The following is a 72,089-nucleotide window of genomic DNA, read 5'->3' as shown; positions in this document are numbered from 1 at the left end:
AGTTATTTTTTTTATTTCTTGGATGAAGTCTCATTCTTTGTCTACTGGTATTGTCATTGGAATCGATCATGCCCTAGCACTGATGGCCTCACAGAAAATATCTGACATTTGCTCATTTGTTAGCTCAATCCAGTGATATTGTCCTATTGATTGAATGGATCAATTTTAATCCAGAGATTCTTAAGTGTTCTTTTAGCCTTTGTTTACTCGAGGGAGTATGACTCTTTTGCATTTTGGTTGATGATCAACTGTTGGAACTGGTTGAATCATCATCGTAGTTACACATCAATATTCAGTGAAAGGCTTCCCTGTTTGGCTTGGAAGCTCAAATGGCAACTTCTTCAGCCAAGGCTACCTCTTTCAGTGTTTGTAAAATTATTCTAATTGTCATGGAAAAAGATTGGCGAACAAGAAGGCATATTACCTTGAAATTATATCAAGCAACCTCAGTGCTTCTTGTACTCGTAGAGTACTTTGAATTTCTTGCCTGGGAATCTTGGCAACAAATCTTGTCTTTATTCTAAACATTGTTGAGTTATAAGCATCTCGCTTTCTATCTCATGCTCATTTAGGCTATCATTTTCATCAGGGCTTGCATTCCTGTTGTTTCTCTTTGATATGGCATCCTCAAATACAACAGTAAACTCATGCTTTAGGAGGGACCCGATAGTGGATGGATTTATCACGACCTAAACTCTTTCCAGCCAACTCATTGCTTTAGGTCTCTTGCACCTTACTTGACGACCATCTTCATAGTAAAGAGAGACATTGTGTTAGATAAAACAACTATCTGTATTGCTCATACCCACTTTGAAATGATTGGTTTGAATGGTTATTTTTTTTCCTTCGATCTAGTATCACATCTAGCCATGGATTATAACACTACCTTCTTCTTCGTAATTTCAAACTCTGTTTTGATAGGAACCACGTCAGGGGGTACGGGTGGTGGACAGAGAAGAGATTGGAAACCTGGTGATGCCCCACATCGTTTCAGGTCCTTCAACTAATATTTCGAAAAACTATGTCTTGTTTGAGATATATTTCCCTTTTTTTAAAAAAAAAGGTTTGGTATAAAATTGATTAGAGCAATTGAAACAAAGTATCAATTCACTGAATATCAAATAAACAATCACACAAGTTGTTTTAAAAAGTTATATCCCTTTGACAAGTGTCAAGATCCATGGGTAATATGAGAAGGCAATGCGATTTGGTTTTGCTTTTCATGATTTTTAAATAGGATATAAACAAAATAGCGCAACTGATGCATTCCACTATAAGGCCCTTTAGAGATCATTTCTATTTCAGTCCTCTGGAATCTTTTATTTTTTAATTTTCCCAGACTCCTTAAGCAGAGATAGCGCCGAAATATCGATCTAAAAACAAAACCTCTGAGTACTTTTGTGTAGTCAGCTATAACGGATGTTTCTTGATTCTCTTCATTCATCTTTCATCAAAACTTAATTTCAAATCCACGTTTATTTCAGGCCTTATCACCTTTCTTTAAATTATACTTTGTTAAACTTGATTCGTCGCTTTAGATTTTGCTGGGAGATTCATCTCGACACATAGAAACTAGTGTCATGATCTGAATGTACTCGTATTCATAAAGTTAGGGCTCTTAACATTGTCCATTACTTTAGCAGAATACCCTTAGTTAAAGGATTCAAGTTTCAGAATGACAAACTCAAACGAAACTTACTTCATAAAGTTTGGACATTACCACCATAACTGCTTCAGACATTACCTCCGAAGATTAACAATCTACTACTTTCAGCGGAGTGTCCCCATCATTGTTAAAATTATTGTTCATTAATATCACATTAATTCTTCGATTTCGAGATTTCCTAAGTTTGTCAGAAAGAATTTATTATAGTCTGAGTGTCAATGGATATAAGAAAATTTCATCTTTAGAGCTTAATTCCTAAGCAACTGATCTAAGCCAAATATGATTATTCCATCATTTCATTTGTGACAATTGTATATTGTCACAGAACATCCTTAATAGACATGCAAACTAACTGGTATTACAATGTCATGCATCGGAGATGCCCATCTTGTCTACTTCCATGAGTGAGAAACATTTTTTAGGGTAAAAGATATGGATCTTATTTTTTAAGGATTTAATCAAAGGGATATAACCTCATTTCTCAAAATGTACATTTCATTATACTTGATATTTACTGAATTTCAAACAATTCTCTATTACTCAAAGAAATATCAAATTTTTAAAAAAAGAAAAAAGTTCAAGCATATAAAAGATAAATTCAAACAAGACATCATTTTATAGGTAATACAACTATGTGGTAATAGTGATGACCTCCTCTTGTGTCATCCCAAGATACCCCGTTCCTTGATTGGGGCATTCACATTTCAGATGCATCTCCAGTTGCGCAAACATCTGTGTCGGGAGTGTCATTGCTTTCATCGTAAAATTCCAGCTCTTTTCTGTCCATCATTAGATGGATCAAGGCTCTAAATTCAACACATTCTTGTACATCATGTCCATCTCATTATGATAACAACAATGACTGCCACCTTTGCAATATGATGTGCTAGGATACGGTGCAAGAAACCTCACATTTAACATTTGCCTCCATATCTAAGCCATAGGTGACTTCACTTCGTAAACTTTGGTTTTGAACTTCTTACCCTTCTCCTTATTGATTGCATTTTCTCCCATTATCTTGGTGAATAGAAGAGGTTCTGTGTAACATTGGGTGACTTTGAATTGTTGAAATGAATCCAGTTGCTGCTGCGAATTCTTTGACAATCCACTTAAAGGTGAGGCAGTTTTTAATAGCATGCCCCGGAACACCGCCATGATATTCACAGTGTGTATTTTGTCATACCACATGGGGTATGAGGGCTTTAGATATTTCTCTGGATATGGTGATACCACATGTGCATCAAAAAGTTATTAATAAAACTCTTTATAAGTTATTGGAATATGATCAAAATGTTCACTTTGTCTTTCTTTCCTTGTTCACTTGAGTCTTGTTTACAAGTACTGACGGTACAACTGTGGTTGATTTTGAGTTGGAGATCGTAACACCTTTGCGAGTGTTGAAAGAATTGATGTTATTGATCTCTCATTCTCTCTTCTTCATGGGAGGTTTTTTACTTGACCTACTTCTTTTTGTCTTTTCTTGCTTAATATCATTTCTACCATCTTTGCTGTGACTTCCTCATCAAACTCCAGAATATGGTATAATCTGGATTATTTTGAGGGTTGGTTACAACGGCCTGTGCTTTCTCTACAAATGAATCCCCTTGATGTCCTGGTAGATTCCAAGTGAAATAACCAACTATTGAGTAGGTGGTACAACCCTCCCCTTAGATGCCCCTGCCCCAGGAATATTCATTTGATTTAGGCCAGACAACCTTGCAACAATTTGATCAACCAAAGACTCTTGCTTTTAGCAATTGATTCCAAAGTGATTTAATTATTTTGACTTATTTTCTCCTCCAGCTCCCTTTGTAACCTTAGCATGTTTTCTTCGAGTTGAGCTATCTTTGCTTCCATTTTCTTCTTCTTCGAGTGAGTGTTATGTGAGTGAGGTATGTCCAATGCTTGGGGTGGTATGTCCAGTGTTTTTTCTTTTTTTTAACAAGACATTTCTGTTAGTTAATGTGAATGTAAAGAAGTGAAGAAAAAATAAAAAAATGAAAAATATGTATAAATGCATGATGCATGAAATATTCGAGGCATTGATCCAAAAAGCGTTTGTTATCATAAATAATCTTTACTGGGACAAAAGTGTTATTTCTTAATAGACAAAAACGTCTTAAATGTACATTTGACTAAGTCCTCTAGACCCTAACAACTTCTAACAGGTTGACTAGTCTTATTCCTTCATCTATTACTGGTTGAATACCTTGTCGGACCACTCCAGCTTCTCTCGCTAAACCGTGCAAATGACGAGCTGCTTTTTGTACTTGTTCCAAGAAATCTCAATGACTGCATCTCTAACTTTCACCCTTTGCTGAGCCTGCTCCCAACGAAAATGCCATTGAAGTCCTCCATCAAAGGGAAATATATGAAGCTCATTTGCTTGTTTCTTGAACCCGTCCACAATGGCCTCTAACTCAGCTAAGGTTTTTCATCCTGTTCTTTCTGTCTTTGAAGAGACTTCTCCAAATCAGTTACCTTAGTCTGTATATGTTTGTTCTGATGCTTGTTGTCTAACAAAATCTTTGGAGGTCTTTAGTTGTTCTTTCATTGTCTTTTTTTCATCTTATCCTTCTAATTTCTTTTTATGCTGTTGGCTTCACTCTTCAAGTATTTAGAAGACCTTTTCAGGCTGGAATTGTTCTGGACTTGCTCCTGATACCCCTTTCTCAAATATTCTAGTTCAAATCAGACTTTCTTTTGTTCTTTTTCTAATTTGTTTGCTCGATTCATTCTGAGTATCAACATCTAACTTCCACAGGAATCTTTCAGCCTCGAGTTCTCTTAATCTTCATTTCAATTCCTCTTTTTCAGCTTCGAATTATTTCTTTGCCATCTCTAGTTCGGAGGACAATGATTTAAGATGTTATTCCATGGTCCGAGTATCTTCATGCTCTGGGACAAGAATGGCGTCGTTCTTTCTTAACTTTCGTCGTTCCAAATAATCTGGAGTAATCATGTCTTTAATAGCTACGACATCAATACGGAACACCTTCTTCCATGACTCAGCTACATATTTGACCATTTTCTTGTAGTTATCCTGATAGTCCGCAAATTCTGATCCAAATATCCCATGTGTAGTTGGGACAAACTGGCGTGCTCCATACTGCTGAAGTGCCAAAAGTGGAGAATATCCGACTCCTCCCCATAATCCAAGTAATGTTATGGTTTTTGAGTCTCCACACCGATAAATGATGTCACAATAGGTCAACCAAGGGGCTCTCCGGACAATTTCCTTATCCTGAAGATACGTGAAAACTTTTAACCATTTCTCTTTTGGGATGACTTCTTGCCATTTCAGTGTGAGGAATTCTCCCAAGGGAGAGTAAGTGGTACTGAATCGACAGTAAGAAATCCCGTCAGTATTCCAGAAATGACTATAAATCTAGACCTGAAGAAGCTGTGTACATCCTATAAATATTCCTCTGCCAGTTTTTCTGCAATGGTTGAGTGAACGGAAAATTTAAGCTAATATTGTCGGTGTTGGGTTCACTTGCTTCGAAAGTTGTTCGAACAGTTCCACCACAAATCGCCTCAATGTATCCTAAGGTTTTTGGGAAAATAACTAAACCATAGATACCCAATGCGAAGAGATCAATCACCTTTCACTCATCGGGATGATTCTTCATCAATTGCTTGATGATGGTCCAATCAATTCCTTCTTCTTTACCTTTGTGTTGAATCTGGCGATTACCCACTTTTCATCTACCCTGTAACTTTTTCCAAACCATTCTTGAAAGGCTGAATTTTGATGAACTTGGTGTAGACCTGGTCCATTCTGATTTCTTCACAATGCAGTAAAGTACTATATTCTTCAATGGTGGGTACCATGTCTTCATGGTTAAATATGAAACAATTGTACCCCGAATTCCAAATTGCACTAAGGCTCGAATTAGGGGCTCGTCTATCTTGACATAGAGAAAAAGTGCGATATCACAATATCGCTGACAAAATTTCTTTTTCTGGTCACCTTTCCAGCTGTCCCAAATGTCTCGTAGTTCTTGAACATCGTTCTGCTTAAGGATGACAGAAGCATAACCAACCAGTTCTGACACATAGCTGCCTTGCAAACTGTATCCCTTTTCCTTCTGAGTCTTCTCTGACCATAGTCGGACCTCTGCATTTTTCACCTCTTGTATTACAACCCCTTTGTCCAATAATGCATATTATTTGTGTTTAACAAACACTCTTTGAAGATCATAACCTCTTTTATGATGCAAATGATAAGATAAAAGAAAAAAAAATAAAAGGAAAACAAGTCAGTAAAATAATAATCAAGATAATCCTGAAAGTAAAAAATAATCCTACCCCGCATGATATCTAATCAGTATGCTTTAATTCCTACCCATACATGATTTCTATCCCCATGTTGACTTAATTTTGAGCTGGTCCTAACCGCATATTTTCTAGTTCGCATGTTTGAACAGTAAATAAAGCAAGAAATAATTCAAGCATCCTCGGTTTTGAAATGGAGTTTTAGGGTGGGCTCTAATTCCTGTAATCTCTCGGTTTAGGTTCTAAAGAAGGGTACCCAAGTTCTCCTTGCTGGTGCCCCCTTGGGCTTGCCAGACCCTCAGTCCTAAGCCCATTACAAGTTTATGTGGACCACGCTAAACTCGAGAGGACACAATCCCTTATGTTTATACAGAGAATAAATTCACACGAAGACATAAGATCCCGAAGGTTACTTGCTAGGCCTATACGGAGAATAAATTCCCACGAAGGCGTCGCTTTCACTTCCACTTATAAAAGGGGTTTGAGCTCGGGTATAGAGCTTGAGATGAAATTTTGAAAAGCTAAACCATTGAAAAAAAACATAAGTACAACTATTTATTTGAAAATAACAACCAAATGTAAATAATAATGATCGAAAAGTTAAATTAAAATTTAAACTTACAATCTTCGCTTAAGAAGAAAACCGGAAATTAATTTTGGCCTGACTCACTTACCTGTCCCCAGCAGAGTCGCCACGTTGTCGTAACCGTTCTTCGTGTGGGCCCAAAATTAGGCTTCAACTTAAATAAAACATGTTAGAGTTGCCATCGATCCCTTTTTTTTAAAAAATTAGGTTGATCGGACACCTTAATTTACCATCTTATATGATCTACGTTTTACTAGAAATATGTTGGATTCGGGAGTCAGTTACAGTCAAGGAAAGATTAGCACCCTTGTACTGCCCTTTCAGTACCATTTAATTTCTCGTTGTCTCAATTGGAAAAATAAAATTAAAATTTAAAGATTCGACTTGAATACTTACCTTTGACCGATTACAGTTACTCCTAAAAAAATAAAAAGATTGAGTAATAATATAAAAGAGTTTGTGTTAGGGTTAAAATAAAGTAATCAACATAAAAATAAATAAGTATTAAATAAATAAGGTAAATAAAAGAAAATTTAAATTTAATCACTTAAAATTAAAAATAATGAAAAATAGAGGACCAAATTGAACTAATTGAAAGCTGCAAGGGAAAAAACAACTGCTAGGGATTTAAATCAAAAGTACCAAAGCATATGGGATTAAATTGAATTTATTTCGAAATTGCATGGTAAATTCATAATGAGTGATCAAAACATTACACTTCAAAGTTTGAGGGACTGCGGAAGTAATTAAACTATTCATTATTTACACCCAAGCCCCTCTATAAATACCTCCAAACTAACAGAAAAACCTCATTTTAACCTATAACTCAAAAAAAAATCTTTCCTTAAGATGCTATCCCTTCCTCTTCAATCGGCCCCGATGCCCGGCCATCGACCGCCGCTCTGGCCACCGCCTCCGGTGGCCAGGCGAACTTGAAACACATTGAAACTCCCGTCTCGCCCCCGAGACCCCAAATCCAAACCCCAAAACAACAAAATTAAACACTCTCAATGTAGATCTAAACTAAAAGGTATTGTTTTTTTTCCTTTTATCTTCAGTCGACCCCTTAGTTTTTTGAATGGTTGTTTGCTCCTCTGCGTGGTTTTGCAAGATGCTTTTCTTTTTTCTTTGGCTTGACTCGTGTTATTTCTTTATTTCGTGGTAACCTTCGATTGTTGTCTCTTTTGTGTTGGATACTCTCTTCGGTTGCTATGGGTCCTCCGTTTTTTTGTTGTTTATGTTGTGTGTTGGATTCTTTCGTGGCTATTGTTGTTTGGTTGCTTCCGATTGTTCTCTCTATTTCTTTCGGTGTTCATCGGAGTTATAAGGGTTATTTATAACCCCCTTGTTGAGGTTTGTTTCTAGTGATTTTGGGGTTGTTTACCCCCATTTCCCGATTTGCTCGATGTTGAGGGCTGTTGCTTGACCGGCTGAATGGGATGGGTCAGTCCGATTTAGCCGGGATTCTTCGGCCTTGGTTGCTTTGTGTCCGACTTTTGGCCAAAATTTTTCCTGGTCACCTGGTATTCCCTTGATGCTTTGTGACAGTTAGATCAGGTCCTAGATCCCACTGTCCACGTATTGCGGCGCCTTTGCTAAACTTGCAATCGTAATGTGTTTCGGGTTTATTTCTTGGCCGGGTTTAGTGGCCTACTGGGTCAGGCGGGCCTGCTATTTGGATCTGGACCCTGGTTGGGCTCCTTGCTGGACTGTTTGGACTTATTGAAACTATATATATATATATATAACAAAATGAATACATAAATAAAAAAGAAATAAATAAAATGTAAATAAAAACTATATTTAAAAAAAATAATATTATATTTTCGAAAAATATTTTCAAAACCTTATATTATATATTTTTTTCAAAATTGTTTTCTAAATTTATATTATATATATTTTCCAAAATGTTTTCAAAATTATATATTATATATATTTTCAAAATGTTTTCAAAACTATATATTATATATGTTTTCAAAAATGTTTTCAAAACTATATATTATATATCTTTTCAAAAATGTTTTCAAAACTATATATTATATATCTTTTCAAAAATGTTTTCAAAACTATATATTATATATCTTTTCAAAATGTGTTCAAAACTATATATTATATATATATTATGTATATTAAATAACACCCCGAGCGAAAATGAGTGGCTACAACAACGATTAGAACAAATTCCTAAAATTTTATTATTTATTGCAGTGAGATTAAGGGATTAGGTCAACTTTTTGAAGATATTTTCTAACAATTGTATTTAGTAAATATTTTATTATTTACTTTTTTAATAAATGTCACGTCATTGGCCGATGTGAAAATTGTTGGCGTTGATAAACGCATAAGACTAATTGTTATGTTAATTAAAACATACTTTGAGGGTTAAGATAAATAGCCTAAACAACTTCGAGAGCTAAATTGATAAAAAAATCATAAGAACGAAAATGATAATTGAACCTACTATAGAAATAAAAATAACCCTTGCCTTAAAATTAAATCAAATACCAAAAGTTAATTTTTATTTTTTAAAATATTCAAATATCTTTGAACTCAAATTTTATTGTTATAAATAATTTGTTTAAAATTAAGTATGATCAGAGTTGAGTTCAAGGAATCATTATTACATTGACCTGAGCAAGCGTTCTTGTCCAAAAATTCAAACCAACATATTTAATAAAACATTGATCACTTTTATTAAATATGCTACCTTTAGCCAAGGTAAGATTATGAATCATCATTCTTCAAGCTTTAATTTAAGCCCAATTTTCTTGTGAAAAAAAAATTAGCTTTAACTCTTCTCCTTCTTCTTCTAGCATTTTTCATTTCCTTTCCTTTCAAGATCTAAGATTCAAGCAATCTAATATTAGTTATCTTGAGCCAAGGTAAGATTATGAATCATCATTCTTCAACCTTTAATTTAAGCCCAATTTTTCAAGTTTTCCTCTATGGTTTCCAAAATGGGTTTTTGGGAGGTTTAATAAATCCAAGGATTCTAGGTTGTTTTTGTTGGATTTAGGTTATTGGAAGTATTCTAATCCTTATTTTCATTACATAGATTATTTAGAAACTTCTTTTTATTATTTTGATTAGTGAAATAAGTGGGTGAAGCCTCTAAGACAAAGGAGAAGGAAAAAGCTTCCATTGAGTGAGTTGGAGCTATTGCTTTAGCCTAGAAAATCAAGGTATCAACACTTACAACTTATTTATACTCTTAATGGGTCATGTTAATGTATTGAATCGCATGAATGTAAGAAATAAGCTTTTTTAGCATATAATGGTAGATTTTATGTTTTGGAATTTTAAACACGATATAAGCCTTATTTATGCCCTTTTTATGACACATACGATTCTAAGCATGTTTGGGGACCTAACGAGGGTCTTTGGAGTGAGATATAACATTTTTGTGTTTGTTTTTAAGTATTTTGCAGGTCAAGTATCGATACTTGTATTCATTTCTGGGAAATGTGTTTTCTAGGTAGAAGTATCGATACTCTTTCAATAATATCGAAACTTTGAGTCATAGTTTTGAAACTCCGAGAAAGTGTCAAAATTAGGTAGAATAGAATGTTTAAAAGTATCGGTACTTATATAAAGTATTGAAACTTTTGCAGGAGTATCGATACTCTTGGGCTAGTATCGATTCTTTTAGTCTATTTTGGGTAAAAATATCGTTTTTAAGGGAATTAGACCCGAGATACCCTAATACTTTAGTATATCATAAAATAAGAATACAAGTGAGAATATTTACGATGTTTAATTCAAACATAGAAACCAAATAATTAGGGTGACTTAAAACTAGCCTTGGTTGATGCTTAGAAAACAATTCGACACCCGGGTTCCTCTAGTTTAGGGTGTTAAAAGTATAGATGTAGTCTATATATCCATAGGTAGGGTGCAAGGCCCTTAAAACTAACTAGCTAGGGCGGAAGGGTGTGGTGTACAATGCAGTGATTCAGGGGGCCACATCCTCGGTAGAATAAAGGGGTGTGCGTGAGCTCTAAGATGCAGAAATCCCTCAGCCACACCATGATGTCTACCATAGCGTAGAGAGTGAGTATCGTAAGGATACTCAATAATGTTGTAATTATGATGCATTGTATTGTTTTAAGTTATTAAAGCATGTTGTGAATGTACCCTTGTTAGTATATTTTAATTGTTAGCGTGACACTGAGCTAGTTAGCTCAGCTTTGGAATTTGTTTCCTTACACAGATTAGGTGAAGATTAGTAGAGGAGCCTTTTGACTAGAAAAAATCCAGACCAAACAACAGAGTAGAGTACGTCTCAAATTTCTAGAGGGCATGTATATTCAAAGCTCTATTTTGTAAATTTGAGTCTGTAAACACCATTTTTGTCCGGGTCTCGAAAAAATGTTATTAGTTATATTAGTATTTTATTATCTATATTATTATTATTAATCTTATTACTAATTAATTACATTTTTCAGGCCTAAGTTACAAAGAGTTATCCAAAGGACAGTCCCAAAATCCAGCAACCCAACAGACCCAGATCAGCAACAGTACCAAGCGTCTCCACCGACGAGTCACAAGATGAGTCACCTCCGAGCAAGTTGAAATGTCATCATCAATTATATCGGCCAACCGAACAACAAAACAAATCAAAATTATATCAAAGTCAAAAGCAAATACATAAATCATACCTAAACCTGTCACGATCTTACTGTCGTAACCGTTTTCCGGCGGGACAATCGTTTAATTGTTTAAAAACAATTACGACTTTAAATTTGGGAAAATTGGGTGGTTTTGAATTAAATTGGGTAAAATTGAAAGGAGTCGCCATCAACCTTTGGGTTAGGTAGGTCGAATACCTAAAAATGTCTTTTAAAAACAATTTTAAGAAAAATAATTTTTTAATACAAAAGTTGGTGCATTTACCAAAGATTCGATTAAAACAGGTTTGGGAGTCGATTACGCGTGGGAAAGGATTAGCACCCCACAGCGCCCAAAATTGGTACTGTGTCGCTTTCACGTTGTCGTAAATGGTGAAAACCATGAATTAAATAAAGTTAAAATATGATCCTTTTATCGAAGTTTAATTTGTTTTGAATTATTAATTAAAAGAGAAATTTTTAATATGAAAAGAAATCTCGACATTAGCAATCCTTTGTCGAAAAAGCTATTTCTCATTCATAAAGAAATATTCTATCTTCGACTAACGCATATAAAAATGAATATTGACATTTGCAATAAAATGAATTAATAAAAATGCATTGAAACATTCACACTTAATTAATAAAAGAAAATATATTTAAATTTAATTAATAAATAAGATTTTATAATAACCAACAAATATACACATGAATATGTAAAGTTAGAAAGTAACATAATATGCATACATATATACATAATTTGAAATAAAGAAAACTCATACAAGAAACACAATTATCACACAAAACCTTTAAATCATAGCATGTACTTCGAACAAATACACATATTAACATACATATTAAGAACATAAAACATTAAAACCAATAAAATAATGTTTGCTAAAAGTTAGAATAGTAAAATATATATACATATGAACACATAAGATTTTGAAAGTATAATGAATAACAAATAAACCGATTTATAATATAAATTAAATAACATTAAAGCTTTTATGATAGATAAACTAATTAAATAAATATAATTAAAACTACTTTACATACTTAGAAAAAATCAAGTAAATTTAAATTAATGTTATATACATTATGATTAATATAGACGTTAACACGACACTTAATTACCAATTTACAACATGATGTAACAAAGATTAGCAAACTAAATCATTAAGGGACTAAAACAAAAAGAATAAATATTGAACAATCCAAGTTAATATATGAATAAATAATAATTTAATATAATTTACATTTATTCCACATAAAACATTTAAACCGTAATATACAAATGATGTTGCACACATGTACAAGTTTTAAATAGAGACACAAAGGACAAGATTAAACTAAATTTAAATTTAAAAAATTAATCTAAAAAAAACTCTAAATTATGACTAAAATATTTACAATGTAATCTATGGACTAAAATAAATTAACATAATTACTAATATTGAAATTAAAAATAAATTCCTAAACATGTATTAGATTGAAAAGGAAAATTTTCAAAATAACAAACCAAATATTCAAAATACAAAAATAAATTAAACTTACTCTAAAAACAGGGACTAAAATAAAACATGAGAAAACTTGGAGCTCTAATGTGTAAATTAAAGAAAATATTAGCGTTCAGGATAAAATCAAATACGCACAAAATACAGAGACAAAATTATAAACATATAAACCTACAATTAGGGATGAAATAAAATTTGCATGAAACTTATGAGCTACAATTAGAAACTAAAACACTTAAGGACCCGAATTGAATACTTCAAAAATCAAAGGATCAACCAAAGAGTTTACCCCTCCACAAAACACAAGCTATTGAAACACTGCAGTTTTGATAAATTAATATAAATAATTTAGGTTAAAAATTAAACCCAAATTCGTTTACTCCCAGCTATTCCTCTCAAAATTTCCTCTCAGCCGCTTCGTCATCTCCCTTACCATTCAACATATCCAGCAACTCAACGATGGTTGCTTCTCATTCCGGTCACCTCCTGTGTCAACCAGGTAAACCATACTACATCTAGGATTTGCTAAACCCTCACCATAGCTTCCTTTCTCTTCCACAATCAAGACTCTAAAAGCCTTAGTCCTCACCGACCACTGCTTAGACAACTAAAAAGGGTTAATTGATACCCAAACCGACCTAAAAGCCATTTATTTCCCTCTCTAAAAGAAACCATGATTATAAACCGAAAAACCTAACGAAACTATGTTCTATTTCACTCCTTTCTCTAACAACCGGTGAGAAGAAAAGACAACTAAGGTAACTAAAACCCCTTCCCTCTCTTATTTTTTGCTTTGTATGATTTAGTGTAAAATTAAAGGAAGAAATAAAGCACAAAAAAACGTAGAATAATCAAAGAAGAATGCTCACTGCTCTTTCTTTTTGTATTGATTTCTTGAAAATGGGAAATGATTACAACAAATTTGTTCCAATCCCCCTGAATTACCGAGAGGTTGCTATTCGAACACTCCTTCCCCGAAAAAATATTTCTTGTTATGCGTATATGTTTTATGCTTGCCCCCTCTGTGTTGAATCTGTTTTCTCCTCCCCTATTTCTTTCGAGACCCCCTTAATTTATCATTGATCTCTTTACCAAATCTCCATGGCTACATTTGGATTTTCTTTGCGGTTGGTATGAAAATGACAGGTTTAGGTAGTATAATTAATTTTCTTGACTTTGTTTGATTGAAGCAGGTGATCTATCACTGTGGATGATTTTTGCAAATTGGCTCTGACGGTGGCGCGGCAGATGATGTGTTGAAACCTTAATTTGTTTAGGGTTTCAAGTTGGGTCAGATTTTGGGTTATTGGGTCTGGATCAGGTCTCCATCTGCTTCATGGGCTGCTTGGATTTATAATCTGTTGGGCTTTATTTTGTGGGTCTGCACAAAATATAAATAAACTAATTAATAATAATAATAATTATAATTTAATATTTTTGGGTGTTTTACAACTGCCCCTCTTTGCATATTCTTGTGTTAACAAGAATATGGCAAAGACGAAAAAAATAACCAATTTTTGTCGGTTCTCTTTTTTGGTTTTGAGATTTGTTGTTTGATTTGGGAGACGACGTGACTCATACGTGCTAAAGAGTTCTAGTTATCAAGGATTGACACGGATCCTACATAATGAGGGGATCAGGTCGGGTGATGACAGTTCCTACATGATGAGTACGGCAGGCCATCTATTGGTGATAACACGGTTCCTACGTGATGAGACGACTGGCTATCTGGGGTTGACGCGGTTCTTACGTGATGAAGAAATCAGGTCAGTGGATGACAAATTGTTGTGACACTAAGTCGATCCATTAGATGAAAATTGTCTACAATATATATTGTAGACCCGTTTTTGTCCGGGCCAAAAATATTAAATTATTATTATTATTAATTAGTTTATTTATATTTTGTGCAGACCCACAAAATAAAGCCCAACAAATTATAAATCCAAGAAGCCCATGAAGCAGATGGAGACCCGATCCAGACCCAGTAACCCAAAATCTTACCCAACTTAAAACCCTAAACAGATTAGGGTTTTAACACTTCATCTGTCGCGCCACCTTCAGAGCCAATTTGTACAAATCATCCACAGTGACAGATCACCTGCTTCAATCAAACAAAGTCAAGAAAATTAATTATACTACCTAAACTTGTCATTTTCATACCAACCAAAAGAAAATCCAGATGCATCCATGAAGATTTGGTAAAGAGATCAATAATAAATTAAGAGGCATTCACGAACAGGGGGAACAGAGAAAAAAAGAAGTCAAAAGGGGCAAATAATACCAAAAACAACAGGGGATTCTGATCTTTATCTTTCAAAAGTAGTGTAAGAAAAGGGTTTCAATCCTTTTTTTTTGTGAATTAACGAAAGTCAGTGGCAATTTCTTGAGGTATTTGATTTCTTTTTTATTTCCATTATGTGTTAAGTGTGTGTATGTGTTTATTTATTTATTTTTCAAAGCAGAATATGAAGAAAAGGTAGCATATGATATGAAAAATTATTATTAGTAACCCTTATCCATTCATACATTACCAAATATTTCTCTCACAGAAGAAATATCAAAGTTATCAGCAATTTTCAAGTCCAATAATCAAACATCCATAGCATAAAAAACATTTTATCCTTCAGCAGTACTCATTCTAAAAAATAGTGCATAGGTTCAAAGGTCCTTTATTTTTCTTCATTTTTAGCAAGCACGTTGTTTAATTTCTCGTAAAAATAGAAAAGAAATAAATATTTCAGAAGGTTTCGTTTTATGGTTTTTAAATGAATCAATATTGAAGGATCTAATTTTGTACCTTAGGCGTTGTTTTCATTCTTCATCCGGTTGTTATTACCGAGGTTCGAGGCCGAGGAGTCGGGTATCCTTTGGAAGGCTTGCATGTAGATTAAATTTAGTTTTTAGATCTGGGTTTTTAAAAATAAATAGAGTAAGAGTAATAAAGGGTATCGATCTAGCTTACCTTGTTATGTGAGTTCTCATCGTCGGAGTCAAGGTATCCTGAGGTCACCGGAAAAAAAATAGTGGAGTTGGGTCTTCGGTCTTCGTACGTTTAAGTTTCTTTGGTAGTTCTTAAAGGCGGTCGGATGGATAAAATACCACCGGGATATGGTGTTTAGGGGGGTGCTGGAGGCGTGATTTGAAGCCCTTAAGGCCTCTCGGCGGTGTTCATTGAGGAAGGAAAAGAGATATCTGTGAGTGAGGAAGAAGAAGGGGCGTGAGGGAGAAAGTGGAGAAGGATGATGCGGTTGATGAGGGTAGTTTAAAATTAGATTATGCTTAGTATTTTAAGTAGTACATATATATTAAATAATTAAGGGTAATTTTTCTTTAGGTCCCTAAATTAGGCTCTTATTTACATCTTGGAAGCTAGATTTGGGCTGATATGATTTTATGTCAATTTTCTGGGTCTTTAAGTGTTATTTTTCATTTTTATTTTGTTTAGAACTTGTTTAGGTTTATAACTGGGTAAATTACGACTTAAATCCCCATAAATTTGCCTTGTTTTTCTATTTAGGTCACTGGATTATTTCTAATTTTATAGATTTAATTTTACATTTAATTGAATTTGGTCATTATATTAAAGTTAGTATTTTTAGTGTAAATATATTGAAGAATATTATGCCCAATGGATCGACTTAGTGTTACAACAATTTGTCATCCACCAACCTGATTTCTTCATCACGTAAGAACCGTGTCAACCCCAGATAGCCAGTCGTCCTCATCACGTAGGAACCGTTTATCACCTATAGATGGCCTGACGTACTCATCACGTAGGAACTGTGTCATCACCCGACCTGATCTCCTCATTATGTAGGAGCCGTGTCAATCCTTGATAACCAGAACTCTTTAGCACGCATGAGTCGTGTCGTCTCCCAAATCAAACAACAAATCTCAAAACCAAAAAAGAGAACCGGACAAAAATTGGTTGTTTTTTTTCGTCTTTGCCCTATTCTTGTTAACACAAGAATGTGCAAAGAGGGGCAGCTGTAAACACCCATTTATGTCCGGGTCCCAAAAAATGTTATTAATTATATTAGTATTTTATTATCTATATTATTATTATTAATCTTATTACTAATTAATTACATTTTTTCAGGCCTAAGTTAAAAAGAGTTATCCAAAGTCCCAGTCCCAAAATCCAGCGACCCAACAGACCAGATCAGGAACAATACCAAGCCTCTCCACCGACGAGTCACAAGAAGAGTCACCTCTGAGCAAGTTGAAATGTCATCATCAATTATGTCAGCCAACCGAACAACAAAACAAATCAAAATTGTATCAAAGTCAAAAGCAAATACATAAATCATACCTAAACCTGTCACGATCTTACCAAATGTAAAGAAAATACAGATGAATCCAAGGAGATTCGGTGAAGATTTCAACAATAAAATCGAAGAGAAATCGAGAGAAAAAGGAAGGAGGAGAAAATACGAACAGAAGGGGGGATTAGCAAGCAAGAACATGAAACAAATTGAAAATGGAGGGGGTCTTCTGCTACTAGATTCGGAAAAATATATGTATTGGGCTCTAAATATTCCGTTGTCAAGCAGTGTAAATAAAGGGTTTTTTAACCCCTTCGTTTTCGAATTAACATAAAGTAATAGCAGTTGATTGAGGTACCTTTTGATTTTTTTAATTCATTTATGTGTTATAGCTTATGGTGTGTGTGTTTTGTTTTAAAATATAAGCACAAAGAAAAGAATGGTCATTTGAGTTTACCGAATGTTGGAGGTCTCTTCGCTGGAGCCAGTGTCGCCGAAGTGATTTCGTTGAGGAGGAATTGAAAGATCGAGAACTCTTAGGCTTCTAAAAGCTTGCATGTAGATTATAAGTTAGGTTTTCAGATCTGGTTTTTTTAAAAAATAAATAAAAAATAAAAAAGTGTAAGAGTAATAGAAGATGGTTTCGATCTAGCTTACCCTGTTGTGTATGGATTTTCACATGAGAAAACAGGAGTCATCGTAGAAGAGTAGAGCGGTGCCGCATGAGATTGAAGAAGAAGAGTGTTAGAACTCTCGAGTTGAATGAATGAGAGGGTTGAGAGGGAAGCAATGGCTTTGTGTTTCATTGGGCTAGCTTAGGACCTTCTCCAGTCAAGGTCTGGCTTGAGAGTTGAAGGACCTTTGTTGAGTGGCCGAAGGAGAGAGTTGAAGATGAGAGAAACGACGATAGTGGGTTAGGCTTAGAAGGAAATAGATTTAGTTATTAGGTTAAATAATAATAATTTAAAGTTTTAATTCCAACTAAGCAGTAACAATAAATAGGGTACCAAACAATCTTGCAAGCTTCCGTTTCAGTGTAGATGAGTGTATCATTTAACAGGGGTTAGGGAAATTCATTTTGGTGCGAATGGGTTTATTACTAAAGAAGCCACGTTTTTTTAATTTAGCGCATTATAGTCCTAAAAATTCATGTTTCCTAAACCTTTTAATTTTACCTTCATATTCTACGTGCATTTTAACTTGGTCCCACGTTGTTATTTTTATACGAAACAAAATCCCATGTTAGCATATCACTTTATAGTATACGTTTTGAAATTAGTATACCATGATTTGCCTTTTGCATGTTTTCTGGTTAAAGTATATTAACAATCTAGGTCCTTCTATCTTTGTTACTTTATTTTCCAACCACTAAATGAAGTTATGTTTTATTTCGTTTTGAGCATTTAATTTGTAAATATCATATTTTAGTCACTATTTTTTGGTTTAATTAATGTTTTATGTTTCTGTTCAGTTCATTTTAGTCCTTTAAATTATTTGTGGGTTATTTTCATTTTTTTAGTACATGTACTTTTTTAATATTGGTGATTTTGATTTTTTGTTATTTAGTCCCTTAAATATACGTTTATGTTATTTTAATCCTTTAAGTTCATGTTTTCAAGATTTCTTATTCTAGTAAAATGATTTTTAATTAATTAATTTTAAGCAAGTTAATCAATATTTAATAAATAAATCATAATTTAATCTTATATTCAATTCAGAATTTCCACTATTACGACAACGTGTAAGCCACACAGTACCAATTTTGGGCGTTGTGGGGGTGTTAATCCTTCCCCACGCGTAACCGACTCCCGAACCCGTTTTAAGCAAATCTTTGGTAAACACAGACTAGCTTTTGTCTTAAAAAATGATTTTTCTTAAAATTGTTTTTAAAAGACGTTTTTAGGTATTCGACCTACCTAAATCAAAGGTTGATGGCGACATCCAAAATAATCCAAAATCACCTATTTTTCCAAAATTAAAAGTCGTAACTGTTTTTAAAATAATTAAACGATTGTCCCCGCCGAAAAATGGTTACGACAGCTTGGCGACTCTGCTGGGGACTTTTTACAGAGTCAAGCTGTAAGTCGTTTATACATTGTCGTTGTGATGGAAATTATGAATTCAAGTTTTTAGTTAATTTATGATTCATTTATTGAAGTTTGTAATTGCTTCATTTTTTGTTATACTAACATTTTGATTTTTGCTTTCAGATCTGTCCAAGTTTTTGATCGAGTGGTTTTGTTTTCCTTTTGAGTCAAAGGGCTGAATGTTCCTCCTCACACACATCACGAGCATTTACATACCATAAGCTCACTTACGAGCTTTGTCCCTTTTAAGTTGAGATGAAAGTTTAACCTACGTGAAATAATTTGTTTCTCCGCATGGGTTTTAGCAAGTAATCTTTAGGGTTCATATACCTTATGTCTATGTGAAATAAATTGTTTCTCCGCATGGACATAAGGGAATGTATCCTCTCGAATTAAACTCGATCCACACGAGCCTATAATGGGCAAGGATTAAGGGTTTGGTAGCCAAGGGGGCACCAACATTAAGGACAATTCGAGTACCTTTTCCCGTTAGATCCAAAACCATGCATATAGTGAACTGTAGAACGGTCATCCTAGGTATAGACATACCGAGCCTCTAACTGTCAGTAGGTACCCAAATTAAGTATACACAAAGAGGAGAGTTTCTGAACCATTTTATTTTCTGTTGAATAACATCATGCGAACTAGATACCATGTGGTTAGGATCATTTCATTGAAAATAATTATTTTGGGTAGAAAGCATGTTTGGGCTGGATTAATATCTAATAAAAGCATGATCGGGTAGATATCATGATTGGGTAGGTGTGATATTTTATTTAAATAGCATCTTTTAATTTTATTGATTATTTCGCCCATACTAATTTATTTATTTTCTTTAGCGTATGCCATTTTTTTGTCATTCTTTGCATTGCATCACTTTTGCATCTGCATTTGCATCTTCACATTTGCATAATCATCATGAATAAAAGAAAGGTGTTGATTAAACCAAGTAATCATCATATTAGAATAGCGATCATTGAAATGGAAAAGAGTTTTCATAACAAGGAATAACTCAATCCAGCGGTTCAAGCTTAGTCTGAAAAAACAAAAAGGGCTTGCCTGGGGATTACGTATCACAGATGATCACAAATGTCAGTGTCAATCTCAAGCAAGAATGATCTACAAGAGCTGATAGAGATTTGGGATATTTAGAGAGTACTTACCAAAGAGAGGTTCTACAAGAAATATGGTTACATAGTTCAGCTCCTTTATGTAAAAATAGATGAACCGTTACTCAAGGCTTTGGTTCGATTCTGGAACCCTGCGTACAGTTGTTTCACTTTCAACAGACAATATTTGACACCAATAATCGAGGAGTATACAGTTCTATTTAATTTTGAAAACCTCCAGGTGGATAGAATTTATTCCAAACCTCCAAAAATCCAATCCTTCAAGAGTAAAGTGGTAAAGATTACTGGTACAGGTGAAAATTGGATAGTAGAGAACATCTAATAAATGGGAGAAAGTGAGTGTTTTCTGTGGCATAACCTCAAGAAGGTGATACTCGAGCGTATGGATGAAGATAAGAGATTAGACACCTTTGCTCTGGCTATAGATGGTCTAGTTCTCAAAGACTTTGCTACACGTGGAGGCTGTTGTTGCGATTTCTTGAACAGATTAGAGAGATATAAATCTTGCACTAGCTTTTTGACAGAGACCTTCAAATCCTTAAATGATTGCCATATATTGGAGAGAAGGTAACTCAAAGGCTACGTTCAACTACTCATCATCTCTATTTGGAGTCATTTCTAGAAAGAAGAGAAATTTATTGGGATCATGATTGAGATCATGAAGTTAAATAAAAAGGCTAAACCGTATTTGTAGAATTGATCTTTCTTGTAAAGATGAAAGTTCTTTTGGAAGAATGAAACTCTTTCTAAGAATGATTACTTTTGGAAATCGATACCTTCTGCATTTCCATTTCCATTTCCATTTGCATTTGCATTTGCATCTTTGCATTTTTACGTTTGTATTTACATTTTCATTTTTTTTGCATTTGCATTTGCATTTTCATCTTTGCATAATTATGTTTATAGTTTCAATCTTATCATGCATTTGCATTTTGTTTCAAACTATTTTTCATGCATTAAATCATGAAAATATGGGAATAATTCGCGGAGGATTCTATGACAAAATTTTCAAAATCAAATTGGAGTTAACGTGGTCTTCCTAGAGAAGGATAAGAACCATCAATGAGATTTTAGTAAGGGTTTGTAGAATCAAGAAACTCCAAGAGAAAAATATCAAGACTCACAAGAGATGATCGATCAAGCAAAAATTTCCAGATGATTCAAAGGAACAAATGGTCAAACAGAGAAATTCTAAAGTGAATCAAAAGAACAAATGAACAAATTAATGGCCATGGTGAATGTTGTGATCCATGGAGAAAAGCTCTTAGAAAATCCAGTTACGAAGGATTTGAAGGAAAATATGAACGTTGGTGTTGTAACCAAAACAAGAAGGACAAATAACCAGGAACTTGTAGAAGAACGTGAGAATCCAATGCAACTCCAAAAATCGGTGGAGCTGACGTCAAAGAAAAGAAGCATGGAAGAGGACCAAGTACCAGTAAAGAATGACAAAACAATAGAAAGAAGAAGAAGATGATACCTCTGATTCCGATTCCGATCTCATTTTTGGACTTGTTACCCTTTCTTTTGAAAGTGGGCTCCTAATGTCTTATCCTCCAAGGCCTAATACTTATTTATGTCCAGATTGGCAAGGTGTCAAAAATTCATGCGGCTATCATTCTGGAGAGTTTAGCCACTCCTTAAAATTATGCGATAATGAGATTAAAAGTTTAAAACCTCATCATGGAAGGATTGTTATGCTTTGAAAATGGAAAACCTAAGCCCCAGAAGCTCAAAACTTGTTGATGAAGGATATCTGCAAACCAATATCTCTCCCAAGACGTTGGTCAAACATTGAACCTTAAAAATGAACATCTCAATGATCAGTCACAAGGTTTCAATATGGTCATAATAATGGCAAGGAGAAAGTGAGGTCAAAAGAACTTTCGTACAACCAGTTATATCCCAAGTTGCTACAAGCCCAACTGATTGCTCCACGACTGGCTAAGCCTTTGTTTCCCCCTTATCCGATATGGCATAATGAAAAAGTTTCTTTTGAATATCATGTCGCAGCCCGAGGACACTCTATCAAGAATTGCAGCAACTTCAAGCGACAAGTCCCAGATCTTTTAACTCATGGAGTTATAGAGGAGGATGTTAACAATCAGTCTGTTTTGGTCAGACAATTGGGAGTCAGCTTCCCGAATGGTGTTGATGAGGTAAGAAATGAAGTGTAAACGGAAGAGGACATAAAAAGAGGATTAAGAAAATCAAGGAAAGGAAGACATGTGAGGCAGAGATAAATGATCCAACTCTTGAGACCTCTCTGACACCAAAAAATGAGATAAGTGTGGGAAATGACAAGTAAGAAGCTAAAGGAGAGGTAATCCGAGACTGGACGTAAAAGATGTCTTGGGAAAATACGACCCTCAAGGTTTTTCAAGTGCCCATTTCCAACTTGCTATCCCCTTTAATCAAGAATCAGTACCTCGCTCCAAGGCCTTTAAGAGTGAAGACTAGTCCATTTTCTTATGGTTATGACCCGAATAGTGCTTGTGATTTTCATCTAGGGGTATTGGGCCATCACACTGACAAGTATATATCATTGATGTAAGAGATAGAAAGGCTCGTTGACAAGGGAGTCCTGACAAGAAAAATGATCGAGAAATGGGGAGTAAGTGAGGGTAAAAACCCTAATCCAATGGGGCACCAGTCATTTTAGGGAAAGTAGGGCATTTTAGTTGAATAAGTGAAGGTTGTGCTCCACCACAATCATATTTTCCATTTGCGGCATCTTGTTTGAACTTGTTTTTGTTCCTTTCTCTACCTTTTTGGTAAATTTTTGTTGCTTTTAAGGTGATGAGCATTGAATCAAATTTTCAATCTTGCAGTTCTTTGAATATCAACAGGATTAAAAACTCTTTATGATTAGAGTTACACATCTTTGACAAATTATCAAGATTGAAAACTGGTAAAACAAGGACCTTGACCTGACTTCAGATGAAATATACCCAAACATTGTACCATTCTACAAATATGAGATAGACTTCTCTAGTGCAAGGAATTAGATAAAAGGCTTGGTATTTACATATAGGAGCCTATAACATGGGGCATATTTTGTGTGACTTTGCGAAATTGTCTAGATTACTTTCTATTGATGACGTTTGATGATGAAATCTTCACAATTAGGTAAAGTCAGTTGCTTGGGAATTGAACTCTAACGATGAGATTTTCTGATTTCCACCAAACCACCTAGACTATAACATGTTTTTCTTAAGAGTTATATATCTATGTTATATTATTATATATACAATAAAGCTTGAGTTGTCCCTCTAGAGAAATTGGTTAATAGCCCCGGATTTATGGATAATATTCAACTAGCTTATTATATTATATGTATACAATAAAGCTGAGCTATTCCGCTAAGGCAATTGGTTATAGAGGAAACTCGAAAGCCCTGGCTTTATGAATAGATTATATTCAAACCATGACCTTGATCGGGTACTTGGCAATTCGATGTATGCTCCACTGTGATTTCAAGTTGAAGACTTTGTGATGAGATGAACTCTTTAGCTAGCCTGATAAAGGCAAATTATAATAAAGCTGATCTCAGCTAGCCAGACCATGGCAAATTTTATAAATAAAGAGTTTCGGTAAAGATAGACTAAGGGAGTTAAGGAACACCTGTTATAGTCAACTACACACAAGCACACAAAAATTTCATTTTTAGATCGATATTTTCGCATTGCTTTGGTTAAAGGGAAGATTTCAGAGAAGTGAAATAGAGGTATTCTAGATGTCTAGTAATTGGCTATGCTAGTTGCATCATTTTGTCCGTATCCGGTTAAAATACCAAGTCATAAAAGTGAGGCATGTGGAAATGTTCACAAAGAATGAGAGAGGAGTGAATCTTCAATAGATGTACCATAGAAAATAGGAAAGCTAACCTGAAATTTACCCATAAATCTTGATATTTGTCAAAGAACTATAACTTTAAAACATTAAAGAGTTGTTGATTCTTTTGAGATTCTTTAAACTCATACTTATGATTTGATTCTATTGTGAACCTATAAGAAACAATACTTTACAAAATTATTTTATTCTTTGATAAAGAAAGGAGGAAAACATTTTCAAACAAGACAATCTCAAATGAGAAATGTTCTTGAATTAAGTTGAGGAATGTTATGCCTCTACTTGAGAAAAATAATGAGCAATGAAGCACTTCACATTCTTGAAAGCAAGTGGTCCGAAGATCAGGAGGTCTCTCGTGACATTATCATCAACCCTATAAGAAGAGTATGATTGTCTCGTTCGAAAAAAGATCATATATCCAGTGCATAGCAAAAAAGGCAAAAATGCAACCAGTCAAGCAGAAGATGACCACCTTACTCAGAAGAAGCACATCTCTTATTCATTTCTGTTAGAAAGATTGATCACTTTTAAGTTTGTGATAACATGAAGATAATCCCTCGAAGTTACTTGACAACACTGTTGTTTAGTAACACCAAAATGATAGTATTCAAGATAAACACATTTGAGCACGAATAAAGCCACAATGATCCATAAATGGGGCATTATCAAAGTTGACTTAAAGGTTGGAGGTCCATATTATTCATGTGGGGCATCATTAAGGTTCACATCAGCATGAAAAAGATAGAAATGATCCATGTGGGGCATTTGAAAGCCCATTTTAGACAGAAATGATCCATGTGGGGCATATTGAAGGCTCACACTAGCATGAAAAGGTTGGGATATTTTGAAGGTCCATTTCAACAAAATAGAATGTTGGGGCATTTTGAAGGCCCATCTCAAAAAAAAAATGATTTATGTGGGGGCATTTTGAAAGTTCATTTTGAAGGCTCATATCAGCAAGAAACACTTTTGAATACATTTTGAACGTTATATCAGCAAATATTGGGGCATGCTGAAGGCTCATATCATCATGTGCCAAGATCATTTATTTGAGCAAATATTTTCAATGAGATAAAAGATATGAAGAATGAAAATGATAAATCAGTGACAGTGGAGTTAACTATACGTAATTGCTTTGTTCATCAGGAAGTTGTATTATTCTGGTAATTTGATGCTGGCAGTTAAAGTATCCCACTGCGGTTTCACTGAGCTTTGTTCTTAAGTGACATCCTACAAAAGCTCTAAACACTATGCAAAGAGTATCACTGATTGAGAAATCTGAGCAGAAGCTACAGGAAATGAAGAATGTGTGTCAAATGCTTTACGAACCAGTGATTATGGTGCTGAACGAATGTTGCGATCATATAGTGTTTCTATTTATGAAGTTTGTCTTCTTCAACCCCAAGGTTAGAAGTTAGATATAATGAAGATTTCTTTCCACGAAAGAGGTGATAAAATCTTAACAACAAGAGAATAGTGGTATCCACTAAGGCTGAAATATGGGTTGTTGTTAAAAACGAGCCTCATTTGATGTGTGACTATATGTGGTGACATAAAATTTGGATAGGTCCTCCTGATGTCGAGTTTCAAGAGTCAAATCAGAATTGACGCAACTCTCCCTTTGATCTTTACGGAGATTGGCATAGTCACACATAGTCTCTGAAAATAGGGCAACACAGTCATATTTATGATCATAGCAAAAAGTTGAGAAAAAAATGTTTTCTCCAAAATGAAGACAAAAAATGAAGACGACAAGAAGAGAGAAGAAGATTAGATGGATCTTTAAAAATACAAGTTGGAAATTATGAGTTGCTACATGAATATTTGAGTGGACTTTGGGAAGAAGTGATCAAGTAGAAGAAGACCGAGATGGCCACCTTGAAGTTAAATGAAGATTGCATCAACATTTTTTTTTGCATTCATAAGAACATCATTTGCATATAAAAAAGTCATGCATTACACCTACATGAATTTGCATCAAACATTCATTCATGATAGTTGCATTTAGCTACATTTTTGCAGATCTTTCAGGAATAGTAAAAGACAACAAGATATCTTCTGTAAGAGGGAACAATTATCTTCATATTCAACATTTCCATACAAATTTTGTCTCGCTTGAGACAGTCTCATTTAATACGGACGATTTATAACTGGAGATTGTTTTTCTTAAAACAACTTTGTCTCACTTGAGACTGTTTTACTTGAAGAAGACATTTCATTTGACTCAAGATTGTTTTTCCTTGAAACAGAAGATTTTATCTCACTCAAGATTATTTTTCCTTGAAACAGAAGATTTTATCTCACTCAAGATTGTTTTTCATTGAAACAGAAGATTTTATCTCACTCAAGATTGTTTTTCCTTGAAACAGAAGATTTTATCTCACTCAAGATTGTTTTTCCTTGAAACAGAAGATTTTATCTCACTCAAGATTGTTTTTCCTTGAAACAGAAGATTTTATCTCACTCAAGATTGTTTTTCCTTGAAACAGAAGATTTTATCTCGCTTAGATAGTTTCCTCGAAACAAAAGATTTTATCTCGCTTGAGACAATTTCCTTGAAACAAATTTTGTCTCCCTTGAGATGGTTTTTTCTTAAAACCAAATTCGTCTCACTTGAGACAACTTTCCCTTGAAACAAGAAATTGAATCTCACTTGAGATGGTTTCTTACTTCGTCTTGCTTGAGATAATTTTCCTTCGAAACAAAATTTATCTCACTCGAGAGATCTTCTCTTAAAACAAGTTTCTTATTAATTTTCATCTAGTGTTACATTTCTGACAGGAATTCAAAGAGCCAACAAAGATTTCGTTTCACGATTTCAGCAAAGAATTAATCCATATTTTTCACCATTGAAATAAATGGATCTCAACAAAGATTCGAGAACCTTTGGGTCAATACCTTCGGGTACTTCAAACACAATTATTACTGACACATGCTAATCTTTTGTGGGTCTGAAAATTTTCAAAGAGAAGATAAACATATCAACATTTCCAGTACAAAGTTCATAATGAGAATACTCATCCGATAGAGGGAGAAAAAATTCATAATGAGAATAGCTTGTTCGACCTATCACTCGATTTACGGCATTTTGAATCAGTGACGCCTCTCTTTAGGGATTGAATTTCTAATTAAGAGTTCATAATGAGAAGAACTCATCCGACAAGGGAGAAGAAGTTTATAATAAGAAGAACTTGTTCGATCTCATATCAGTGTTTCCATGGAGAGTTCATAATGAGAAGAACTTATCCGACAGAGGGAGAAGAAGTTCATAATGAGAAGAGCTTGTTTGACCTATCACTCGATTCATGACATTTCGAATCAGTCACACCTCGCTTGAGGAATCAACATTTTCAGTGAAGAGTTTATAATGAGAAGAACTCATCCAACGAGGGAGAAGAAGTTCATAATGAGAATAGCTTATTCGACCTATCACTCGATTCACGGCATTTCGAATTAGTGACACCTCGCTTGAGGGATTGACATTTTCAGAAGAGTTCATAATGAGAAGAACTTGTTCCTTTCAAGTCCATCGCAGAAAGAGATGGATCAACATTTCCAATGGAGAGTTCATAATGAAAAGAACTCATCTAACGAGGAAGAAAAAAGTTCATAATGAGAAGAACTTGTTCAACTTTGCATCAATATTTTCAATGGAGAGTTCATAATAGAAGAAATCATCCGAAAGAGGGAGAAGAAGTTCATAATGAGAAGAGCTTGTTCGACCTATCACTCGATTCATGACATTTTGAATCAATGACGCCTCGTTAGAGGGATTGACATTTCCAAAAGAGTTCATAATGAGAAAACTCATCTTAAAGGAGAAAGTTCATAATGAGAAGAACTTGTTCCTTTCAAGTCCACCACAGAAATAGGTGACTCAACATTTTCAGTGAAGAGTTCATAATGAGAAGAACTCATCCACAAGAGAGAATAAGTTCATAATGAGAAGAACTTGTTCAATCTAACGACGAAAGAAGAATGGACAAAAACTGGTTGTCTTTTTCATCTTTGCCCTATTCTTGTTAACACAAGAATGTGCAAAGAGGGGCAACTGTAGACACCCATTTTTTATTGGGATTAAAATATATATTGTAGACACCATTTTTGTCCGAGCCAAAAATATTAAATTATTATTATTATTATTAATTATTATTAATATTTTGTGCAAACCTACAAAATAAAGCCCAACAGATTATAAATCCAAACAGCACATGAAGCAGATGGAGACCTGATCCAGACCCAATAACCCAAAATCTGACCCAACTTAAAACCCTAAATATATTAAGGTTTCAACACATCATCTGTCGCGCCACCGTCAGAGCCAATTTGCACAAATCATCCACCGTGACATATCACCTGCTTCAATCAAACAAAGTCAAGCAAATTAATTATACTACCTAAACCTGTCATTTTCATACCAACCGCAAAGAAAATCCAGATGCAGCCATGGAGATTTGGTAAAGAGATCAATGATAAATTAAGGGGGTCTCGAATGAAACAGGGGAGGAGAAAATAGATTCAACACAGAGGGGCAACATATACGCATAATAAGAAATATTTTTTCGGGGAAGGGGTATTCGAATAGCAAGCTCTCGGTAATTCAAGGGATTGGAACAAATTTGTTGTAATCATTTCCCATTTTCAAGAAATCAATACAAAAAGAAAGAGCAGTGAGCATTCTTCTTTGATTATTCTACGTTTTTTGTGCTTTATTTCTTCCTTTAATTTTAGACTAAATCATACAAAGCAGAAAATAAGAGAGGGAAGGGGTTTTAGTTACCTTAGTTATCTTTTCTTCTCACCGGTTGTTAGAGCAAGGAGTGAAATGGTCCATAGTTTCCTTAGATTATTTGGTTTATAATCATGGTTTCTTTTAGAGAGGGAAATAAATGGCTTTTAGGTCGGTTTGGGTATCGGTTTAACCCTTTTCAGTTGTCATAAGCAGTGGCCGGTGAGGACTAAGGCTTTTAGAGTCTCGATTGTGGAAGAGAAAAGAAGCTATGGTGAGGGTTTAGCAAATCCTAGATGTAGTATGGTTTACGTGGTTGACACAGGACGTGACCGGAACGAGGAGCAACCATCGTTGAGTTGCTGGAGATGTTGAATGGTAAGGGAGAGGACGAAGCGACTAAGAGGAAATTTTGAGAGGAATAGCTGGGAGTAAACGAATTTGGGTTTAATTTTTAACCTAAAATTATTTATATTAATTTATCAAAATTGCAGTGTTTCAATAGCTTTTGTTTTGTGGAGGGGTAAACTCTTTGGCTGATCCTTTGATTTTTGAAGTATTCAATTCGGGTCCTTAAGTGTTTTAGTTTCTGATTGTAGCTCCTAAGTTTCATGCGAATTTTATTCAAGTCCCTAATTGTAGGTTTATGTGTTTATAATTTTGTCTCTGTATTTTGTGCGTATTTGATTTTAGTCCTAAACGCTAATATTTTTTTTAATTTACACATTAGAGCTCCAAGTTTTCGCATGTTTTATTTTAGTCATGTTTTTAGAGTAAGTTAATTTATTTTTGTAATTTTAATATTTGGTTTGTTATTTTGAAAATTTTCCATTTCAATCCAATACATGTTTAGGAATTTATTTTTAATTTCAATATTAGTAATTATGTTAATTTATTTTAGTCCATAGATTAGATTGTAAATATTTTAGTCATAATTTAGAGTTTTTTTAGATTAATTTTTTAAATTTAAATTTAGTTTAATCTTGTCCTTTGTGTCTCTATTTACATACTTGTACATGTGTGCAACATCATTTGTATATTACAGTTTAAATGTTTTATGTGGAATAAATGTAAATTATATTAAATTATTATTTATTCATATATGAACTTGGATTGTTCAATATTTATTCTTTTTGTTTTAGTCCCTTAATGATTTAGTTTGCTAATCTTTGTTACATCATGTTGTAAATTGGTATTTAAGTGTTGTGTTAACGTCCATATTAATCTTAATGTATAAATACCATTAATTTAAATTTACTTGTTTTGTTCTAAGTATGTAAAGTAGTTTTAATTATATTTATTTAATTAGTTTATCTATCATAAAAGCTTTAATGTTATTTAATTTATATTATAAATCGGTTTATTTGTTATTCATTATACTTTCAAAATCTTATGTGTTCATATGTATATATATTTTACTATTCTAACTTTTAGCAAACATTATTTTATTGGTTTTAATGTTTTATGTTCTTAATATGTATGTTAATATGTGTATTTGTTCGAAGTACATGCTATGATTTAAAGGTTTTGTGTGATAATTGTGTTTCTTGTATGAGTTTTGTTTATTTCAAATTATGTATATATGTATGCATATTATGTTACTTTCTAACTTTACATATTCATGTGTATATTTGTTGGTTATTATAAAATGTTATTTATTAATTAAATTCAAATATATTTTCTTTTATTAATTAAGTGTGAATGTTTCAATGCATTTTTATTAATTCATTTTATTGCAAATGTCAATATTCATTTTTATATGCGTTAGTCGAAGATAAATATTTCTTTATGAATGAGAAATAGCTTTTTCGACAAAGGATTGCTAATGTCGAGATTTCTTTTCATATTAAATAATTTTCTCTTTTAATTAATAATTCAAAACAAATTAAATTTCGATAAAATGATCATATTTTAACTTTATATTCAATTCATGATTTTCACCATTTACGACAACGTGTAAGTGACACAGTACAATTTTGGGCGCTGTGGGAGTGCTAATCCTTCCCCACGCGTAACCGACTCCTGAACCTATTTTAATCGAATCTTTGGTAAATGTAGACTAACTTTTGTCTTAAAAAATGATTTCCTTAAAATTGTTTTTAAAAGACATTTTTAGGTATTCGACCTACCTAACCCAAAGGTTGATGGCGACTCCTTTCAATTTTACCAATTTAATTCAAAACCACCCAATTTTCACAAATTTAAAGTCGTAATTGTTTTTAAATAATTAAACGATTGTCCCGCCGGAAAACGGTTACGACAGAGTCGTAAATTGATTTATTTTGTAATTGTGGAAGCTCCCGACTGTAAATTATTTTACATGGTTTTTATTTTCTATTTTATCGCAAGTGTTTACACATTAAACTTTAAATTTCAAGTGAGTATGATAAAGGAAATTTGTTGGTTAGCCACTCCGGTGGTTCTGTGTGACACTCTCATTGGTCGACTGTGTGTCGTACTAGTGTAGGGTATTACAAAAGTAATTTTTTTATAGAAACCGTTAATTTTATTAAAAATAAGAAATATATCGAATCACAATAAAGATTTACAACTATAATCATAAATTAAGCACATAATTAGGATAATTTATGATAATCATTTATATAAAAATTGGTCACTTAAGATACATAAGGACCATACAAAGAAAGATTAAAAATCTAACCAAGAAACTCAAACAAAGATAGATACAAATATATATGATTGCATAAAAACGAACCATAAAAAGAGATCAAGATATTGAAGGTCCATCGACAAATTGTATATCAGAGTCGAGCGACGTGAAAAGCTATCCATGAACATAAATCGGGTATCTAAATCTAATCCGATGGTCCAAAGAAGGAAAATGAACAGAATATCAGATAAGTGTCATCTTGATCATTTGTGACAATATAAATCAACTCTTAAAAAAGATAAATGAAGACAATGACCAAAGGACCGGAAATGTATCATATATGCAAACTTGTTAAAATAAAAAAATAAAAATATGATATAAGAAAATACAAGGACAATAAAAAATACCGCGATCGATAACCAAAATTTAAGTGAACATAATTTTTTTAAAAAAATTACAACTCTTAAAAGACATCATTTTACTTATTTTACATAAACAATTATATAAGAAGTTATAAGAAAAACGATAGCTACCAAAAGAAAAGGGGGGGATACCGATTAATAATACATTGCAAAAAATAAAACTAAATACACGAGCTAAAAGGTCCTATTCAAACCAAGGAAAATTGAATTGCTTCAACTAAATTTAATCATTTTGGAATTCATATGTCTACAAGAAAAACATTTGTAAAGTTTGTACGGAAATATGTTGTTGGGAGTCATCATAATAATGAAGATAATATAATACTATATTTTAAGATGCAACAATTAAAGATTAAATTAAATTGTTAAGGTATGTTTTTTTGGGGGGGGGGGGATCAAAAAGGTGTTACAACAAATGATGATAAAAATGGGTCCAACCAATCATACCAGTTACTGAATCCTGATTCTGTCTATGAGAACTCGATCTTTCCCCTTTTTTTCCCCACCAGGCCAGGTGCCAAAATTAATTAATTCAATAGGTTACCTTTTTTATTTTATTTTACAAATTATGATAAAAACTACAGAACATGGCAAACTTTTCTTGCCCTCATATGGGTTTGTTCAAAAAATATTTTTTTAATAATCTCAGGTAAGTGAGCCCCATGTAAGTTAATAATATAATATATTTTAAGAAATTTATTACGTCGATATGATAAATCCGGTGAAAAGTAATTTTTTAATTCAGTAAATAATTTAAATATTAAAAAAAATTGAAACTCGTCAAGTCGAGATGATGAGTTCTTCTTGAATTTAAAACTCCACTAGTCGTTGGCCAATGGGTAGCTTTTGAATTTAAAAAAATATCATTGAATTCATTTAAAAAAATAATTTATTACACAATAATAAGAAAAGTTATTACAAATTAATATAATACATAAAATAAGTTACTTATATTTTCGTAATTCTTAACGATGCCGAGGGGTGGTCAAACGATAATGGCATGGAGATCGTCGATTTCGTCTTGATTGTCGATTTCGTCTTAGTTGTCCGCCTTGATCATCTTCATCTTCATTTGGTTCTTCAACAGGAGGTGTACTGAACATCACTTCAATTTGAGATCCACATTCAAAATACAGTGACTTGTTGACCATATTTAATATGATTCCATTCACCCGCATGTTTTGTGGAAGATGTTTGAGTGCTTTGCGTTGCATCCCATGAACCTTCAACTCAATTCGATTGACTCTCCATTGAAGCATGATATGGAGGATAAAAACCATAACTGGTCTGAGATGCAAAATATTCGGCAAAAGTAGAAACAGTAGACGAAGATGTTGCTGCTGATGATTTATTTCCCTTTGCGAATTGTTCTTCATTTCTTCCCATTGTTCCCTCTCTTCTGGTGTTAATAAATATGGTTTCTCATTTGCTTCATAATTTCGGAGGAAAGAAGAAATGTCGAAATCAACTAAAATGTAAGTTTTAATTAACTTTTAAAAGTTAGTATAAATAAATAAAAAAATTAAGTAATTTACTAAAATAATATTTACCATATGTCGACCGACGATATATTTCTCATTCATATATCATTTTTATTTGCACCCGATAACTTGGTCTCGGTAATTTTATGCCACCATCTAAATAATATAATAAATAAAAATTAAAAAATTAAGGATAAAAATTAAATTTAAAATTTACTAAAAAATAAAGTTAAAAAATTACCTTACAGCCAGAGGAAACTCAACCGGGGTTGCTGAAATTGGCGTAAAAAATAGGAACCGATACCTCGCCCAAGAGTAAGACTAGACAACCCGCTACATAAGCTTTTTGACCTTTTTCAATGATTGTAGCCTTGCAAAGTTCATTGTATAAAAATGCCAAAACCATGTAGCCCCGACTAGTGTTATGACACTCAGTAAAATTATTCAATATCAGAATATAATGAGTGTGTGCCAAATTCTTAGATTTATCAGTTAACAATATCTCTCCAATCAATTGGAGAAAATACACTCGGGCTGCAAATATGATCATATCCTCGATAGATACCAACCAAGTTATATGTATCTGGTACTCGTCTAAGACCTCTGTGATATCATCTTTCCCAAAACTTGCTCAACAATTTGGAATCGGTTGTATTAGTTTTGCCTCACTAGTGTTGCACCATTAATCAGAACACCGAGTTAGTAAACGACATCTTTCAACGTAATCGTCGCTTCACCACTCGAAAAATGGAAAGTATACGTTTCGGACCTCCAACGTTCCATCAACATTGAAATTGTGTTGGTTTATCTTATAACCACGAAAAAATATGGTTGAATACAACCTGTATTGTTCTAAATATATAATAATCTGCTGATGTGGATATCTAAGTATAATTCCTTATTAACGAATGCCCCGTTCTTCTTCAAGAGTGAGTTCAAATGAAGAAATATGAAAATCATCAAGTGTAACATTTCATATCGGGTAGACATTTTTAGGAAATTTTCAAAAAAAAATACAAAATTTTCTCAATTTTTTTTCTTAATAATACACAATAAAAACCCTAAATCCTAAACCCCTATTTATAATCAAACCCAAAGGCTAAAAACGACTATATTTTTTAAAACTCTCTTAAATCTCGTCACCTCGACGTGAAGAGTTCCAACATTCCCGTTGCTTCTGACTATTGATGTTGCCCGTCGTCTAACGACTATAAACGACTAGTTTATTTTAAATTCCAGATGAACTTGTCATCTCGACGTAACTGGTTTCAAAGCTTATTTTAATTTTAAATTAATTATTGAATTAAAAAATTACTTTTTATTGGACTTGTCACGTCGACGTGACGAGTTCTTGAAAATATATTATAATGTTGGCACACATGAGTCCACTTACCTGGGATAATTAAAAAATATTTTTTTGATAAACTCGTCATGTCGGCATGACGAGTTTGCTTGTACTATAGCTTTTGTCATAGTTTACAAAAAGAAAAAAAAAAGAAAAAAACAGGTGACCTATTGTGTTAATTAATTTTGGCGCCTGACCTAATGGGCCAAAAAACCACATTTTTATCAGTTGAAAATATGTTTCATCATTGAGCAAATCAGTTAAAGATTCAGGCCTATTACTATTATTATTACTGCTAATGCTTTAATCTTCTTCTTCTTCTAATATATTATCTAAATTAGCCTCTAACATTTATTAAAATGATTATTTTAATATTTATTTTTTTTGAAATATTTTTATCCTTATATTTTATTTTAAAATAAAAAGGTTCATAATGTTCGATGAAATAGTCATTTTGATATTTATTGTTTTTGTGGAGTATTTTAGTCATCAAAATTTTATTTTAAGGTAAAAAAACTCATATTTTAAAATATTAATCGTTTGTTCACAAACATTTTACATTGCCACATAATGAAATGTTGAGGGCCACTGTGCAAGGACGCAAGATCAATCAGGCCAATTATTGTATGAGGACAGCTTACAGGTTTATGTACGTTGGAAATAAAAAAATGGTTGCAAAATAAAATATTAATAAGATTCATTTCTAAAGAAATCAAAATATAATTTTAAGAGTATAATGATATAAATTACTGTCTTGAAGTAAATTTATTTCGATTGACGTAAATTTTGAGGTCAACAGCTCCCATAAATTTAATATATATCTTCAATTTTTTTACATCAAAGATTAATTTGTATATGGTACGTGCCAAAAATACAATCATGACCATATCGCACGAATACAAGTCAAAGCCAGATGAACAATGATGGCAGCACGTATTTTATTGGCCTTAACCTCGCTACTCGATTAGGGGGGGGGGGAATAAGGCTATACTTTTAACGCATTTTTATCTCCTAATGTGAGTTTTTTGCATTGTCAACATTCACTCATTAATCGATAAGATTTTTTTTTTATAAATTCAAGAAGAGAGATTTTGAAATAAAACGTGAGAAGTATGTGCGAATCAAGTAATTTTAATGACTAAAAAGATAATTATTATCTTTAGAGATCTTATATTCGAGCACAATATATTGTAAGGTGTAGACACTAGTTTTTTTGTCCATTCATTATTATTATTATTATTATTATTATTATTACTATTATTATTATTATTATATTTATTATAATTATTAAATAAATATTTTAATAATTATTACAGGCCCATTTTACAAATTCAGAAGGCCCAGATACAAATCCCATAGCCCAATAACTCGAAGGCCCAAACGAGTTGGTCCAGACCCACCAGACCCAAGAAACCCTAACCCTTATAGGGTTTCTAGATGCTTCCAGCCACCGCTGCTTCTTTTCCACCGTTGGATATGGCTGGATCCAACAACCCACAACCTTCCAGATGAAAACCCTAGGGTATCATAACCCTAGGACCACGAGGCGTCGCCTCTGCCAGATGTCTCGTCCAGCCGCTGTCGACGTTCCACCGCTGCCACGACTCCTCGACGAAGCCTCTAGAAAGTCTACACTGGTCGTCCATCACAACTGTTATATGGAGAGTCACCACATAGTTTGGTGACTCACCGAGAAACTCCTCTATGACCAGTCCAAGACGAGTGCCGGGATGGTTTATAAAACCATCACCAAACCTGCAAAACAAAAGGAGGCGAGCAAGGACGGAAGAACAGAAACGACGAGGAAACAGAGAGCAACCAACAAACACCCAAATCCAGCAGTAAGCCAAAACAGAAAATAAAGAGAGAAAAGCCGAGAGACTTACCTCGTCGAAGCCTCCCTACACCATTGAAAATGAAACGTCGGAAGTAACCATGTAGATCTACACGGTTTGGTAAGGTTTTAGGCTAAAGTAACCTTGGGATTGGGTTTAGGATAAACGGGGTTTATTTTGGGGGAATTTTTTTAAATCCGGCCACCGGCGGTGGTGGCCGGCGGCCGTGATCGGCGCCGGAAATGGTGGCCGACCGAAACTCGGCAAGAGCCTTTTAGAGAGAACCTGAGAATGAAAATGAGAGTTTAGACCCTTTTTTGGGCCGGTTAAAGGGTTTATAAACCCTTCCCCGAATGACGTTATTTTGGGGAGGGGTATTTGTGTAATTTCCCACAAGGGTAAAACCCATTTCGCAGCCTCTCTAGGTTTGCATCTTTATAATTTGGTTACCAAATCAATTATTGAGCCTTTCAATTCGATATTTGAGTTTTATCTTCTTTATATTTTAGTCCTCACCCGTAATTATATATATTTAAGGTAAAATATCTTATTTAGTCCCTCATATTTTTATATTTGATATTTCAATCCCGAATAACTAATATAGGTTAAATCACACTGTTAGCACTAAAATTTTATAATATTTCGAATTAGAGCATTTAGGTTTTATAGCTTATAATTTAGTCACTAATTATTTTTACCATAAGTTTTTATTTTATTATTTACGCCTATAGTTTTAATTTTCTATATTTTAGTCACATATATTTACTATGGTTAGATTATACTTTTAATACTCATATTTTATATATTTCAAATTAGGGCTTTGAGTTTTATATTTTAGTCACTTATATTTTAATTCTTTTCATTTTGACCATAAGTTTTATATATTTTGCAATTTTAATTTTATAATTTTAATTTATTTTATTTTAATCATTATTTATTTACAATATTATTTTATTATTATTTTTGATATATTTAAATTAGAATTTTACTTTAATTATTATTGTTATTATTATTATGTAGTCATATAAATATACATAATAAATAATATTTATTTACTTATTTTTATATTTTATATATATATTAAATCCTATTTATAAATTTAATTTTATATAAATTACTTTTAAAATAATCATATTTTAATATTTATTTATTTTTTTAATATTAAAAAATGAGCTGTCTTAAAGCACTTAGAAGTTCTTTTATGATATTCTTAAATAAATAAATATCCTATTTTATAAATTATATATATTAATTTATTTTAATTATTTTTATAGAAATGTTTTATTAATATTATTTATTTTTTAATATTAAGAAATGGGTTGTCTTAAAGCACTAGAAGTCCTTTTTTGATATTTCTAAATAAAAAATATCTTATTTATAAAAAATAAAAAAAAAAAAAAATGTATATATTAATATAATTTTTTAAAATTATATTAATAAATTTATAATAACATGATTATGAATTAAATATATTTTTGAATTTTTAAATTTCCAATAATAGAGACAATTTATAATTAATGAGTACCAATTTTGGGCATTGTGAGGGGTGCTAATCATTCTCTAAATGTAATCGACCACAAATCCCTTTTTATTATTAAAAAGAATAATTTTTTTGTTAAAACGCAAACCAGTTTATCTTTTAACTGATGTTTTCTTAAAAACTTTTTAAAAGATAATTTTTAGGTATTGACCTACCTAACCCAAAAGGCCGATGGCGACTCCCAAAATATTTTAAAAACCATTTAGTCACATCACTTTTCCCGCCAAGTAAAAAATTTTCATGCCCGGGTGAAAACCAGTTACGACAGCTTGGCGACTCCTCTGGGGACCAATCAAGCTTTAAAATCAATTATAAATTGTCTCTATTAATTAGAAATTAAAAATTCATATATTTAATTTATAATTCTTTCCCTTCAAAAATTTTATATATATACTTATTATTTTCATAATATTTTATATATTCTTCTATTTTAATGTTTTTATTTTCATATATTAAATTTCATTGTTTATTTGTTTGTCAGAGGTTTGAATATTTCTCCTCACACACAACACGTGCATTGCATAACATAAGTTTTATAATCAAGCTTGTCCCTTTTAAGTGAGAGTGAAAGCGTCGTCTTCATGATAATTTATTCTCCGTGTTAGACCTAGCAAGTAGCTTTCGGGGTTCATATGCTCTATGTCTTCGTGAGAATTTATTCTCCGTGTCAGGTATAGAGAAATGTGTCCCCTCGAATTGAACTTAATCCGCTTAAGTCTGTGATGGACTAGGATTGAGGGGTTGGTAGCCTAATGGGGCACTAACAAGGACAATTCGATTACCTTTACTCCTAGAATTGAAACTCTACATATAATAAACCTTAGAAATTCTCCTGATCTAAGACAGTACTGAACCTCTGTCCGTAGGTGTACACAAAGGAGAAATAAGTTCTAGCTTTTAATATTTTATTTTCTTTTTCCTAAATAAATGCATGTGAACTAGAAATCATGCGGTTAGGTAAATTTTACCAAACAAAGCATGGAACTAGAAAGAATGAGGTTAGGATATATACCTTGATAGATAGAATTTTTTTTCTTCTTTTTCTTTTCATTAATTGGTATAACCATTTTATTTATCTTTGCTATTTTTACATTGCTCTAATTTGTTTATATGGATTTCTTTTGCATTTTGCATTGCATCATCATGGCATAACCAAAAGGTGTTGACTTGAAAGACTGTTCATCAAATTAGAAAGAATTCATAAATGGACAAAAAAAAATTATGATCAAACAAAATACGACGCAACCATGGAATGCCATCCTGAGGGAACTCCGAGGATAAAGGATAGCTATGCACCCAAAGATTGTATGCCCATTGAAGAGAAAAAGGAGATACAAGAAATAAGAGAGCAGATGTCCAAGATGATGGGTAGAATATCTGTTTTGGCCAAAGGAAAAGAGATTCGTGCACAAAAAGAGAGAGATGTCAATAAACATAACCCTGCAATCTCAGATATACAAGGGACTTATGATCTTAACCAATTTGAGAAATTACAGACAATCATCATTCGTATTCACAAATCATCTAGAGATACCAAAAAAATGGTGACAATTGTAAAAATTCCAGAGATGAGAAGAAGTCATGTAATCTGAAATCGTCGAAGTTTAGCCTGATCCCGACGTCTGAAACTCAGGTTCAATCCAAGATAAAAGGAGGTTCTCATTTTGATGCTATCCCTATATCATATAAAGAGTTATATGATAAGCTATATGAAACGCGAGAAATGGCTCCCTACTACATAAAATCGTTCCAACCTCCGTATCCGAAGTGGTATGACATCAACGTTTATTGTGAATATCATGCCGGAGCTCAAGGACATACCATTGAGAATTGTCTTCCTTCAAACATCGAGTCCAAAGTCTTTTGGATCATGGAACCTTACAAATTATGATAAATGATCAACCTAGTTTGGTAACTGAAGGTCCTGCTAGATTAATACCAAAAGTATTCAAAGGTAAGAGTATCAGTAGGGGCGTCCGGAAGGAAGAAGATTTGCTGAGGTCCGAGGCTCAAATACGTTATTTAAAGGATCAAAACAAGAAATTGAGCACAGAAATGGAAACCATGCATAAAGATTTCCAAAAGATCAGTCAAGCCTTTCAAAATGATGGCATAGGAAACACCCCAGAAGAGTGTATAACAGATGTCACCAAGCTGAAAAAGAACTGCAACATATACAAAGATCTTGTTCAAGAGCTTCTTGAACACAAAGGTTTTATTACAAGGGAAAATAAGCAACTCCGAGAATTGACACATAAGATGAAGGAAAAAGTGAATGGAATGGAAGAAGCCGCAATCCAGATAAGCATTATGGCCAATAAGCTAATAGACTCAGCTGACTTTACAAGGAATTGAAGAAGACTGATAACTCAACTTTTGAGCATGACTGAAAACTAACTTGGCTTTAGAGAAGAAAATGGGAAAGTTATCCCCTATATGTAAAGTTTTGTTGAAGTTAGGACTGAAAGCTGCCCCTACATGTAAAAGTTTTGTTTGATGCATGGAAACTTTTGTGTTCAATGAAATATGTTCTAAGATGATCACTCTTGAGTAACACCTTTTCATACATGCATTTGCATTGTCCATCTTTTCATTTTGCATTTATACTTTTATTGCACAATTTGTATTTTTATTGTTACATTCACATATTTACATTTACATTTGCATTTGCATTTTTCATTTTTGTATTTTTTTGTTTGTATTTACATTTTTATTTTTGCATTTGCATCTTTGCATAATTACATTTTATTTCAAATTATTTTACACGCATTTAATCATGAAAACATGGGAATAATTCAGGGAGGATTTCATGAAAGAATTTTTGAAATCAAAGTGGAGCTAAACTTGGTCTTCCTAAAAGAAGGATAATAGCCATGAATGAGATTTTAGCAAGGGTTGGTAAAATTGAGAAACTGCAAGAGCAACTTATCAAGACTCAACAATAGATGATGGATCAAGCAAAAAATTTCCAAAATGATTCAAAAGAGCAAATGACAAAACTAATGCATATGGTGAATATTGTGATCTATGGAGAGAAACCTTTAGAAGACTTGTTGTGAAAGATTTGAATGGGATTATGAATGATGTAGCTGATACAATGGAAACAAATGACAAGAACTTTGTCAGGGAATGTGGAAATCCAATAAGCCACCAAAAATCGGGTATGACCCCAGAAAATGAGACAAAGATCAAGTTGAAGAGAAGCATAGAAGAAGTTTCAGTGTCATTGAAGAAAGCTAAACAAAGAAAACATCTAGATCGTCAGTCACAAGGTCTTCAAGAAAGCAAAGTAAACAATTATAATGTGATAGTGATGTCACGGGAAATTCTACCCAAGTTTCCTTTAGTTTCATGCAGCAAGTTATATCCTGAGTTACTCAAAGCCCATATTATTGGCCCATGAGGCTAAGCCTTTGTTGCCTCCTTACCCGAGATGGTATAATGAGAAAGTCTTTTGTGAATATCATGTTGGAATCCGAGGACACTCTATCGAGAATTGCGGTAACTTCAAACGACAAGTTCAAGACCTTTTAGTTCATAAAATCATAAGAGTGGATGTTAACAGACAATCCATTTTGATCAAGCAATTGAGATTCAAACCCCAAAATAAAGTTAACAAGGTCAAGGTAAATGAAGATCATCCAGCAGAAGATATTGAAAAGAAAAAAGGCAAAATTGAGGAATATGAAGTAAGTATGACAGATTCAACTCCTGATACTTCTCTGATGCTAAAAAATGAGAAAAAAATGAAAAGAGAGGTAATTCAAGACTGGCCCGTAGGTTTAAGAATGAATGGGAAAAATGTAACTCTGAAGAAACCTCAAACATTTGTATCAGATTTTTTGAGGATAAGTGAAGCAGTGGGCAATATAAAGAGTCTGGTGAATATTACTCCAATCACAGTTGCAAGATGCATTCAGAATCATAACAAAACTGTCATCGCCAAAGGAAGCTGTTCTGAATATAAAATTAAGCCCAATTTCCACTCTAGGAAGAAAAAGATGATGATAGAGACTAATCATGAAGAAGCAAAGATTTGTGCATTTGAGTGTTTATCCAAAGAAGTTGACATAAAAGATGATCAAGAAATGGGGGGAAAATGAGGACAAAAACCTTAGTCCTATTGCACACCCAACATTATAATGAGGCATGATAGATAAACAAGTGGAAGTTGATATATACCAATGTAGTACCTTTCATTTTCAGCATCTTGTTTGAACTTGTTTTTTGTTCCTTTTCTCCGCCTTTTGTACAATAAATAAATTTTTGTTGCTTTTATGGTTATGAGCAAGAAATTAAGTTTTAATCTTGAAATTCTTGAGTATCAAGTAGATTAAATATTATTTTAATTTTTCAAGAGTTATAGATCTTTGGCAAGTGGTAAAATTATATCTTCCATATCCCATCCAATTTCAATTACTTGACCTTTACTAAAACCAAATCCTGACACTACAATTATCTGAGACTGAAGAAATGTCTCTACCTATTTTTGAGAGACCAACTCCAGATGTTTACTGGTTTATGATACTACCTTCCACCATATACATGACTTCATAAGTCACACTTTTGTCCTTCCAAATACAAAACCATCATACTGGTAAAACCAAAAGACTTCAAAAAAACCAAACTTTCAATTATCTGTGAATCTTTCTGCAAGAAGAGACGAGATGAAGCATCATGGATCAATTTATTGAAGATAATTTCGAGTGATTGGGGCATACTCAAAGAAGAAAAAGGATTGATTTAAATAAATATATCATGCATTAATTACATTGTTTTCATGTAAATGAAAGTTAATCTTGAATATTCATCCCCCTGGAGATACCTCTTTTTAGAAAGACTTCTATGTATGAGACGATTGAACTTTGTGCACAGTTTAAGCATACAAACTCATTGACATATCGCCCAAATATAAATGGGGTAGTTGAAGGAGCAAATAAGAACGTTAAGAAGATCATTACAAAGACGACTGAAACTTACAAGGATTGGCACGAGAAACTACCTTTTGCCTTATATGCATATCGAAATATGATTCGAACATCACTGGGGCAATACCTTATTGTTCAGTTTTACCGATTTAAGTTAAGATCCCACCACTTTGTATCTTGAAGGAGGTAAAATTGGAGGAGGTTGAAGGGATCCAAGCTCGATTTGATCAATAAACCTTATTGATGAGAAGATATTGAAAGCTATTTACCATGGGTAAATGCATCAGAAACGGATGATGAAAGATCACAACAAGAAAAAACATCCGAAAGAGTTCCAAGAGGGTGATCTAGTTTTTTTTTTTTAAAAAGATCTTGCCTATACATAAAGATTTCCATGGGAAATGAATGCATAATTAGGAAGGGTCATATGTTGTAAAAAATGGGCCTTTTCCGGAAAAGCATTGATTTTGGCAGAAATGGATGGGAAAGTTCCGAGAAACCAAATAAACTCAGATTCTGTCAAGAAATATTATACTTCAAAACAAAAAAAAGGAAAAAAAAGGAAAAAAGGAAAAAATTGAATCAAAATAGGCGACTCATAGAGCCTCAAGTTACAAGATTGATAAAGTAAAATTATTTCAAAGATTCATATTCAACAAGAAGTGTAAGAAATACTGGAGATGAATGAATCTTATGGAAAAATCCCCAGCAAAGCAGATCGAAGTCAAGAAAAGCAAGATTGAAGGCATATAATTAAAAGAGAATATCTTTAGAATTCATTCCGCCTCTCAAGATTGATTTTGGCAGAAATGGATGGGAAAGTTCCGAGAAACCAAATAAACTCAGATTTTGTCAAGAAATATTATACTTCAAAACAAAAAAAAGGAAAAAAGGAAAAAATTGAATCAAAATAGGCGACTCATAGAGCCTCAAGTTACAAGATTAATCAAGTACAATTATTTCAAAGATTCATATTCAACAAGAAGCGTAAGAAATACTGGAGATGAATGAATCTTATGGAAAAATCCCCAGCAAAACAGATCTAAGTCAAGCAAAGCAAGATTGAAGGTATATAATTAAAAGAGAATATCTTCAGAATTCATTGGTTTATAAAATCTTTAATGCATGATATGAAAAATGATAAAAGGGGGGCTCAAGATGTAAATTTTGAATAACATCTTGAAACCAAAGGAGGATTCGAGTTGAAAACCTGAAAAGGCGGCTTGAATATTAAATGGTGCAACAACGACATAAGAGACGATCTTAAGCTATTAATGAAGCACCACACATCCCAAAGATGTTCCTGAAAGTCTGGAAACAAGAAGTATCTATACGAGATGAGCATAACAACGAGAAGTATACCTACCAAATAAGCATAACAATCATTTCTTCAAGTTAATGGAAACCCAAAGAGATATATATATTGGACTAACCTGATAGACCTTACTTTTCCATAATCAACCTACACCTTAAATCAGTCAATAATTTTGACACTTGCCATAGGACTTTGATTTTTGAACGATTTAAAAGAGTAGTTGATTTATTTGATATTCATTAATTTCATGTCTTATGATTTAATTCTATCGAGAACCTGTAAAGGGTAATACTTTACAAAATTCTGTCATTCTTCAATAAAGAAAGGAGAAAAAAACATTTTCAAACAGGACAGTCTCAAATGAGGAAGGTCCTTAAAGTAAATTGTTGCCCTTTTCTACTTCTATTGTAGAAAAAGAAAGTAATGCCAAAAATATGAAGCATTTCACATTCTTGAACAAAGGGGTCTGAGAGTCCAGAAAATCCAGAGAATTGAACTTGTGACGCTCTCTTGTGTCATCATTGACAATCCATCAAGAAAGATGATCACTTATCTCATGCTGAACGCGTAAACATCACTAGACAAATTATTTTCCCCAGCCATCATTCCATGTCCCCTAAAAGATTACATCACAGAGCTATAAGTCCCATTAAGGTGTATTATGGGAATGAACAAGTTCACTATATGCACTCTGGTTATACCATGATACTGGCTCAAGTCTTGATACATCATTGCTACCTCTTTCATGTTGATCATTTTCCTTGTCAGGATTATATCCATTATATCCTTCAGAAGATTACTGAACTTGAAATTGAGAACTTATGGCACAAAATAAGACATTGAAACATATTCTACACTTGTATGCCTTTCATATTGGGTAACATTGATTATAGGATTCCAAAAGTAAAGATAACCAGTTTTAATATCAACTAAGCATTTCCATGTTTCGGGAAGAGTGGGATATGTAGGTGGGTATCTTGAAGCAGCAGAAGAGGCAGTCACTGTAGCAGTCATTGCAAGAAAATGCACCAACAAAAATATTCTAGTTCATCCTGATGATGTTTATTTCTTCTGGTAAGGTTGTTACATTGGATGCCACTGACAATAAGGTCTAATTTATTGCTCCAACCGATCACCATTCAGTTCTTGTGGATCTGTTTTCAAAGGTATGCCAAGACAGTAGAAGGCAACCTCTGCACCACTAATCCCAGAGAAAAGAGACAAGACATTGATACTACCGGGGAACATGTCTCTAGCAGATCCTCCTCCTCATGTATGGTTTTTAGGGAAACCTAAAAGCATTTCCACCTCATTAGGTTCAAGTGGAACAATTTTATTCCTTCCAACCCATAGCAGATTCTATTTTCGACACTCATCAAGAACATACTTCTGGATACTCGAAGGTGACTCATCGTTATAAGCTTCAAGAGCCTTATGGATCCTTTATGTCAATTTGGCACTTCCTGTACATGTTTGTAAACAGTTCAACTTTGTTTTTTGGATCCCAAGAAGACCTTTATTTTGTTTTCAATGGAAAAGCATCATGTATGGTGCATGGAGGAAGCGAAATAAGAGGAAATCTATTCTCAATTAGCAGATTATGAATGTAGCCACTTTTCCGTTCAATAGAACAAAAATACTTCGAATCTATAAATTCTGGCTCTATATCGTATAAGTACCATAACATTTGGGTCCAAACACCAACTGAAGCAAGTGCCACGTTCTCGTAGTAGAAGTAAGGAGGCCCAATAGCATCTTCTAGAAGTATTCTTTGAGTTATCTGATATGGTTCGGTAGGAACCCTAAAACCAATCATTGGATTTAGAAGATAAACTGCATGATCGTCTTCATTAAAAAGCTTTTTTCAAGCTTCCTTTTCTTCTTCCTTTTCCAAAAATCATAGCCCGAGTTTCACTTTTTCTTGTAATTGGGGTCATTGCATAATGGTTTCCTATCTTCTACCGGAAGAAGTGCGTCAGTAGCCTTAGCCATTTGAGCAACACATATAAATTTTGTCAACTCTACAATTGATGAATCCGGACCACATCTATTAAAGCCTCAGCCTCTGAGTACCCCATTTTTGTCAAGTATAACAGTTTATTCTCCTTATTAGAATTAGAATTAAGGATTTCCTCTGTATCAGAAGAACTATCAATATCTGTGAAATCATCCTGAAAGATCGCTTTATAATAAGACGAGTAGTTATCAGAATGAACATGTTGCATAGATGCAGACTTTTCAAGAGCCTGTACCACTGTATATGTAGTCTTGCTATTGTATCAAAGTAAGATTATTGTTCACATGAATTGGTCTCTCTCCCATGGAAAAGTATTTTCCAGAAATAGCCTTCAATGAAAACAAGGTTCACTATGTCGCCTGGAATGAATTACCAATCGATTTATACCATTCTGTCCGACTAGATCCCTCCAGAACCAAAGAATGGGCACCTCATTCAGAAGAGGCACATATCTCAGACATTTTCATCAAAATTATTGATTACTTCTTAAGTTTGTGACAACATGAAGAGAATTCCTCAAGTTACTTGACAACTGCTGTTTAGTGACATCAGAATGAGAGTATTCAAGATAAATAGATTTGGGGCACGGATAAAGCCATAACTACTCACAACAGTGCGTTGTCAAAATTAGACTTCGTGGGGATCATGATATTGAAATCAAACAAACATTGAAAGTAAGCCTTACAGTTTAGAAGGTTGGGGACATTTTGAAGGTCCAATTCAGACAGATCCATGTGGGAAATTTTGAAAGCTCATTTCAACCAGAAATAGAATGGTGGGGCATTTTGAAGGCTCATAGTAATATGAATATTTGGGAATTCTTGGAGGCTCATCTCAGCAAGAAGTAATGTTGAGCACACTTTTAACATCTGTATCAGCAAATGTTGGGGAATTTTAAAGGTTACTTCAGAAAATTTTAAAGGCTCAGATTAACAAGAAGTAAATGATGGAGCATGCTGAAAGTCCATTTCAATCATAATCAGGAATATTGACACTTTTTGAACATTTGTATTAGCCAATGTTGGGGCATGCTGAAAGCCCCTTTCAATCAGAATCAAGAATGTTGATGTATTTTGAACGTTTGTATTAGCCAATGATGAGGCATGCTAAACATCCATAACATCTTCTGGAAAGATCATTGACTTGAACAAATATTTCCAATGAGATAGAAATGTATGAAGAATAAAAATGGAGAAATAGTGGCAGTCGAGCTGACTATACATAATTGCTTCGTTCATCAGGCAGTTGCATCAGTGTCTTTACAAATATCTACTCAGCAAGTAAGGTTTCAAATACAAAATCTTCTTAACCATGTGTCATATGACAACATGTTCTTTGTTATGCTACATCACGGTTGCATGAATAAAGATGGTCCCCATGCAGACCATTCGATCTAGGGTTCAGTTCCTCAAAATCTCGACTTTGAATTTTGTATTCTCTATGTCGGTGATGATTGGAAATATTTCTTTGAGATTCCTGGCAGTTAGTTTCCACCATACTGTTGGGTATACGAAGCTGTTTTTCACATCAGTTGTTGTTTACTTGATGACATTTAATAAAGAAGCTCAGCTTACGTTTATTACCCTTATTCCCGTTGTTACTGGGGTTATCATTACTAGTCAGGATGAACTGAGTTTTCATCTATTTGGTTTATCATGTGTGTTTCATCTACATCAGCAAGAATTCCATGGACCTCTTTCTATACATGGATCCTATAGATGATGTATTTCTACTTCCTACAATGCTCATTACGAAAGAAAACGCGATCGATATTACACTTGCCTTGCTCAAGATGACATCAAGATCAGTTGGCATCTCTTATTCAATTCAGCACTAGCATATTTTTTGAATTTGACCAACTTTTTGGTCATAAAACACGCCTACATCTCACTTGTATTCCCATTGAGTTTTGTTCTCAAGTGGTCTTGTGACATCATACAAAAGTTCTGAACACTATGAAGGAACTTCATTGACTAGAAATCTGTGCAGAAGCCACAGATGGATTAATGTACTGTCAAAATTTTTACATACATCTGTACGGAGGCCACATGAAAAGATGAATATGTTATCAAATGTTTTACAAACATCTGGGCAGAAACCACAGGAAATGATGAATGTGTTGTCAAGTGTTTTACGAACCAATAATTATGGTGTTGAACCAATGTTGTGATCATATGTTTTCCATTTATTGATGCAAGATAAAATCTGTCTTCTTCAACCCCAAGGTTAGAAGCGAGATATGATGAAGATTTCTTTCCACAGAAGGGAAATTCATAAATTTTAACAACAAGAAATTAGTGGAGCCAACCAAGATTGAACAATAGGTTGTTATTAAACATCTCGACATGATATGGTCTGAATGGCTTTATTCGAGATCAAATTAGATGTGGAGACATGAAAGGAATTAGGATAAATCTTCCTTGTGATGTGTTTCAAGAGTCAAATCAGAACAGACTCTACTCTCTTAATTAATTTGTTGAGTCAGGCATATCTACATCTACACTCCAAAGATGATAGATTCTCTTTTCAAAGATGAAAGCTTTATTGGATTTTTATGGGGCATCCATATCATGGTTCTGACTACAGCAAGAGTTCCATACATGAAACATTTCTTCTGAAACTTTAATGCAAGCAAAGAAGATACAAAGATACAAGTTGATCAGATGGTTCTTCAAAAATGCAAGCTTGATAGCATAAGTTGCTACCCTGATATCCAAAGGTAACCCTGGAAATAAATGATCAAATGAAGGAAGACCAAGTTCACTACTTTGAAGTCAAAATGAAGATTCCATCAACAATCATGCATTCATAAGAACATCATTTGCACAATAAACAATGCACATTGATACATTTGATTGTATTCAAACATAATTTTTTTTTAGATTTTCGTATGAAAAAGAAGATTCATGATGAAAATACCTTACAAGGAGAAGGTAAAATTCAAAATCAAATGCAGGAATCACGTAAACATCTGAAGAAGAGATGGACGCAATCCATAAGAATGAGCATTATCTTGAGATTGGGGCATGTTACCCAATCAACATGTTATTTTGAAAAATAATGAGAAAACGATTTCCAAAGTTTTTCATTTAATCGTTTCTAAAAATGAAATTGTTGAAAAGTACAAAAATGATTTCCATAGTTTCTTACTTAGTAAATTTTTCCCACATCTGTAAGACGTACAGTGCATGATATTTTCAAAAAGCCTTCGGGAGCTTTTTGATGTTTTTAAAGCCTCCGGGTCATCTGTAAGACCTACAGTGCAAGATGATAAGACCTCTGGGCAGAATGTTTTCAATATTTCCAGAAGAGTTCATAATGAGAAAAACTCATCTGAAGAAGGAAGAAGAAGTTCATAATGAGAAGAACTTGTTCAACCTTTTGTTCAAATTCATCACTCGATGGATCATCATTTCCAGAGGAATTTCATAATGAGAAGAACTCATCTGAAGAGGAAGAAGAAGTTCATAATGAGAATAACTTGTTCAACCTTTGCATGACTCTATCACAGAAAGAGATAGATCAACATCAACTTTTCCAGAGAAAGTTCATAATGAGAAGAACTTATCTGAAGAGGAAGAAGAAGAAGAAGTTCATAATGAGAAGAACTTGTTCAACCTTTTGAATGACTCTATCACAGAAGGAGATAGTTCAACATCAACATTTCCAGAAGAGTTCATGATGAGAAGAACTCATCTGAAGACGAAGAAGAAATTCATAATGAGAATAACTTGTTCAACTTTTTGCTAGATTACATTACAGAAGAAGATGAATTGTCATCCCCAGTGGAAGAGTTCATAATGAGAAGAACTTGTTCAACATTTCCATCTTAATCAAGAGAAGTCAAATGGACAAAAAAAACTTATTGTCTTTTCGTCTTTGCCCTATTCTTGTTAACACAAGAATGATCAAAGAGGGGCAGCTATAGACACTAGTTTTTTTGTCCATTCATTATTTTTATTTTTATTATTATTATTATTATTAGTATTATTATTATTATTACTATTATTATATTTATTATAATTATTAAATAAATATTTTAATAATTATTACATGCCCATTTTACAAATTCAAAAGGCCCATATACAAATCCCAGAGCCCAATAACCCGAAGGCCCAAACGAATTGGTCCAGACCCAAGAAACCCTAACCCTAGTAAGGTTTCCAGATATTTCCAACCGCCGTTTCTTCTTTTCCACCGTTGGATCTGACTGGATCCAACTACCTACAACCTTCCAGATGAAAACCCTAGGGTATCATAACCCTAGGGCCACGCGGCTCCGCCTTTGCCAGATGTCTAGTCCAGCCGCTGCTGACGTTCCACCGCTGCCACAACTCCTCGACGAAGCCTCCAGAAGGTCTACACCGGCCGTCCATCACAACTACTATATGGTGAGTCACCACATAGTTTGGTGACTCACCGAGAAACTCCTCTATGACCAGTCCAAGATGAGTCCCGTGATGGTTTATAAAACCATCACCAAACCTACAAAACAAAAGGAGGCGAACAAGGATGGAGAGAACAGAAACGATGAGAAAATAGAGAGCAACCAATAAACACCCACATCCAACAGTAAGCCAAAACAGAAAATAAAGAGAGAAAAGCCGAGAGACTTACCTCGTCAAAGCCTCCCTACACCATCGAAACCGAAACGTCGGAAGTAACCATGTTAGATCTACACGTTTTGGTAAGGTTTTAGGCTAAAATAACCTTGGGACTGGGTTTAGGATAAACGTGGTTTCATTTTAGGGGAATTTTTGTAAATCCGCCATCGTCGGAGGTGGTCGGCGACCGTGATCGGCGTCGAAAATGGTGGCCGACCAGAACTCGGCGAGAGCCTTTTAGAGAGAAAGCAAAGCTTCTCTCTCTAAGAGATAGAAGCTGAGAATGAAAATGAGAGTTTAGACCCTTTTTTGGGCCAGTTAAAGGGTTTATAAACCCCTCCCCGAACGACATCGTTTTGGGGAGGGGGCATTTGTGTACTTTCCCACAAGGGTAAAACCCTTTTCTCAGCCTCTCTAGGTTTGCATCTTTATAATTTGGTCACCAAATCAATTATTGACCCTTTCAATTCGGTATTTAAGTTTTATCTTCTTTACATTTTAGTCCTCACCCGTAATTATATATATTTAAGGTAAAATATCTTATTTAGTCCCTCATATTTTTATATTTGATATTTCAATCCTGAATAATTAATATAGGTTAAATCACTGTTAGCACTCAAATTTATAATATTTCGAATTAGAGCATTTAGGTTTTATAGCTTATAATTTAATCACTAATTATTTTTACCATAAGTTTTTATTTTATTATTTACACCTATAGTTTTAATTTTCTATATTTTAGTCACATATTATTATTATGGTTAAATTATACTTTTAATACTCATATTTTATATATTTCGAATTAGGGCTTTGAGTTTTATATTTTAGTCACTTATATTTTAATTCTTTTCATTTTGACCATTAGTTTTATATATTTTGCAATTTTAATTTTATAATTTTAATTTCTTTTATTTTAATCATTATTTATTTGCAATATTATTTTATTATTACTTTCGATATATTTAAATTAGTATTTTACTTTAATTATTATTGTTATTATTATTATTATGTAGTCATATAAATATATATAATAAATAATATTTATTTACTTAATTTTATATTTTATATATATATTAAATCCTATTTATAAATTTAATTTTATATATAAATTACTTTTTAAATAATCATATTTTAATATTTATTTATTTTTTAATATTAAGAAATGGGCTGGCTTAAAGCACCTAGAAGTTCTTTTTTGATATTCTTAAATAAATAAATATCCTATTTTTATAAATTATATATATTAATTTATTTTAATTATTTTTATAGAAATGTTTTATTAATATTTATTTATTTTTTAATATTATGAAATGAGCTGTCTTAAAGCACCTAAAAGTCTTTTTCTGATATTTTTAAAAAAATAAATATCTTATTTATAAAAAATAAAAAATAAAAATAAAAAATAAAAAAATATATATATTAATATATTTTCTTAAAATTATATTAATAAATTTATAATAACATGATTATGAATTAAATATATTTTTGAATTTTTAAATTTCCAATAATAGAGACAATTTATAATTAATGAGTACCAATTTTGGGCGTTGTGAGGGGTGCTAATCCTTCCCCAAACGTAATCGACCACGAATCACTTTTTATTATTAAAAAGAACGAATTTTTGGTTAAAACACAGACCAGTTTATCTTTTAACTGATGTTTTCTTAAAAACTCTTTTAAAAGATAATTTTTAGGTATTCGACCTACCTGACCCAAAAGGTCGATGGCAACTCCGAAAACATTTTAAAAACCATTTATTCACATCACTTTTCCCGCCAAATAAAAATTTTTCGTGCCCGGGCGAAAACCGGTTACGACATAAGGTATTTAAATATTTATTGTCAAATAATTGAGAGTCTTTAAAATAAACACTTCTACTTAGAATCACCTTAGATTAATAAAGAAAAGTGAGAATAGCAATATAAAAATTAACCACTCAAATACTAGTAAATATAAATGTAATTAGAATTAATACATAGTGAAAAAAGAACAAATCTTTTATTAATAAATGAATGAATTTTAAACTTACTAAAATATGAGTAAAATTATTAAAAATGAATCGAATTTTAAACTATCAAATTAAGTATTACAGAGTTGGCAGCACTTGGGACGACAACTTGCCTTAATTTTGTTTTCGAGTATTAAACAAATATAAATGTACATCGTTGTATATTAGAAAGAAAAAAAAAGAAGCCAAAACACAATTCCAATTCCACGTTGTCTAGCTAACAATTACTTGTAAAATATTGGTAACTTTTTACTCATTGAACCAACTTTATTTTGTCTTTATTCAAGTATCTCTTGGTGGAATGATTTTTTTACTACAAGACCAAAAGCCTGGCTTCATGTCTCTGTAAAATTTGACAACTTTTATTACTATTTCACGGTAATTATACAGAAATATTTATTTAATTTTTTATATAATTAATAATAAATAAATTTTTTATATAATTAATAATAAATAAATATATACTTATACACATAATTATTCGAGTTTAAAACTTCTAAACTCGTGGAAAAATTTTCAACAACAAACTTTTATATATTATTCCACGTTCAAAGGGTCCATAATATATCCCTACCACTTTCCATTTCCAAAATGACCATCAACGATTTCCTTCTATTTCTACAGATTTGCAACGTATGACACTAATATATTAAATAAATATGACATCTGACAGTTAATGTGCTAATCCCAATCCAAATAATTAAAAGTAAAAAGAAATATGTCAATTAAGAAATAAAAAAAAACTTATCTATCAAACACGGCTCAACAGAACACCTTTTTTCCATATACTCCAAAATAATATAAAGTTGCTTGAGGGGTGGTGATTGTGTCTTCAACCCACTAGATATCAATCTAGGAATTTTGGAATCAAAATGGAAGGAATGACGCCACAAGTATAGGAACTATACTTGTTTAATCGATAAAGTTCACAAAGAACTTTGAAGAGAAATAACTCACAAGAGTATGTTTTATATAAGAGATGATCTCCTTACAAATGAAATGCACTAGCCTATTTATAGTTTTTCAAAGGGTTTAGGCCGAATAGACACATGATGGTTCGGCCAAGGTTGAAACCCCTTTGAAAATACATGTTTTTTGATGAAAATACATGATTTTAATGAAGATACATGCTCTTGGCCGAATGGTTATGTGTTGGTTCGGCCCTAAGGATGATTTGAATGCATTTGGAAGTTATTTGGGCGCCAAAATGGAGAGGAAGGAGTCTTTGGCCGAATAGGAAGCATCCCTTGGTGTTTTGGCGCCTATTTGATGTCACATGGAGTGCACATGCTTGAATGATGCACATGGAATCCTACTTGAACGCACATGGGTCTTCTTGCAAGGCTTTGTGAGGTTGCAACCATAGGATGATGTCTTGAAGCCCATGGGCAGGCTAGAGATGAACTAGCTTCAAGGTAAGCTAGGTGAGTGTCTTGGTAGCTAACTAGGTGAGTTATAGCTTGATGAACTCAAGCTAGTTAGCTTTGGTCTTCTCATCTCCTCAGCTACTCCCAGCTACCTTTAGTCCACTTTTCAACAATTTAGTCGAAAGCTCTCCTCCAACTAGGTTCAGCTACATGCTAGCTCCTCCAGCTAAGTTGAAGCTCTTTAAGTGATGAAATGAGCTGCCATAACGTTATGCTTATCCTTATATCTAACCAAGCTACCATAATATGCCTTGCTTTGTGTTTCACCTATAGGAATTAACAAACAAACCAAGTAAGCAATGTGCGAGCTCATTTAAGGTAAAATGCATGCTGTCGTGAGGTGTTTGAGTGATATGAGCTATGAATGATCATCTAGAAGCTAAGATAACATGTATATAAGCTAGATAAAAGGCATAGGACGTTCATGAGCTTTAAGAAAACATATATGAGCTAGAAAATAGATGCATGCCTGCAAATGAGCTAAAGAAACATGGATTTAAAGCTAGTGAGCTAATGTAAACATAACATGAGCTAGAATAACATGACATGAGTTAATAAATGAATGAATACATGCTGCCATGATATCTAAATGATATGCAAACATAATAAATGAATCTAAAACATATGTAAACATAATATAAAGCTAAGTAAAGATGTGAAAACATATGTTATGCATGAAAATCATATAGTTGCAAGTGAATGATAACATATGATTATTCAAGCATAGTTTAAGATGAAAATGTATGCTCATAATAATATATAGTGCATAAATGAGTAAATATAATATAAAGTAAGGTATAACTCCCTTATATTGAGCATGATGAATCTTCAATGATGTGAGTGTGTCATGAAGAAAGTTGGTGCAAGACATGATCACATCATCCTCCCATTCTTTTAGGCGATTTGTCCTCAAATCGTAAGGTAACTTCTCCTTAGTGTCTTTCCATTCAAAAGTTGCTGATTTGACTTCAAAATGTATCCATTCAATAGAAAATTGTTCAAGACATTTCCTTTTGAGAAGATCTATGAAAGGATCCTCGTGAAAGGTCATGAATCTTGAATAAGTACTTTGGACCTCCTTGTCCTGAAAAGAAAGAAGACTTTTATAAGTAAGGGAAATATTAATAATTAGAAAGTTAAAGGTATACTCCCTGTTCACATCTTTTCGATGGCCAAAAGTGATGTCTTTTGAATTACAAGATATGTTGCTTTGAACGATCATGTCCCCAAAAGTCATGTTCTTTGGTCCTCCAATAGGTGTATTCATTGAATCATGAAAGGTTATAACTCTTGGAATGGAAATGTCCTTAGAATCCTCATAAGACACGTCCTTTGGATGATAAAATGTCCCCCTTTGCCTCGCATCTCTTGGCTCTTTGAAGGTCACGTCCCCTAGCCTCCCAATTTGACAAGTTGTGTCGCTTGGAACATTCGAAAAATCAAAGAAAAAATCTGCAATTATATGGTTAGAATAATCGCCCTTGATCTTTCGTTTCATCCATAGGCATTCTCGAATGATCTTGCCATCACCAAGTGATAAGATAATACCATATATATGAATCGAATTACTGCAAAATAAATCAAAACATGTAAATGAAAAACTATTGACAAGATGAAAGGAAATATCAAACCAGGGTGGATGTTTAATGGGAGTTGGTTGTTGAATTCTTTTCTGGATTGGCAATGTACTTGGAATGTCAACGAACAAAACTCTTGGCACTTCAAGTGGTGCTTCTTTTGGAACTTCAAATGGCATAACCTTTGAAATATCAAGAGACATGTTTTGTGAATCTCCAAAAGTCATGACTATTGGTTCTTCAAAAGTCACATCTTTTAGTTTTCCAAAATCCATGATTTTTGAATCATCAAATTGAAAAGATACGTCTCTTGAATTGACCTGCAAAATAATAGGAAGAATAGATGAAAGGGTAATGTTAGTTAAAATATGTTCTTTATTGGCCTCTTTATCTCCAAATTCATCATTTTCAACTCTCTCATTTTCAACTATAACGTCTTCTTTATCCACTCTTTGATTCTCATCATTTTCAACGTTTTTGAATGATTCAATTCTTTTCTTCAAATGGTGCTGGTCTTCATTCACTTGACTAGGAGAAAGTGGCATCAAAGTGAATTTCTTGCCATTATGGGTTATAGCATATCTTTTTGTAAACCCATCATGGATTGCTCGTTTGTCGAATTGCCACGGCCTTCCCAAAAGTATATGTCCAGCATCCATTGGTACAACATCACAAAGAACTTCATCTTGGTATTTGCCAATTAAAAACGTGATGACAACTTCCTTTGTGACTTCTAACTCTTCATCTTCATTTAATCCTTGCAAAACATATGGGCTGGGATGTTTGAATGTTGTAAGTCCCAACTTCGTGACCATGTATGTGCTTGCAAGATTTGCACAACTTCCTCCGTCAATAGCTACAGGACACACTTTACCCTTTACATGGCAACGAGTGTGAAAGTTGTTTGTCCTTTGTTGTTCGTCCTCCAATGTTTGGAAAGATGGAAGATCACAAGACATTGTTAGTATAAAATAAAGAAAATTAAAACCTTACCAGCACACTCACAAAGACTCACAATCTTCACTCCAAAGAAAATATCAGATCACTCCACTCAACACTCGTGTTTACTCTCGGGAATATGACTTGGCTTTTGACAATTCTCCTTTTGATCTCACTCACTCAATTAGCCTTTTTCTACTCGATCTCTCTTGCTAAGTTATTTGAAGAACTTACTCAAGATTAGAACAAGTTAATTCTTTCCTTGTGTGCGTCGGCTGCAAATAGGTTAGGGTAGAAAAGGAATAGAAAATATGGATAGGTAGAAGAAAGGATTCAAGGTATTAAAAGAAGGAAATGGTTGAAGACAACGAAAATGAATGTATAAAAAAGGAAGAGGTGACTTACAATTCAAGAAACAACACTTACTGCAACCTTTCTCAAGAAAGAATAAGGTTATCTTCTCTTAGTGTAGATGGCCTCTTTGATGTACTTGCAATGGTAGAACACACTTTCCTTGGCTTTACTTCTTTTTGAAATTCTCTTTTTTCTTTTCTTCTATTCTAATTTTTTTCTTTTTGTCTTTTCTTTCTTTTTGCACTCCAATTTTGATGTAGGAGTCTTTTTCTTTTGCACGCCAATGACATTTTTGTTGTCAATCCAACTATGCTCTGATTACCGCTTGATGTAAGGCAAATCTACACGCTTTGATGAAAAGAGTAGATAGCCTTATTGTGTCCCGATCTAGGATTGACAAGTACTGATGTCCTTGAATTAATAAGCTTGGGCTTCAAAAATAATAAGAAAGAAATTTGATTAATAATGGGTTTAAGAAATGAATAATAATATAAGTAATGGAATGAAAGAATAAGAATAGAGATGGCTTCGGAATTATGGGATTGATGATGGTCTTGATGAAGGATGTTGATGATGAAATGAAGATGGTGGTGATGTTGTATCTCAAACTCGCCAAAGAGGAAACTATGCTATGAAGCATAATCCCGGTCTTCACAAACTTGCTTGAGGGGTGGTGATTGTGTCTTCAACCCACTAGATATCAATCTAGGAATTTTGGAATCAAAATGGAAGGAATGACACCACAAGTATAGGAACTATACTTGTTTAATCGATAAAGTTCACAAAGAACTTTGAAGAGAAATAACTCACAAGAGTATGTTTTATATAAGAGATGAGCTCCTTACAAATGAAATGCACTAGCCTATTTATAGTTTTTCAAAGGGTTTAGGTCGAATAGACACATGATGGTTCGGCCAAGGTTGAAACCCCTTTGAAAATACATGATTTTTGATGAAAATACATGATTTTAATGAAGATACATGCTCTTGGCCGAATGATTATGTGTTGGTTCGGCCCTAAGGATGATTTGAATGCTTTGGAAGTTATTTGGGCGCCAAAATGGAGAAGAAGGAGTCTTTGGCCGAATAGGAAGCATCCCTTGGTGTTTTGGCGCCTATTTGATGTCACATTGAGTGAACATGCTTGAATGATGCACATGGCAGCCTACTTGAACGCACATGGGTCTTCTTGCAAGGCTTTGGTGAGGTTGCAACCATAGGATGATTTCTTGAAGTCCATGGACAGCCTAGAGATGAACTAGCTTCAAGGTAAGCTAGGTGAGTGTCTTGGTAGCTAACTAGGTGAGTTATAGCTTGATGAACTCAAGCTAGTTAGCTTTGGTCTTCTCAGCTCCTCAGCTACTCCCAGCTACCTTTAGTCCACTTTTCAACAATTTAGTCCAAAGCTCTCCTCCAACTAGGTTCAACTACATGCTAGCTCCTCCAGCTAAGTTGAAGCTCTTTAAGTGATGAAATGAGCTGCCATAACATTCATGAGCTAGTGTGAGCTGCTATGCTTATCCTTTTAGCTAACCAAGCTACCATAATATGCCTTGCTTTGTGTTTCACCTATAGGAATTAACAAACAAACCAAGTAAGCAATGTGTGAGCTCATTTAAGGTAAAATGCATGTTGTCGTGAGTTGTTTGAGTGATATGAGCTATGAATGATCGTATAGAAGCTAAGATAACATGTATATAAGCTAGATAAAAGGCATAGGACGTTCATGAGCTTTAAGAAAACATATATGAGCTAGAAAATAAATGCATGCCTGCAAATGAGCTAAAGGAACATGGATTTAAAGCTAGTGAGCTAATGTAAACATAACATGAGCTAGAATAACATGACATGAGTTAATAAATGAATGAATACATGCTGCCATGATATCTAAATGATATGCAAACATAATAAATGAATCTAAAACATATGTAAACATAATATAAAGCTAAGTAAAGATGTGAAAACATATGTTATGCATGAAAATCATATAGTTGCAAGTGAATGATAACATATGATTATTCAAGAATAGTTTAAGATGCAAATGTATACTCATAATAATATATAGTGCATAAATGAGTAAATATAATATAAAGTAAGGTATAACTCCCTTATATTGAGCATGATGAATCTTAAATGATGTGAGTGTGTCATGAAAAAAGTTGGTGCAAGACATGATCACATCATGGAGTGTTGACCGTCACATTGGAGAACCATTAGGATCCTTTTGACCAGTGTTTTACTAATATTATAATATATATTAGACAAAAATTTTAAACTTACATAAAAGAAACCTACAAATTAATAATGCAAATCTTTGAACTTTACTTACAAAAAAAAAAAGAGCAAACAAGAAATGAAGAGAGGGGATTAAGTTTCCTTTTTTGTTCACAGATCCCCCAAGCAAAGAATTTGATCCTTTTCTTCTTGTTCTTCTTTTAAACATATGTGTTCCTTCGATTTTTCAGCTTACAAACTAGTTGATTGATCGGTGCAGTTGGCTGCAGAAAAAGAGGCCTTGTCATTTAAACCATAAACGAAACTGGAACAGGCTCAGACGATTGTCGACTGAGGATTAACTGAGTTGCCACATCAGTTTTCTATATGTTCTTCTCTCTTCACTCTCTACGTCGATCTTCAGAACCAACAGAACAATCTGAACCAATCTCAGAATGCTCTTGGTTCCCTGAACATGGATGATTTTTTGAAAAACATATGCTCATTGCCACCGCCGTCAAATCCCAAAGCGTACCCGCTGTTTGTCGGTGTTTCCATATCCGAGGAGGCTATTTCTCGCTCCCGAAGGATGTGGTAAGTAAGTTCGTCGATGATGTCTAGAAGTAGATTGTGGTCGGTGGCAATGATCAGAGACAGGGGATCGTCTACCAGAAGGGATTACTTTGGAGGATTTTTTGATGAAAACTAGAGCTATAACGTCCCAAATCCTGGGTTAGTAGCTCGAGTCAACTTTAGACCCATACTTGATCCCAATATACCTATTATATTAGCTTGGACCAAGTTTAGTGATAGTGGGCTTGTGTTGGGCCAAAAGAATTATTGAATTGTGAAGAGAATTTTATGAAATAGAAAGTAGGAGGACTAAGTATGCAAACTTCCCCTTTGTTATTTTGAAAGATGAAAACCCCTCCCTTATATCATGATTTCACGTAACCACTCCCCCCATCCCTCACCAAACAATCTTCATATTCCTTCCATCTTTTTATTAATCAAGAATCTCTATTCTTTAAGCTTCAATTCAAGTTTTATTTCTCAAATTTTAGGCTTAGTTTCAAAAAATGGGTTTTTTTTTGGAGGTTTAAGATAATCTATGGATTCTATCTCAATTTTTTTTTATAGATTCAAGTAATAGGAAACATTTTTAGCTTTTACCCAACCACTTAGTTGAGTTAGTAACACCTTTTTTCCCTTTGATTAGTTAAAGAAGCGGGAGAAAGCTCAAGAACAAGGGGAAAAGAAAAAATTGTTGCTTAAGTGATTAAAGGGCATTATAGAAGCCAAGAATTCAAGGTAACACATTTAAAACTTCTTCATATCACTTGTGAGTCATTAGAATTTCATTCTAGCTTAAGATATTAAGTTGAAGCATGTTGAACAATGCCATGGTAAATCTTATGTTTTAGTGTTATAGCATGTCTTCAAGCCTTCTTTATGACCCCCTAATATCAATAAAACACTTAATCACTAATTGGGGACCTCAATGGGGCTTTTAAGGGTAGAAAGATGAGATTTTCTTACCAAAACAGGGCACTTTATAACGATGGTATCGATACTGTAAGGCCAATATCGATATTGTTCATCCTTCAGGTATAAATTAGGTAAATTTTGTATAGGAGGTATCGATACTATGGAATTTTTCAAAACATCAAACCTAAATTTGGTATCGATACTCAGGAAGTATCGATACCCCAACACCAGAGTATTGATACTCTACTTAAAGTACCAATACTACTTCAGTTGACAATCTCAGGATAGAGGTTTGAGTGTCTAGCCCTTTAGGATTAGATGTCTTAGTAGACAAGGTCCACCGCATATGTCTAGTTGAAATTCAAGGCAAAACCTTTTCGGCTGATCTTATGGTGCTGCCATTTAGGGAGTTTGATCTAATTCTACCTATGAACTAGTTGTCGGAGCATGATGAAAGTTTGAGATGTGAGCTTTAATGGCTTAAACTCAGGAAATAAGGATGAGACTCGGATAATAATGTTCGGTGAGAATCAAAGAGTGTAAGGGTTTTGTCAGCCCTCAAGGTGCAAAGGATGTTGGACCAGGGGTACGAAGCCTTCTTGGCTCATGTGGTTGATACAAGAGTCATAGTTTCGAGATTAGAGGACATCCAAACTGTAAGAGACTTTTCAGATGTCTTTCTAGAGGAGTTTCCAGGGTTATCGTCAGATCGAGAGTTAGAGTTTGGCATTGAGGTAATGCCAGGGTCCACCCCCGGTGTCCATTGCTCCCTACTACATGACATCGAATGAATTACAAGAGTTGAAGGTTCAAATCCAAGATTTATAGGAGAAAGGGTTCATCCGGCCAAGTATTTTTCCTTGGGGAGCATCGGTTCTTTTTGTTAAAAAAGATAGGTTGATGAGGTTGTGTATCAATTACAGTCACTTGAACAAGTTAACCATTAAGAACCTTTATACCCTTCCCATAATCAATGACCTTTTCGACTAGCTTAAGGGAGCATGTGTTCTCTCCAAGATAGATTTGATATTCGAGTACTATCAATTGAAAGTTAAAGAATAAGATATAGCAAAGACGTTGTTCAAAACAAGATACGATCAATGTGAGTTCCTTGTAATGTCATTTGGACTCACTAATGCCCCGACGACATTCATGGATCTTATGAACTGAGTTTCCACCCGTACTTAGACTAGTTCGTAGTGGTTTTCATCAATGATATTTTGGTTTACTCTCAATCAGAAGAAGAGCATGACTGACATCTTTGAATATTCCTTCAGACCCTTCGAGACCGTTAGTTGTTTGCCAAGTTTGGGATGTGCGAGTTTTGGTTATCTGAAGTTTCATTTTTAGGTCACGTCGTGGAAGCGGATGGAATTCATGTTGATCCTTAGAAAATTTAGATAGTCCTTGAGTGGGAGTTGCCAAAGAGTGTAATACAGGTGACCAGTTTCTTAGGTCGTGCTGGCTATTATCGTCGATTTCTAAAGGTTTTTTTTATAATAGTAGCCCCAATGATCAAGTTGCTTCATAAATGAGTATTGTTCGTGTGGGGTGAGAAACAACAAGGAAGTTTCGAGCAGTTGAAGACCCTTTTGACCCAAGCATCAATTTTAACCCAACTTGAGTCAGGAAAGAAAGTCAAACGTGATCAGCGATGCCTCGTTAAACGCTCCTGGATGTGAGTTGATGCAAGAGGGAAATGTGGCAGCTTATGCTTCCCGTCAGCTTAAACTTTACGAGCAGAATTATCCCACCCACGATCTAGAGCTTGTAATGGTAGTCTTCGCACTCAAGATTTGGAGGCACTATCTATTTGGGGAGAAGTGTCACATCTTTACTAATCACAAGATTTTAAAGTATTTTCTTACCCATGAAGAGCTAAACTTGAGACAATGAAGATGGGTTGAGTCATTAAAAGACTGTGATTGTATTATCGACTACCACACAAGGAAAGCGAATGCTGTAGCGGATACGCTAAGTAGGAAGTTGATGTCAGGGTTGAGAGCCTTATTAGTGCACCTAAGTTTATATGATAAAGGGGTTTTGATAGCCAAACTTTGAGTAGAACCAAAATTGGTGAGTCAAGTAAAAAAGGCTGCAAAGTTCTGATAGTCGTTTAAGGGCTCGCGTGGAGCAAGGCCTCCGAGGATAGGCCCTAGGGTTTGAGTTATGTGATGGTAAGGTGTTGTTCTTTAGGGGTCATTTATGTGTACCTGATGTGGATCAATTGCATAATAAGATTTTTCACGAGGCCTATTGTAGTCCGCTTTTAGTTCACCTCGGTAGCAATAAGATGTACTAAAAGCTTAGACCCCTGTATTATTGGCCAGGCATTAAGAGGGAAGTTTCTGAGTTCATTGCGAAGTGTTTGGTGTGTCAAAAAGTCAAGGAAGAACATCAGGTTCCTTCAGGATTCTTCCAGCCAATTCAGATACCTCAGTGAAATGGGACAGAGTAATGATGGATTTCGTGATCGAGTTACCGATGTCGAGGTTTAAGCATGATGTAGTGTGGGTGATAGTTGATCGGTTGACCAAGTCAGCTCACTTCTTATTGGTTAGGATGGATTTCACCTTAAAAAGGTTAGTGCAACTCTATATCTGGGAGATAGTGAGGTTGTATGGAGTCCCAACATCAATTATTTCAGACAGAGACCCTAGATTCACTTCTCAATTTTGGAAAGTTCTTCATGAGTCCCTTGGCACCAAACTCTATTTCCGCACTGGATTTTATCCTCAGACCGATGGTCAGTCTGAGCGCGTTATTCAGGTTCTTGACGACATGCTTAGGTTTGTTGTTATGGAATTTAAGGGTAGTTGGGAGGATCACCTACCTTTGGTGGAGTTCGCGTACAACAATATCTATTAATTAAGCATTTATATGGCCTCATACGAAGCTCTATATGGACGCAAGTGTAGAACTCCTCTTCGCTCGATCGCTTAGTGAAGGGAAAATAGTGGGACTAGATTTGACCAAAGAAACCAAAGAAAAGTTCAGAATGATTCAAAATAGACTAAAAGAGGCATCTGATAGAAAAAAATCATATACAGATTTAAAGTATAAAGAAATTGAGTTTGCTGAGGGCAACAAGGTATTCCTTAAGGTGTCTCATTGGAAGAAAGTACTTAGGTTTGGGCGTAAAGGGAAGTTGACCCCACGTTTCATTGGTCCTTACAAGGTGCTAGAGAGAATATGACTGGTAGTTTACCATTTAGCCTTACCCCCAGAGTTGGAACGCATTCATAATGCGTTCCATGTGTCTGTGTTTCGAAGGTATCATTCTAAATGTTCTGTCCTTAGAGAAAGTCGAATTGAGCCCTGATATGACCTCCGAAGAGGAACTGAACTGAATTTTGGCTAAGGACATAGAAGAATTAAGGAATAAAAGAATTACCTTGGTGAAATGCTTTAGAGGAATCATGGGGTCTAGGAAGCTACTTGGGAAACCAAGGAAGACATAAAGCTTTAGTATCCACATTCTACCCAGGTAAATTTTGAGGAGGAAATTTCTTATTATAAGGGGACAGTTATAATGTCCCGAATCTCGGGTTAGTAGCTCGGGTCAACACGAGACCATAATTGAGCCCAAGTGACCTATTATATTATCTTAGACCAAGTTTAGTGATAGTGTGCTTGTGTTGGGCCAAGAGAATTATTGAATGGTGAAGAGTATTTTATGAAATAGAAAGTAGGAGGACTAAATATGTAAACTTCCCCTTTGTTATTTTGAAAGATGAAAACCCCTCCCTGATAGCATGATTTCACGTAACCACTACCCTCATCCCTCACCAAACACTCTTCATCTTCCTTCCATATTTTCTCTCTTCTTATTCCTTACAAAAGTTGAGATTTGAAGAGATTCAACTGTAGGTTTTATTAATCAAGGTAAGATTATTAGTCTCCACTCTTCAAGCTTCAATTCAAGTTCTATTTCTCAAATTTTAGGTTTAGTTTTCAAAAATGGGTTTTTGGCAGGTTTAAGAGAATCTATGGATTTTAGCTCGTTTTTGATAGATTCAAGTAATAGAAAACATTTTTAGCATTTACCCAACCACTTAGTTGAGTTAGTAACACCTTTTTTCCTTTGATAAGTGAAAGAAGTGGGAGAAAGCTCAAGAGCAAGGGAAAAGAGAAAGTTGCTTCTTGAGTGATTTGAGGGCAATCTAGAAGCCAAGAATTCAAGGTAACACATTTAAAACTTCTTCATATCACTTGTGAGTCATTAGAATTGAATTCTAGCTTAAGATATTAAGTTGAAGCATGCTGAGCAATACGATGGTAAATCTTATGTTTTAGTGTTATAGTATGTCTTCAAGCCTTCTTTATGACCCCTAGTATCAATAAAACACTTAATCACTAATTGAGGACCTCAATAGGGCCTTTGGAGTAGAAAAATGGAATTTTGGTTCCAAAATAGGGCACTTTATAACGATGGTATCGATACTGCAAGTCTAGTATCGATAATGTTCATACTTCAGGTATAAATTAGGTAAATTTTATAGAGTGGTATCAATACTCATTCATTGGGTATATATACCAGGGAAGGAGTATCGATACTCCCAGTAGGAGTATCGATACTTAGGAATTTTCAAAACATCGAACCTAAATTTGATATCGATACTCAGGCAAGTATCGATACCCCAGCACTAGAGTATCAATACTCTGCCTAGAGTATTGATACTACTCTACCCAAATAGCCTACATTAGTATTGTTGTATCGATACTGAGGGTTATTATCGGTACCCACAAACATTTTTCGATAATTAATCTAAGGATTATGGGCTTAGACTTGGGTACCCCACATACTCAGATTAATAACAGATAAGACTCCAAGTGATAACAATAATTCATATCAGAATAATAGAAATGGTAATTGATAGGATCAAATAAAACTAGCCTTGTTTGTACACTCGGGAAAACGGTCAGGACACCCGGGTCACTTTAGTAAATGATGCTAATATCGATAAATAGAACCAGTCTGAATATCTTTAGGTAGTGCACGAGGCACTTTAAACTGACTAACTAAGGCCAAGGTCTGACACTCGTGAGGGGTGGGTTAGTCAAGGGTATTGTGTCTGATGTAGAGATTTCGAGCCTCATCCTTGGTAGACTAGAGGGATCTGTGAGCTCTGAGATACGGAACCCTCTGCTGCACCATTATGTCTACCATAGAGTAGAGAGTGTAGTATATAAGTATACTCACTGTTGCATTTTACCAGTTAGCTTGAGCATTTATTTAACACTTTTAGTATGACTTAGTTGTTAGTGTGGCACTGAGCTAGTTAGCTCAGTATTTGGAATTTTTTACCTTACACAGGTTAGGTTTGGAGCAGTCGAAGAGTCATTTTGAGCAGCAACGTCTCAAGATTATCTTATAGAGGCCATGTATATTTGTAAACCCCCTTTTATTTTGTATGTTCGATTCGTAACTCATTTTAAAGTGGTATGTATATTTTGATACAATTATTTTGGAACTCCTGATATAAATAATATATATATATATATATATATAATTGTGGTTGATTATTTTATTATGAGTATTTTCAAGAAAATGTTTTATTTATGAAAAGTTAAGAAAATATGTGGTTAGTCACTCCGGTAGTTCTGTGTGACACTCAAATCGGTTGACTATGTGTCATATTAGTCTAGGGTGTTACAAGGGTGGTTAGAGAAGAGGATGTCAGAGGAGTTGGTGATTAGGTGGGAGTTGGTGTAGGGGGTTATGCTGTTAACCAGGGTGTTATCAACGGTGGAGGGAATCAGTTTTCAGTGTTTGGAAACAACGACAGCGTTAATCATCAGAGGAAAGTAGCCGTAGCTGGTGGAGATGCTAGAGGAAAACGACGTGTTGTGGAAGCCTTGCCTTTAGATAAAGCAAGCAGCAAAAACATAAGAGTATGATAAAAAAATAGAGAATCTGCTGCTAGGTCCAGAGAACGCAAATGGTCGGGCTTCCCTTTGTAAATTATGTTTGGTTGCTTAGAAAATTTTTTAAGAAGAAATGAATGAAAACCCTAATTTTTAAGTTTGGGATTGGGTTAAATATTGAAAGAGAAGATGATGTGACGTTAGAGATATATTTGGGTTTCCAACATGGCAGTCAACCTAGTTAACCAATTCTATGTAAGCACTTAACGTGCCATGTATTTTTCTGTCACTCATGTTAACATCTGTTAAGTCGAGTGATCAGTTTGTAACTAATCGATAACGTTAGTAATTGATTTGTAACTTTCGAAAAACCAGTGGGGAAAATGAAAACTACCTTAAACATTAGTGACCAATTGTGTAGTTTACCTTAAATTTTATATCACAAAATCGAGGGCACAAGCTTTTCATTTTTGGCCAAACTAAAATGTAAAATTTCCCATTGTTGTAGTCTTTTAGATGTCACAACTATAAAATAATATTAACAAAATTTCGATTGAATAAATAATTCGATTATAAATTTAACCATATTCATTAAATGATTTCAATAATAATAAAAATATTATGTTTATTATAAATTTTATGTTTGAGTGATAATATTTAAAAGTGTATATACATAATCAATTAGTCAAAAAAATTATGAATAAATACTATTTTATAATCACTCTATACTATTAAAAAATTAGATAGTTAGTTAAACACTTGATTTTAGTTTTCCATAAGATCATCTCCCAGTATAATTGATTTCATGTGGAAATAGATATTTTTATATATTATTACTCACTCTACCCAAGTAAGGGTATTCACTCAAGGTTCTCTCTTGCACAGGTCTAAAATTAAAAATTTATATATAATTTAAAAGATAAATTATTTATTTAGTCACTCACTTATTGTTTTATTTCTGGTTTAGCCATCTATTTTTTAAATCATATTTAATGTTATATTTTTTTGTTACTCATCATTAAAAAATTAACAGCGATACTGATGTGATATTTTTAAATTATTTTTTCACTTTCCACTTAATTATTCTTTTATTATTTTTGTAATACCCCAAATTTTGGTTAGTGGCCAAAATATAAGTTTTGAAAGTTTAGTGACATAGTACAACTTTGTGAAAGTGTAAGGACCAAAAATATACTTTTTAAAAGTTATATATTTTGCCCATTAAATGAATAGTTTATTCCAAAATTGACATTTTTGTGGGAATCAAAATTTTGATTTAGGATTTGTATTAAAAGCTACAAAGTAGTAAAGTCCGAGAAGGATTCGGATAATTAAATTGAATCGAAAATTCACAAAAATTTGAAGGTTGATAGAAAAGGGTTGGAAATATTATTTCCATAATTTAGAACGATGAAATTTAACATGGAATTAAGGTCGATTTTTCACGTCAAGCCAAAATTTTGAAATTTAGTGACTAAATTGCAAAGGATAAAGTTGGAAAGTCAATTTTTGTTGGTTCATCTTTGACTTTGGAATATTAAAATGGAAGATAATGCAATGGCAAGTTGAAATTATCATGTTTCATTAAGGTCAAAATAATAATTTCACATTAATTGAATTTTAAATTCAACTATATTAAGTTAAGCCAAGTGTATTATGATAATTAAGAAGTAAAATCAAGAAATTTTCAGCCTTCTTCAAGCTCTCCAACATGAACCACCATATCTATATTTTGATAAAGAGAAAATAACCTCAGTGACCAAAAATCCCATATAATATACGATTTTAACCAACTTTTCCGGATTTGCCAAAATGACCAACAAATCGCAATGCGATCGCTAATTCGCAACGCGATCTCCATTATCGCAAATTCGCGTTGCATTTCGCGTTGCGATAGTTGGAAATCGCGTTGCGATGGTATACAGTGTCGTTGCGATTTTCCCAATTCGCAATGCGAATAAGTAAATCGCAACGCGAATTGGGAAAATCGCAATGCGATACTAACTATCGCAATGCAATACTTACTATCGCAATGCGATAATACAAAATCGCAACGAGATACTGACTTTCGCAACGCGATTCTGACTTTCGCAACGCGATTTACATAGCGCCATTCGTATTAACGCGTATTTTTTTTTCAAATTCCAAACACGAATTTTTCTTAATAAATCGGAAACTGAACCGTCCACAGTAATCGCAACTCATAACCTCAAACCTAAAGTCACAACACTCAATCCCATCTCCATCTCTCACTCTCTACGGTGAAATCCGTCACCATCTCCGAAGATTTCCGTCCCCATCGCCGGCGAAATCCCTCACAACCATTCACAGTCAAAAATCCCTCACAATCATTCAGAAATGGAAAATCAACCTCCGAGGGTTAGTTTTTTTATTTTTATTTTGAAAATTTTGCATTATTTTAGGTTTTTCATATTGAGATTGATGATAAGTTTACTGGTAATTTCAATAATAGATTAACCATTTCACTTAGATTTCTTATTAAATTCATTCGATTGCTGCCAATACTGCTAAACTGTTTAGCCTGTGAAGTTAGTATTTGTCTTTGTTTTGTCTTTTGGTTGAAGTAATGCAGAAGAAGAATAGTTTCGAGAATGAAATCGCAACGCGGAAATAACTATCGCAACGCGAAATAAAAAACGCAACGCGAAACAAAATCGCATTGCGATTTTCATTTCGCGTTGCGATTTTTATTTCGCGTTGCGATTCATTCGCGTTGCGATTGTCTGGTCGCGATAGTCATTTCGCGTTGCGATTTCTCGTTGCGATTCTATCGTTGCGATAGTCATTTCCGCGTTGCGATTCTCATTATCTCGTTGCGATTTTCATTTCAACCAAAAGACAAAAACAGTGTTGCAAATTTTAGTTTCAAGAATAAACTACTATTTATGTTTATTGTTTTGTTTTTGGTATATCTTGACAGTGTAGTTTTTGGTATATCTAACTTGGTATGTTTATTGTTTTTTTTGTAGAAATTTTTTTCGGCTTCATTGACATTAAGGAATAAAGTTAGCCTAGCCACTACAATTGCTTCAAAGCTTTCACCTGCATAAAGAAAATTGTTTGAAGAAACCTGCTTCGGGCCATGGCTGAGAGTACAGCATCCGGGTGGAGATGCTAGTTTGACCCATTTGTGGCTTCAGACCATGACTAGCGATCTACCCGACAGTATACAACGTGGTGAGGAAGAGATATGGTTTCATTTTCCACCGGCGTATACTTGTTTTGGGCGGAAGGAGTTCTGCTTAATCACTGGTCTACGATTCGGACACGATGATGTAGGCCGGTACACTCGTCATATCACCCGCCCATCATGGTTATCCAGGGTTTTTCCTGATGAGTCAATAGAGAAGCCGAACTTACACGTCGACGACATGAAGAAATTGTTTAATAAGAAATATGGTTTTACTCGGATGAATGACGTCGATGTTGTCCGAGTATGCCTTCTACTACTTTTGTATGCCTGCTTTTTAGGCAGAGAGGCCAGACAACCTATTCCTCAGGAGCTAAATATTATTGGTACAGGACCTAAATGGGGTTCGTATATATGGAAAGCTACCTGGACTAAGTTGTCGTCTGCCTTTGATGACCGCAAAAGTTTGCGGGGCGATGGGTCGAAATACACTTTGTCAGGCTTTGTTTGGGCCTTTAAGGTAAGAATTTCTATATAATGTTTTCAAAATTATAATTAATTATTTAACAATTACTAATGTTTGTTATTATATTGTTTGTAGATTTGGATATTCGAGGCCTTTCCGGCCATGAAGACATATGCAATAAAAACTTCAAATGATATTCCCAGGGCTATTTCCTAGAAGAGGAAACGTCTGTTGGATTGGGAAGACTTAATACCATATGCGATAATAAATAATGTAGGTTAACACAAATACTATCATATATAAACAAGTTATTAATAGTAGACGTTTAACTTTGTTTGAGTTTTTATATTTTTAGGAGGCCAACATTCCATTAATGAGACTGACACCCACGGAGGCTGAGCTTGCCACTGATTGGTGGTAAGCTAGTCAGCGTTTTCTTGATGGCACGAATGATGAGCAGCCTTCACTTCCTCCACTTCGAGAGCCATCACCTCACCTAGAGCCATCACCTGATCGACCCGATAACACCTCTACAACGAGAGCCATCACCTATCCCGTCACATCATCGAGCCTCTTCTCCACCATCACCTCATGATAGGCGACCGGCAAAGATGCCACGACTTTTATCTCCTATTCTCTACCTCCACGGGATGAGTCAAGGGAGTTACGTGATGAGGTCAATGCCTTGCGTGAGGAGATCGGTACTCTACTTGATAACGATGGTGCATGGCGTGTGGAGGTGTCTACTTTACGTGGTGAGGTTGCCGCTCTACGTGAGATGGTAGTATCGTTGCAGAATGAGGTTCATACTCTACGTAACGAGGTAAGTTTAAGATTTTCCATATTTAACTTGATGATAAATTTACTCGTAATTTCACTTAAATTAACCATTTCACTTAGATTGCTTAGTAAATTTATTCGGTTGCTGCCAAAACTGCTAAACTTTTTACTTTAACACTGTGAAGTTAGTATTTGTCTTTGTTTCATCTTTTGGTTGAAAGTTTGAAATATATTTATCTTTGTTTTCACTGTTTAAATATCATGTCTGTTTATTTACTGATATTTGTATTTAATTATTTAGCGGACCGATAAGGTGGATGCTTTACGTCGGGTTTTTCTTGCACGACAGAGTTCACGCATCAGACGGCGTGCACGTGCTATTAAGTCTCCGTATACCCCAATAGTGCGAAGACACCGCAAGAAGAAGCCCGACTCGCCTGTCATCCCTTAAGAGTCCACTCCTATCGTTGAAGAGGCCCCTATCATTCCTCGAGAGTCCCTCCCACCGTTCAAGAGGCCACTGTCATCGTTGAAGAGGTCCCTCCCACCATTCAAGAGCCCGATTCACATGGCGTCATATGTAGGATTCTTGAGAAACCCTCTGACGTGCCGGACATGATGGATTCAAGTTGGCTCTCGTATGAGTTACCGGCCAGTACCATACCGGTATCTGAAGAGGAGAGGAAACAACTACCGGACACAATTCTGGATAACACCCTTTGGGCTAAGATCGCAGTTGATTTTATCTACATGAGCGAAGCCAGGGGTGTTTCACTGACATATGCAAGCTCAATGATGATATCTATTTGTTTCTTGATCGCTCTTGGTGGGGCGTATTATTAGGGGTCGAAGACAATGGCTATTTCGATGGAGGGGTAAGTCTTATATTTTTCTTATATTTTCATTTGATTATTTTTTTGTAAATTTATGTAAGTTACTAATATATGTCTTTTTTTGTAAAACAGCATATCGATGCTTGGGTGTCACGTCTTCTAATAATTAG

At 34.0% G+C, this 72,089-nt stretch overlaps 1 protein-coding gene and 1 pseudogene across 1 annotated transcript; one reads left to right on the top strand and one right to left on the bottom strand.

The window, feature by feature from the left end:
• Window positions 1-16,234: 16,234 nt before the first annotated feature.
• Window positions 16,235-17,810, bottom strand: LOC120173573. Its single transcript, XM_039180689.1, has 3 exons — window positions 17,577-17,810; window positions 17,377-17,463; window positions 16,235-16,867 (listed from the first exon to the last, which is right to left on the bottom strand). The coding sequence occupies exons 1-3, from the start codon at window positions 17,723-17,725 to the stop codon at window positions 16,771-16,773; spliced, it is 333 nt and encodes a 110-aa protein (XP_039036620.1). The 5' UTR covers window positions 17,726-17,810; the 3' UTR covers window positions 16,235-16,770.
• Window positions 17,811-21,367: 3,557 nt separating this feature from the next.
• Window positions 21,368-66,785, top strand: LOC120173571 (annotated as a pseudogene).
• Window positions 66,786-72,089: the final 5,304 nt, after the last annotated feature.

The sequence above is a fragment of the Hibiscus syriacus genome, unplaced genomic scaffold (assembly GCF_006381635.1).
Source record: "Hibiscus syriacus cultivar Baekdansim isolate YM2019G1 unplaced genomic scaffold, ASM638163v2 tig00111959_pilon, whole genome shotgun sequence".
NCBI classification, from domain to species: domain Eukaryota; kingdom Viridiplantae; phylum Streptophyta; class Magnoliopsida; order Malvales; family Malvaceae; genus Hibiscus; species Hibiscus syriacus.
This window is presented reverse-complemented; position numbering and strand designations above follow the sequence as displayed.

Bases quoted from the DNA above. Each gene is read 5' to 3' on its own strand.
- LOC120173573 (XM_039180689.1), bottom strand. From the start codon at position 17,725: ATGAAACACAAAGCCATTGCTTCCCTCTCAACCCTCTCATTCATTCAA. The intron at 17,464-17,576 runs GTAAGCTAGATC...GCAAGCTTTTAG, and splicing joins GAAAATCCATACACAACAGG to AAGCCTAAGAGTTCTCGATC. The intron at 16,868-17,376 runs GTAAACTCAAAT...CAACTTGCTCAG, and splicing joins GAAGAGACCTCCAACATTCG to AGGTGACTCTTCTTGTGACT.